This window comes from Heterodontus francisci, chromosome 23 (genome assembly GCF_036365525.1).
Source record: "Heterodontus francisci isolate sHetFra1 chromosome 23, sHetFra1.hap1, whole genome shotgun sequence".
Classification (NCBI taxonomy): Eukaryota; Metazoa; Chordata; class Chondrichthyes; order Heterodontiformes; family Heterodontidae; genus Heterodontus; species Heterodontus francisci.
The window spans coordinates 12,342,929-12,415,017 of NC_090393.1; the positions used below are offsets into that span (position 1 = coordinate 12,342,929).

The 72,089-nt window shown below is 44.2% G+C and overlaps 2 protein-coding genes across 2 annotated transcripts; both read left to right on the top strand.

The window, feature by feature from the left end:
• Positions 1 to 1,602: 1,602 nt before the first annotated feature.
• On the top strand, positions 1,603 to 17,921 carry LOC137382899 (dentin sialophosphoprotein-like). Its single transcript, XM_068055476.1, has 3 exons — positions 1,603 to 1,656; positions 5,495 to 6,337; positions 16,536 to 17,921. The coding sequence occupies exons 1-3, from the start codon at positions 1,603 to 1,605 to the stop codon at positions 16,992 to 16,994; spliced, it is 1,356 nt and encodes a 451-aa protein (XP_067911577.1). The 3' UTR covers positions 16,995 to 17,921.
• Positions 17,922 to 29,276: 11,355 nt separating this feature from the next.
• Positions 29,277 to 36,227, top strand: sdf2l1 (stromal cell-derived factor 2-like 1). Its single transcript, XM_068054693.1, has 3 exons — positions 29,277 to 29,522; positions 32,466 to 32,662; positions 34,743 to 36,227. Exons 1-3 carry the CDS (start codon positions 29,330 to 29,332, stop codon positions 35,019 to 35,021), a joined length of 669 nt encoding a protein of 222 aa, XP_067910794.1. The 5' UTR covers positions 29,277 to 29,329; the 3' UTR covers positions 35,022 to 36,227.
• The last annotated feature ends 35,862 nt before the right edge of the window (positions 36,228 to 72,089 follow it).

Here is a 72,089-nt window from a genome sequence, read left to right on the forward strand (position 1 = left end):
CACTGCCAAATTCCTGTGCTGCACACTTCTTAACGTTTGCTTCTTCTGTCTTTCAGTCACTCGCTAATTTTCTGCCTCCCGTTCCCTGCCCTGAAATTGTCCTATCTAAGACTGCGCTCAGGTTCCCATCTCCATGCCAAACTACTTTAAACCATCCCCAACAGCACTAACAAATCTTCCTGCAAGGATATTTGTCCCAGTCCTGTTCAGGTGTAGACTGTCTGGCTTGTACAGGTCCCATCTTCCCCAGAACCAGACCCAATGCCCCAGAAATCTGAAGCCCTCCCTCCTGCACCATCTCTCCAGCCACGCATTCATCTGGTGTATTTTCCTATTTCTATACTCAGTAGCACGTGGCCTTGGGAGGAATCCGGAGATTACTACCTTTGAGGTCCTGCTTGCTAATCTTGTTCCTAACTTCCTAAACTCAGCCTGTAGGACCTCATCCCTCTTTCTTCCTATATCATTGGTACCAATGTGGACCACGACCTCTGGCTGTGCACCCTCGCCCTCCAGAATGCTCTGTAGCCGCTTGGTGATAACCATGACCCTTGCACCAGGGAGGCAACATACGATCCTGAAATCATGTATGCAACCACAGAAATGCCCATCTGTTCCCCTAACTATAGAATCCCCTATCACTATTGCTCTCTTGTCCTTTCTCCTGGCTCCATGCACAGCTGAGCCCCCCAAGGTGCTCTGATCATGACTCTCACTGCACTCTCCAGAGGAACCCTCTTTCCCATCGGTACTCAGAACTGAAAGTGGGATGCCTTCCAGGGAGTCCTGCACTACCTGCCTTGACCTTCTTGTCTGTCTGGCAGCTATCCAGTCCCTATCTGCCTGTGCTCTCTTAAGCTCCAGGGTGACCTCCTCCTGAAAAGTGCTATTCACGTAGTTCTCTGCCTCGTGGATGTGCCACAGTGACTCCAGCTGCTGCTCAAGTTCCGAAACCCGGAGCTCAAGCTTCTGCAGCCAGTGACACTTCCTGCAGATGTGTTTGTCAAGGACACATGGTGCGTTCGTGACTTCCCACATTCTGCTTGGCCGAGCTGCCCTGCCACTGCTGAGCTTTACAAACTAATTATTGCTTGTGTAATAAGTGGAAAAACTTACCAGTTACTTGCCAATCAGCTTCTTCCCCTGTACCGTGGAGGCTAAAAAGGCAGAAAAGAAAAGAAAGACAGCAAAGAACACCTTTATCCCCTCGTCAGTGAAATCGCTCACACACCACTGACAGCCTCACTCTGTCCAAACAGCAATATTCTAATTAGCAATTATTAATAAATTACACTGATTAAAAAACCTTAGTGGTACTAACCTTATCACATACAAGGTAGCTATTTGACGGTTTTAAAATTGAATTTGGCAGTTCAAGTACAAGGCTCACCACCACCATCTTCTCAGGGCAACTGAGGATGGACAGTAAATGCTGGGCCTTTCCATTGCTGTCCACATTCCTGGAACAAATTGAATAAAAAGCTGGTGATCCTGGAGCCAAGTCTTCACAGTACACCAGTTAAAATCCTGATATTCTTCTTATTCACATTCCAGGTAAACTGCTAGCCAAGCATTGGCAACAACAGTCTCGTAAGGGAAAGGATGTCAAGATATGGCCCCTACTTTGCTGATGATGAAGAATCATCAGAAGATAAAGTAAGCACAATTAGAAAGACAGAGGGAGGACATTTTCACTGGCTCTGCAGAGCAGTAACAGCATGACAGCCCCCAGCGCCCCCACCCCCGAAAATCAAGTGGATTTACTTACTGCCCCATTCCCCCTCCCGATTCAGCTGGCATTGATCTACACAGTACCCTGACTGCCATGTTGGGAGACAACTGGGTGGAGCGCGCGCTGTGTACACTCTGCCCAATTTTACCTGGAGGTACATCCAAGCAGAATAAAAACAGTAGGTTTAAAATTATTTTTGTGGGGCCAGGAGTAGCAAGAGTGGTCCCTAGGGTTCCATAATAATAATCCACAGTAGCGGGAACCCCTCTGGTGCTCATAGATCACTGTGGACATGGGAATGATGCCCAGCCCTCAGAACGGACATATCCTCCCACTGGCATTATTGGGCAGCCAGCCAGCATGCTCTGCCAATCGGTCGCCCAATAGTTAAAATCTACCCTGGAATGATACCAAATGATATGAAGAATGGAGCCATTCTGAGATGTTGTTTTTAAATTGGAATTTGGCAAATTGCCTGAATCCTGAGCTAGATGTTTATTTTTGTTGCAGAGTAACTAACTTTTTACCAAGGGCAATGGTTTCCACCAATGTCTTGCTTGAGGCCCATCCTGTGGGATGATGATACATGATTTAGCAGAGAGTGCTGGGCCTTGGATCCAGGTTATGATGGAGCTGTATAAAACACTAGTTAGGCCACAGCTGGAGTACTGTGTACAGTTCTGGGCACCACACCATAGGAAGGATGTGATTGCACTGGAGAGGGTGCAGAGGAGATTCACCAGGATGTTGCCTGGGCTGGAGCATTTCAGATATGAAGGGAGACTGAAAAGTCTAGCGTTGTTTTCCTTAGAGCAGAGAAGGATGAGGGGGGACATGATTGAGGTATACAAAATTATGAGGGGCATTGATAGGTTAGATAGGAAGAGACTTTTTCCCTTAGCAGAGGGGTCAAGAACCAGGGGGCACAGATTTAAGGTAAGGGGCAGGAGGTTTCGAGGAACAAAATTTTCACCCAGAGGGTGGTTGGAATCTGGAATACACTGCCTGAAGTGGTGGTGGAGGCAGGAACCCTCACAACATTTAAGAAGTATTTAGATGAGGTCTTGAAAGGCCATAGCATGCAAGGCTACGGGCCAAGTGCAGGAAAATGGGACTATAATAGTTAGGTGCTTGATGGCCGGCACAGACACGATGGGCCGAAGGGCCTGTTTCTGTGCTGTATAACTCTATGACTCACACCTGGAATTCCCTACTCAGTGAGCTCTTGATTTAATTGTGCTGCTGTCAGTAGATGGCCAAGTGGAGGCCAGGGAATTGTCCAGAGGAAGATAGAAATGTCCAAACAATTGTTTTTGGACACTACAGGAATCAAGGGATATGGGAATAGGGCGGAACTGAGGTAGAAGATCAACCATGATCTCATTGAATGGTGGAACAGGCTGGAGAGGCCATATGGCTTACTCCTGCTCCTACTTCTAACCTTGGAATAACCCTGCCTCCCATTAGCATTAAAATAAAAGCAAAATACTGCGGATGCTGGAAATCTGAAATAAAAACAAGAAATGCTGGAACCACTCAGCAGGTCTGGCAGCATCTGTGAAAAGAGAAGCAGAGTTAACGTTTCGGGTCAGTGACCCTTCTTCGGAACTGACAAATATTAAAAATGTCACAGGTTATAAGCAAGTGAGGTGGGGGTGGGGCAAGAGATAACAAAGGAGAAGGTGTAGAATGGACAAGGCCACATAGCTGACCAAAAGGTCATGGAGCAAAGGCAAACAATACGTTAATGGTGTGTTGAAAGACAAAGCATTAGTACAGAATAGGTGTTAACAGACTGAATATTGAACAGCAGCAAGTGCAAACATGAAAAAAAACAGTGGGTAAGCAAACTGAACAAACTACGATGAAATGAAATAAATGCAAAAAAAAGGTTGTAAAAAATGTAAAAAAAGAAAAAAAGAAGAAAAAAGAAAAAAAAAAGAAAAAACAACTAAAAATGAACGTAAAATGGGGGGCTGTCATGCTCTGAAATTATTGAACTCAATGTTCAGTCCGGCAGGCTGTCGTGTGCCTAATCAGTAGATGAGATGCTCTTCCTCAAGCTTGTGTTGATGTTCACTGGAACACTGCAGCAATCCCAGGACAGAGATGTGAGCATGAGAGCAGGGGGGAGTGTTGAAATGGCAAGCAACCGGACGCTCAGGGTCCTGCTTGCGGACCGAGCGGAGGTGTTCCGCAAAACGGTAACCCAGTCTGCGCTTGGTCTCCCCAATATAGAGGAGACCACATTGTGAGCAGCGAATACAGTATACTACATTGAAAGAAGTATAAGTAAATCGCTGCTTCACCTGAAAGGAGTGATTAGATTAGATTAGATTAGAGATACAGCACTGAAACAGGCCCTTCGGCCCACCGAGTCTGTGCCGAACATCAACCACCCATTTATACTAATCCGACACTAATCCCATATTCCTACCAAACATCCCCACCTGTCCCTATATTTCCCTACCACCTACCTACACGAGTGACAATTAATAATGATCAATTTACCTATCAACCTGCAAGTCTTTTGGCTTGTGGGAGGAAACCGGAGCACCCGGAGAAAACCCACGCAGACACAGGGAGAACTTGCAAACTCCACACAGGCAGTACCTGGAATCGAACCCGGGTCCCTGGAGCTGTGAGGCTGCGGTGCTAACCACTGCGCCACTGTGCCACCCTGGGCTGGGATAGTGAGGAGAGAGGAGGTAAATGGGCAGGTATTACACCTCCTGTGATTGCAGGGGAAGGTGCCATGGGATGGGGACGAGGTGGTGGGGGTAATGGAGGAGTGGACCAGGGTGTCACGGAGGGAACGATCCCTTCGGAATGCTGACAGGGGAAGGGAGGGGAAGATTTTTTCTTTTTTTACATTTTTTACAACCTTTTTTTTTCATTTATTTCATTTCCATCTTAGTTTTGTTCAGTTTGCTTACCCACTGTTTTTTTTCATGTTTGCACTTGCTGCTGTTCAATATTCAGTCCGTTAACACCTATTCTGTACTAATTCTTTGTCTTTCAACACACCATTAACGTATTGTTTGCCTTTGCTCCATGACCTTTTGGTCAGCTATGTGGCCTTGTCCAATCTGCACCTTCTCCTTTGTTATCTCTTGCCCCACCCCCACCTCACTTGCTTATAACCTGTGACATTTTTAATATTTGTCAGTTCCGAAGAAGGGTCACTGACCCGAAACGTTAACTCTGCTTCTCTTTCCACAGATGCTGCCAGACCTGCTGAGTGATTCCAGCATTTCTTGTTTTTATTTCCCATTAACATTCCTTTGCTGGAGCGGAAGAAAAGCGCAGGAATCAGCACTAAATCTGAAATAAAGACACAAAATTGCTGGAAAAAACTCAGCTGGTCAGGCAGCAGCTGATGACCTTTCTGATGCCGCTTGACCGGCTGAGTGTTTACAAGCATTTTCTGCCTTTTTTCCCAGATTTCCATCATCCACAGTATTTTACTTTGGCATCATATCTCAGTTTAGTAAATATCTGACTGGTGGGTAGGCCATGAATGTAGGCCTAGAGGTCTCTGGACTGATTGGTTTGTTGAGAGCCGCCAATAAAATAGAGAGAGCCGTAGAATGGGTACCATTGTTATCATGCATGCTTTTTTGCTGAAAATTACATCACTTTCACAGCAACAATTGCCTTCTTTTTGTTTGGAATATATTCATATAAAATGCTATTTACAGTTATTCCTACTGAATTTGATACTGCAGTTTACCCTGCTGGGAATAAATTTGTGTCTTTCAGATTTCAAATTTAGTTTCTGTAAACACCATTGGAAATGACCAAAAAAACCCACCAAGAGCCTCCACACAGTATGGATCTTCTGAAAATCAAGATGACTCCAAAACCAATGTAACTTCAGCATTTTCATCATTTCACACAAATGAAGACAATGCATCTTTTGTTAGTACCACACACAGTGACCCAACTGACCACCAGTCCCGAAAGCAAGCATCAGCCAGCAAATCCAAAAAACAGCGATCAGAAAGCGCACCTAAAGTTGGCACAGAATCATCCGAAGTGTCATGTGATGACCTCGTGATAGTTTTGGAAGAAAGCAAATTCTTAAAAGTTCTGGAAGATGTTGTGAAGGAATTGGTTGAAAAACTGGTGACTGAAAAAATATCAAATAGAAGTTCTGCTGGCTCCCAATACCAGACATCAGCCAATCGTTCCAAGCAAGGAGGTAGTACGCTGGATATTAAAAGAAGTTTTGAGAAAAAAGTTAAAGATTTAACCGATTCACGAAAGACTAATTTTGACCCAGATCTGCCAAAACGTGTGCCACATGAACGCAGCAATTTGGACGATGAAAATTTAACACAGCAGTCAAGCCAACCGAGAAGTTCAAAGACACCTTCAGAATCAACTCAAGGGAAATCACCGCAACCAAAGCCTAAAGTGAACAGGGACAATGCTTCTGGTGTCAAAGCAAATTCAGCAAGCCACAGAAACAACACTTCTGGTGCCAAAGTAAATTCAGCACCTTCTAGAAAAGGTGCAGCTGAATCCAATCCTACACATGATCCCAAAACGTCAGCTGACCAAGTATGCTATTTCAAAAGCAAATCATCCACAACAAGGAAGGTAGGTTAATTTTTAGACATTTGTGATTAAAACAAATTGACCCCATAGTGTTACTCGAAAAACCCAACAGGCCAATGAAAGAGCGTTGCTTGACAGATCAAAACTGTGATTATGTTGAAATCTATTTGTGGCTGGCGCTGGTGGGGAATACAACTGAAGTAGTTAATTCTAGCTGACAGAAAGTTAAACTAAGTTAGCATTCCCACTCCCAATACCTATTTAATGACTTCTGCCAGTCAGTTCATGTGTGTGCTGACATCATATAAGAAGAACACAGGAACAGGAATAGGCCATTCAACCCCTTGAGCCAATTCTGCCATTGATTTAGATCATGGCTGTTCTACATTCTAACTCCACTTACTCACCTTGTCTCCATACCCCTTAATACCCTTGGCTAGCAGAAGCCTATGGATCTTAGATTTAAAATTATTAATTGAGCTAGCATCTGCTGCGAAGATTATGCTTGGCTATGATATTACCCCCATTCGTTGACCGGCATCACACATAGGGGTAAATGAAAACTTGGAATGAGCAATCCTATTCCTCTCACTGATTACATACAGTTTGTTTTATCATGGACTCTATCCAACCAAGTTCATTTCCTGAGGGACGATTCTGCTGAACTGCTTCTTAAGATTTTAAAAAGCAGTGTGTACCCAGTCATAAGACTCAATATTGTCAAGTTTGCATTGCTGTGAAATAGGTACCAAACTGGTTGTCATGGTATAAAAGTCACTTAACAAAAGGAAAGGTTAGCTTCACTATAATTCAGTAGATTATTCTTCGAGATAGAAATGTGCGGTGCCCACAATTGTATTTCTGAAGCATTTGACAACGTAGCATTTAAAAAAATCAGGTTCTAATTTGTTTAATTAATCAGATACAACCATATAAAATTTGTTGGATTTATTTATCTTGTCAGCTGTGATTCAACTGACTGTGCAGGTAATTGAAACAAAGGTGTGCCAGCATGTGATTCTAGTCATATAAAATGACTGGTTGTCAGTTCTAAAGACAAATACATCTCACATTAATGTATCTCACTAATTCCGTGCAATAATGAGATGGGCATTATCATTTCAGGTGCTGTGGGGTTTTCTCTTCACCAGTTTTATCCCCTCCCTCTTTTCCTGAAGCATTAACTCCCCCTCACTGAGGGGGAGCATGTTTAGTGAGGTGGTCACACCGCAGGTAATGACTGCACAGGAAGAAAGGGGATGGGTGACCACCAGGCGGAGTTGTAGGCGCATGCAGGTAGTGCAGGAGTCCCCTGTGGCCATCGCCCTCTCAAACAGATATACCGCTTTGGATACTGTTGGGGGAGGATGACCTCCCAGGGGAAAGCAGCAACAGCCAAGTTCGTGGCACCATGGAGGGCTCTGCTGCACAGCAGGGGAGGAAAAGGTGTGGAAAAACTGTAGTGATAGGGGATTCTATCGTAACGGGTGCAGATAGGTGTTTCTGTGGCCGCAAACGAGACTCCAGGTTTGTATGTTGCCTCCCTGGTGCTAGGGTCAAGGATGTCTCAGAGCGGCTACAGGACATTCTGAAACGGGAGGGTGAGCAGCCAGAGGTTGTGGTCCATATTGGTACTAATGACATGGGCAGGAAGAGAGATGAGGTCCTGCAAAGTGAATATGGGGAGTTAGGCAGAAGGTTAAAAGGCAGGACCTCTAGGGTTGTAATCTCAGGATTACTCCCTGTGCCACGTGCTAGTGAGGGTAGGAATAGGAGGATAAGGCAAATGAATGCGTGGCTGAAGAGCTGGTGTAGGCAGGAGGGCTTCAGCTACTTGGATCATTGGGATCTCTTCTGGTGCAGAGGTGACCTGTACAAGAAGGACGGGTTGCATCTGTCTTGGAAGGGGACCAATATCCTTGCGGGAAGGTTTGCTAGTAGTACTCGGGAGGGTTTAAACTAGTCTTGCAGGAGGGTGGGCCCAAAAGTAGTAGTCTCTCTGATGAGATAGTTGAGGCAAATGTAGAGGTTAAAGCAAGCAAGTCCAGTAGGCAGGCCGGGCAAGGACAGGACAGGGAGCGTGGAAAGTCTGGTAGGCTAAACTGCATTTACTTTAATGCAAGAAGCCTTACAGGTAAGGCAGATGAACTCAGAGCATGGATCGGTACATGGGATTGTGATATTAAAGCTATTACGGAAACATGGTGGAGGGATGGGCAGGACTGGCAGCTCAATGTTCCGGGGTACCAATACTTCCGGCGTGACAGAGGTGGAGGTAAGAGAGGAGGGGGAGTTGCACTATTGATTAGGGAGGACATCACGGCAGTACTTAGAGAGGATATCCCGGGGGGAACGTCCAGCGAGGCCATACGGGTAGAACTTAGAAATAAGAAAGGGGTGATCACTTTGATGGGATTATACTATAGGCCCCCCAATAGTCAGAGGGAATTGGAGGAGCATATATGTAGGGTGTAGGAATTATAGGGTTGTAATAGTAGGTGATTTTAACTTCACAGAATCACAGAATCACAGAATAATACAGCACACAAGAGGCCTTTTGACCCATCGAGTCTGCACCGATGCATTAAAACACCTGACCTGTCTCCCTAATCCCATTTGCCAGCACTTGGCCCATAGCCTTGATTGTTATGACATGCCAAGTGCTCATCCAGGTACTTTTTAAAGGATGTGAGGCAATCTGCCTCTACCACCCTCCCAGGCAGTGCATTCCAGACCGTCACCACCCTCTGGGTAAAAAAGTTCTTCCTCAAATCCCCCTTAAACCTCCTGCCCCTCACCTTAAACTTGTGACCCCTCGTAATTGACCCTTCAGCTAAGGGGAACAGATGCTCCCTATCCACCCTGTCCATGCCCCTCATAATCTTATACACCTCGATCAGGTCACCCCTCAGTCTTCTCTGCTCCAGCGAAAACAACCCAAGCCTATCCAACCTCTCCTCATAGCTTAAATGTTCCATCTCAGGCAACATCCTGGTGAATCGCCTCTGCACCCCCTCCAATGCAATCACATCCTTCCTATAATGTGGCGACCAGAATTGCACACAGTACTCCAGCTGTGGCCTTACCAAAGTTCTGTACAACTCCAACATGACCTCCCTGCTTTTGTAATCTATGCCTCGATTGATAAAGGCAAGTGTCCCATATGCCTTTTTCACCACCCTATTAACCTGCCCTTCTGCCTTCAGAGATCTATGGACAAACACACCAAGGTCCCTTTGTTCCTCGGAACTTCCCAGTGTCAGGCCATTCATTGAATACTTCCGTGTCACATTACTCCTTCCAAAGTGTATCATCTCACACTTTTCAGCGTTAAATTCCATCTGTCACTTTTGTGCCCATTTGACCATCCCGTCTATATCTTCCTGTAACCTAAGACACTCCACCTCACTGTTAACCACTCGGCCAATCTTTGTGTCATCCGCGAACTTACTGATCCTACCCCCCACATAGTCATCTATGTCACTAAAACAGCCGTCTGTCATCACTCTCTGTCTCCTACAGCTACGCCAATTTTGAATCCACCTTATCAAGTTACCTTGTATCCCATGTGCATTTGCTTTCTTGATAAGTCTCTCATGTGGGACTTGTCAAAGGCTTTGCTGAAATCCATGTAAACTACCCTCATCTACACACCTGGTCACATGCTCATAAAATTCAATCAAATTTGTTAGGCATGACCTCCCTCTGACAAAGCCATGCTGACTATTCTTAATCAAACTTCCCTAATATTGACTGGGACTGCCTTAGTGCTGAGGGATCAGATGGGGAAGAATTTGTTAAGTGTGTCCAGGATACTTTTCTGAAGCAGTACGTGGATGGCCCTACTAGAGAAGGGGCTACACTCGACCTCCTCTTAGGAAGTGAGGCTGGGCAGGTGGTTGATGTGTCAGTGGGGGAGCACTTTGGGACCAGTGACCATAACTCTATTAGCTTCAAGATAGTTATGGAAAAGGATAGGACTGGTCCTCAGGTTGAAGTCCTAAATTGGGGAAGGCTAATTTCGATGGCATCAGACAGGAACTCTCAAAAGTTGAATGGGAGAGGCTGTTTACAGGTAAAGGGACGTCTGGCAAGTGGGAGGCATTTAAAAGAGAGATAGGAAGAGTTCAGGACTGGCATGTTCCTGTTAGATGGAAGGGCAAGGCTGGCAAGTTTAGTGAACCTTGGTTGATGAGGGATATTGAGGGTCTGGTCAGGAGAAAGAAGGAAGCATATGTCAGGTATATGCATCTGGGATCAAGCGAGTCCCTCGAGGAGTATAGGAGTACACTTAAGAAGGAAGTTAGGAGGGCGAAAAGGGGCCATGAGATTTCCCTGGCAGATGAGATAAAGGAGAATCCTAAAAGATTCTATAAGTATATTAAGAGTAAAAGGGTAGCGAGGGAGAGTATAGGTCCCCTTGAGGATCAGTGTGGTAATCTATGTGTGGAGCCACGGGAAATGGGCGAGGTCTTAAATGAATACTTCTCGTCTGTATTTACCAAGGAGATGGTCATGGAAGCTAGTGAGTTCAAGAGAGGGAATATCCTGGAGCATATCAACATTACAAAGGAGGAGGTGTTGGAGGTTTTGAAGCACATTAAGGTGGATAAATCCCCAGGGCCTGACCAGGTGTATCCTAGGATGCTATGGGAAGCAAGGGAGGAGAATGATGGGGCCCTGGCAGAGATTTTTGTACCATCGTTAGCCACGGGTGAGGTACCGGAAGACTGGAGGATAGCTAATGTTGTGCCTTTATTTAAGAAGGGCAGGAGGGATAAGCCTGGGAATTACAGGCTGGTGAGCCTCACATCAGTGGTGGGAAAGTTATTGGAAGGGATTCTAAGATACTGGATTTATATGCATTTGGAAAGGCAAGATCTGATTAGGGATAGTCAGCATGGCTTTGTGCTTGGGAAATCATGTCTCACGAATTTGATTGAGTTTTTCGAGGAAGTGACCAAGAGGATTGATGAGCAATGGACGTTGTCTACATGGACTTTAGCAAAACCTTTGACAAGGTCCCACATGGTAGGCTGGTCCAGAAGGTTCGAACACATGGGATCCAGGCTGAGCTAGCAAATTGGATCCAAAATTAGCTTGGTGATAGAAGACAGAGGGTGGTAGTGGAGGGTTGTTTTTCAGATTGGAGGCCGGTGACCAGTGGTGTGCTTCAGGGATCGGTGCTGGGCCCTCTGTTGTTTGTCATATATATTAATGACTTGGATGTGAATGTAGGGGGCATGATTAGTAAGTTTGCAGATGACACCAAAATTGGTGGTATAGTGGACAGTGAAGAAGGTTGTCTAAGGTTACAACAGGATATAGATCGTGGGGTAAAGTGGGCAAGGGATTGGCAAATGGAATTTAACGCAGACAAGTGCGAAGTGATGCAATTTGGGGAGATAAACCAGGGCAGGACATATACAATGAATGGCAGGGCCCTGGGGAGTGTTGTTGAGCAGCGAGACCTTGGGGTGCAAGTACATAGTTCCCTGAAAGTGGCAACACAGGTAGACAGGGTGGTAAAGAAGGCATATGGCATGCTTGCCTTCATCGGCTGAGGCATTGAGTACAAGAGTTGGGACGTCATGTTATAGTTGTACATAACGTTGGTTAGGCCGCATTTGGAGTATTGTGTGCAGTTCTGGTCGCCGCACTATAGGAAAGATGTGATTAAGCTAGAGGGGGTGCAGAAAAGATTCACAAGGATGTTGCTTGGTTTGGAGGGCTTGAGTTATAAAGTGAGATTGAATAGGCTGGGTCTGTTTTCCCTGGAGCGAAGGAGGCTGAGAGGGGACATGCCAAAAGACTTGCTGGTTGGTAGGTAAATTGGCCATTATAAATTGTCACTAGTATAGGTAGGTGGTAGGGAAATATATAGGGACAGGTGGGGATGTTTGGTAGGAATATGGGATTAGTGTAGGATTAGTATAAATGCGTGGTTGATGGTCGGCACGGACTCGGTGGGCCGAAGGGCCTGTTTCAGTGCTGTATCTCTAATCATAATCATAATCATGATAGAGGTATATAAAATAATGAGAGGCATAGATAGGGTAGATAGCCAGAGTCTGTTTCCCATGGTAGGGGTGACTAAAACTAGAGGGCATAGATTTAACGTGAGAGGGAGGAGGTTTAAAGGGGATCAAAGGGGTAAATTTTTCACACAAAGAATAGTGGGTATCTGGAATGAGCTGCCAGAGGAGGTGGTGGAGGCAGGAACAGTAGCAACATTTAAGAGGCATCTGGACAGGTACTTGAATGAGCAAGGCATAGAGTGATATGGAATTAATGCAGGCAGGTGGGATGAGTATAGATAGGCATTATGGTCGGCATGGACGTGGTGGGCTGAAGGGTCTGTTTCTATGCTGTACGACTCTATGACTCTATGACACACAAGTGGTCATTATTCATGCGTGAGTCTTGACAGGACGGCTCTGATCACAGCAGATGCCACACCACAGCCCAGCATCAACATGTGCACATTCTAGAAGGGGTCAGTGGATAAAGACTAGCATTGAGAAACTAGACTATTCATTTCCCCCTCTTCCTAACCCAGGGATACTGAGACCAACTCTAGTGTCCCCACCACTGCCCCAGCTGTGATGATTGAGGTCAAGGTCAGTTAATGCGTCTTTAAATGCCATATCCGACCAACTGCACTACCACCCTCAGACATTGCTCAATTCGTCACACTCCCATCACTCGCCTATCAACAACCTCTATCAAGCACAGCTCATACCTGACATTCGTATGCTCCACCGCACCTTCACACATTTAGCACTCTTGCAAGCCTCATGCCTACATGTCACTGCTTGCACACACTATTCAACCATGACAGCCACATAATCCAAACAGATTGCACGGCACTCACTGACACATTTCCAGATCTCTTACAGGATAAGGTGGTGCACAGCCAGAGGCAGGAGGAATTAACTAGAGGCAGGGGGCGGGGTGGGGGAGGGGCGGGCTGGAATCAGGCCCACCTGCACGTCCTAATCCCCATGGAGGAGATGATGCTGGCTGTTATTGGGATGCCCATTGCTGAGGCCATGGCCAGTGGCAGAACTGAAACCATTGAAGATAATGGTATTCTCATACCTAATTCTCCTTCTCACATCCCACCTCCCCTCACATCCCACACTCTCTTCTGATTTGCAAGCTGCAGATTGTGTAGGCATGCACCTCTTACTTTTCCGCCCTCCCCGCACCACAGCCTTACCCTTGTGCCCTTCTCCTTTCAGAAACCCAAAAAGTGCAACCAGTCCAAGTAGGAACAACAAGAACACAATGATATTAACGATGCGCCGTCACTCGATTTCACCCTTGCAGCCATCAGCTCAGATACTGACACTTCACACATTTTAGAGGGTAGCACAGAAGCAGGATCTGCACATGGTGAGACACCAGGCACAAGTGGCCTGTAGTCAGGGCAGGGGGCAAGGATAGTACAGGTGCCAGCTGACTGGCAAGGTCGCACACAAATTCTGCTGCAGAGGATTCAGATAAGGACTTTAATGGGGCAGACTACAGAAGAAAGCTGAGGGGTACGCACAATGAAATGCTTGGTGCATTGGGAAGCCTGCCAGAGAGCCTTCATTCAGTGTCAAGGAATATGGAGCAGTCCTACATTAACTTGGCACATGGTTTTGCGCAGAGCTTGGAGCCCATTTTTTCCATGGTGGCCCACTCTGCTCGTACACTTGTGGTGGACTCGACCATGACGCAGCATCTGATGGCCAATGTTGCAGCTTCCATTGCAACCCAACATCTAAGTGCTGCAGTGGAAGCTTGGGCTGCCGTCATGCAAGGTCAGCTTGCTTCCATGCAAGGCCAGATTGCTGCCATCCTGGCTATGGATTATAGGGCTTTCAGGGTGTTACAACGCTTCAACAATCTGTACTCCAACAAGTTACTTAGATTGCTGAGGCACCACCCCAGGGGAGCGACAGTGACTCCATGGAGCACAAACATGATGTCTACCCTCAGAATGACAGCATTGGGCCTCACACCGCTATCACTCTGCCTTCTAGCCCCAGAGCATCTCATGGTTGTCCTCTGAGACCATTTGCAGTCTCCTTTTCTCAAAGTCAGCGGCCTTCCATCAACCATGTTGCAGCCATTGGGATAGCACCACATACGAGCACAAGGACAGGCAAAGGCACATGGAAGGCAAGCACTAAGGGAATGGACAAGGGTGATTAGCTTATGTTTAATTTATTCATTCGCAGGATGTGGATATTGCTGGCAAAGCCAGCATTTATTGCCCATCCCTAATTGCCTTTGATAAGGTGGTGACTAATGGCCTTCTTGAAACATGTGGATTATAGCTTTTCATACTTTTTATTTAACTGAGTGGCTTGCTAGGCCATTTCAGAGGGCAGTTAAGAGTCAACCACATTGCTGTGGGTCTGGAGTCACATAAAGGCTAACAGATTTCCTTCCCTAAAGGACGTTAGTGAAGTAGATGGGCTTTACAATAATCCAGTAGTTTCATGGTCACCATTACTGATACTAGCTTATTATTCCAGATAATTAACTGAATTTAAATTCCCCAGCTGCCATGGTGGGTCTCCTGATTATTAGTCCAGGCTTTTGGCTTACTAGTCCAGTAATATAACCACTATACTACTGCACCTGATATTTGTTTAGAATATGGCATGATTTAATTTATAAATTTGGTTTGGAACGTTTATTTTGTGGTGGTTTTTAGGTTTGTGTTGTGCACACTGTGATGGTCAGTGATAGAGGGAAGAAAGGTATGGGACTGTTGGTGAATGGAAAATTGCGTTGCAGTTACTGGTGTCACACTCAAATTAGTTTTTCACAGACAGCCCAGGCAGAAGGAGACTGTCTATGTTGCCTTCTCACTTCGTCTTCCTCCTCCTCATGCTCCTGGCCGTGTAGCTGGTGGCAAAGCCCGTTCCCTCACGATGGCGAGGGTATGCAGCATGCAGCAGATCACCACGAGTCTTGACACCTGTTCTGCTGAGTACTGCAGGAATCCTCCAGAGTGGTTCAGGCAGCGGAACCGTTGTTTCAGCACATTTTGAGTGGCAGCATGGCTTTCATTGTATGCAGGCCATGCACGCGTGTGTGGATTACGCACCGGAGTCATCAGCCATGTGGTCAGCAGATAGCCTTTGTCACCCAGTATACTGGGCATTAACCTGCATGATTCACTGTCTATGGCCGCACACCAGCTGGATATTGAGGGAGTAGAATCTCTTTTGGTTCTGGTACATGGCAGAGTTGACTTGGGGTGCCTGCAATGCGATGTTCCTTTGGTGGGGAGTCAGAACAAAGGGGCATAACCTTAAAATTAGAGCTAGTCCATTCAGAGGTGATGTCAGGAAACACTTCTTCATACAAAGGGTAATGGTAATCTGGAATTTTCGTCCCCAAAAAAAGCTGTTGAAGCTGGGCATCAATAGAAAAATTCAAAACTGAGATTCATAAATTTTTGTTAGGCAAGGGTCTTAAAGTTTACAGAGCCAAGGCAGGTCGATGGAGTTAAAATACAGATCTAATTGAATGGCGGGACAGCTTTGAGGGTCTGTATGGTCTACTTCTGTTACTATGTTTCCATGATTGCACAGCCAAAACCAGCAGTTAAATTTTAAACTCCCCAAACTGCCCTAATAATGCTGGACATCGGGATACACAGGCATCCCCAAAAAGGGAGCATGTGAGGAATCAATGATGTATTTATGTACCTGCTCCCAAAAGTGCCAGGACTTCTGACAGAACCAAAAGGAAATAGAACCCTGGGGGTAATGGGAACTGCCCCAAATCCCAGCCTCACTGCTGCCAATGTGGCCAAAATACTAACCCTGTCCCAGGGCCCAGGAGTTTCAGGGTCATGCAATCCAGCACTTTCCGGGGAACCATAGAAATGGTTGGCACTAGCTGTTCGCAGAACCATTTAATCCAATTTACATAAAAGCAAAATACTGCAGATGCTGGAAATCTGAAATAAAAACAAGAAATGATTGAAATACTCAGCAGGTCTGGCAGCATCTGTGGAGAGAGAAGCAGAGTTAACGTTTCAGGTCACTGACCCTTCATCAGAACTGCAGTTCTGAAGAAGGGTCACTGACCTGAAACATTTACTCTGCTTCTCTCTCCACAGATGCTGCCAGACCTGCTGAGTATTTCAATCATTTCTTGTTTTTAATCCAATTTACACATTTCTACTGTTGTTATTACTGCTACTGATGAAGCCTCTTTCTGTGCACAGAACCCAAGGAAAGAAAGAGGATCACGATATAGAGATGATGCCTGTAAAATCATCTGCAGAACTTACATGCGTCCCCATCCTGAGGATTTGAAGGCGCGGAATATGAAAATTGCTAATTCACTATTCTCTGCGACATTTTCACTCTTTATGAGAAAAATCAAAAAACAAGACACACTTGCTGAAAAAATAGGGATTGCTCTTTGTGGCCCAAGACAATGTTTTGAAGAGTGCAGTTCCCAGGAACAATTTGAAAGCCCCGAGGCCTACTCGAATGCTCAGAATAGAGGCCAATGGAAGACGGCCACTAAATCTGGCGCGGTTTTGCCCAAATTGAAGTCCAGTCGGAGATCAAAAAAGAGCAGCGGGCTTAACAGCCAACAATCTTCAGCCTGTGTTAAGCATTGTGTAGATGCCACTACAAATGCCAGATCTACACCCACTGTTCTTCCAAAATTATGATTTTGGTTGCATATTTAAACATCTAACACTGAATTCCTCTCTCTCTCCCTCATTAGAAATAGACAAATTGTGCCATAGTGTAATGTGCAAATGTTTTTTTTTGAGTTTTGAGAGAGGGATAAGGAGACACGGAGAGAGAGAGAGGAAGAAAGGAAAACTGTTCATGTATTTTATTATTTTGGTGAATAATAATAGTATGCTCCTTTCTTTTATTTTGATAACTTATTTAACTTTTTGGCCTTACTAAGTGCTGTCACTGCTACAGCACAGTCATCTTGAAAATACTCTTAAAAGGGAATGGCACTCAGGAAGGAAAGGTGGCCAGCCAGATGTGCTAACCTTGCCAGGGATTACTGTGTTGGTAGCACCCGTTGTGAGAGGCTGTGTTAAAAAACAAACTATTCCCAATTGGTCTTCAAAAAGGCACCTTTGGGATGTTGATTATCAATTAATCAGTGTCTTGCTGCCTGAAAACGGCCTGTTCTGACACCCATGTGAAATGATCAGACTTCTATTCCTTTCGGTGAAACAGCTTTATTCATGGCTTCAAGGACGTGTCAGTGCAGCACGTCTAGAGCAAATAACTCATATTATTCCAGCTGTAATTAAAAATATAATTCCTTGCCCTTCTGTCAGGTCCGTTTCAATTCCTATTGCACCTCGGATTCTGATTAGACTGGAGTATCCAAGTCAATTTTTATCTCTGCCAACAGTAAATCTACTATTAGAACTATTAAATGCAAACTTTATTGAAAAAAAGCATCAGCTGCTGCCTTCTTGTTTCTTTTCCCCAATCCCCCCACCCTCCCCGGCCTCAGAAGCCAATCGTTTTCATTCCCTGGCAAAGATGTCTCACATAAGTCCTGTAATTCCTTTATTTTCTATACGGGTAATGCAATTCCTAGCTCTTCCATCTTTCTGACTTGCTTCTCCTCTCTAGTTCTAACCTTTATTAAAATATAATTCCTGCTTTACTATTGAGACAGACATCGATTTACAGTTACATGCGATATGTAGTTCATTTGAAATTCCAGCAGGTCTTTGACAACGTTCCACATGCAAGATTACTGAGTAATCTAAAATTCATAGGAATCCAAGAAGAATGTGTTGTGGATAAGAAACTGATTTTAAAATAAAGGAAATAGAGGTACAGTATCAGACTTGGGAGGAGATGCTGAATAGAGTTTGAAAGGGGTCAGTGTTTCCACTTTTGTTCTTTCTTATCTACATAAAGTGAACAAAGTTACCAAAACCAATTGTGAGCTAATTTGATTTGCAGACAATGTAAAAATACAGTACATTTAAGATTCTGCAAAAGTTTGGATCCGTTGTGTATTTTGTATTATTCTAAGTTATTTTGAGTCTCATATTTCAGATTTTTCTAGTGAACAAAACTCCCTATACCTTTAGATGTGTCTACACTAACTGTGATATTGAGTAAGCTTTCTGTAACTTGCCTGGGATAACCAAATAGCAAATGCTATCTCTTAATTATTTTTAGTTATCAGTCTCATCCTGTGGTTTCATAGGATCTCCCTTGTCCTTAAGCCTTATACTTTACTTTAACTTAAAAAGCAAATAGTGAATTTATTTTTTAAAAAATGACCAAGCACATAAATACCAATCATATGATTGTTAAATACTTATAGCAGAAACTCTTCCACTTAACTCCAAGTGGAAAAACAATATAATGATTGCAAATGTAAGAAAGAACTTGAATTTATATAGCACCTTCTCATATCCACAGGGCACCCCAAAGCACTTTATAACCAGTAGATTACTTTTGAGATGCAATCACTGCTGTTAAGTATTCAAAGCAGGCACGTTGTGCACAGCAAGGTTCAACAAATGATGAATTGAATTATCTGTATTGTTGGTGGTGCTCGATGAGGAAGAATGTTGGCCAAGGCACTGGGAATACTTCTCACTCTTCTTTAAATAGTGCCGTGCAACCACCTGAGCTGGTGGAGATGACCAATGCTTCACATCAAAAAGGTGACACCTCTAACAATACAGCATTCCCTTAGCACTGCATTCAGGTGTTAGCCTCGATTATGTTCTCAAGTCTGTAATGGGGCTTTGAGACCATAACCTTTTGCCACAGAAGAAGGCAGCCAAATGAGTTAGGATGAGACAATAAGTACTAACCTAAATCTATGTTAACTTTTATGTTACAGTATTTCTTTTCTTCAGTTTCCGATTATTGTGGGCCCATTTACTAATTGAAACTTTCTCTCGGAAGTGTCAAATCGAATTTTGCTTGCATTCTCAGAGTTACAGAGAATATATAGGACAGGAGTAGGCCATTCAGCCTATCAAACCTGCTCCTCCATTCAATACAATCATGGCTGATCATCCACTTCAATGCCTTTTGCCCTCACTATCCCCATATCCCTTTATGTAACTGATATTTAGAAATCTGTCAATCTCTGCTTTAAACATACTCAATGACTGAGCTTCCACAGCCCTCTGGGGTAGAGAATACCAAAGATTCACAACCCTCTGAGTAAAGACATTTCTCCTCTTCTCTGTCCTAAGTGCCTTCCATTTATTTTGAAATTGTGTCCCCCTGGTTCTAAACTCCTCAAACAGGGGAAATATCTAACCTGCATCTACCCTGTCTATCCCTTTAAGTATTTTGTAGGTTTCAATTAGATCACCTCACGTTCTTCGAAACTCTAGAGAAGACAGGCCCAGTTTCCCTGATCTCTCTTCATAGGACAGTCCCGCCATCCTGGGAACAAGTCTGGTGAACCGTCATTGCACTCCTTCTACGGCAATAATATCCTTCCTAAGGTAAGGGAACCAAAACTGCACACAGTACTCCAATGTGGTCTAACCAGGGTTCTAAACAATTGAAGCAAAACTTCATTATTCCTGTAATTAAATCCTCTTGTGATAAAGGCTAACATATCATCAGCCTTCCTAATTGCTTGCTGCACCTGCATGCTAACTTTCAGTAACTTATTGACGAGGACACCCAGGTCCCTTTGTCCATCTACACTTTCTAATCTCTTACCATTTAACAAATACTCTGCACATCTATTCCTCCTACTAAAATGGATAACCATACATTTTTCCACATTATATTCCATCTGCCAAATCCCCTTGAAGCCGCTTTGCATCTTCCTCACAACACACATTCCCACCTACTTTTGTGTCAGCTGCGAACTTGGAAATATTACATTTGGTCCCCACATCTAAATCATTGATAGATATTGTGAACAGCTGGGGCCCAAGTACTGATTCTTGCAGTACCCCACTAGTCACAGCTTGCCAATGTGAGAATGACCCTTTTATTCCTACTCTCTGTTTTGTGCCTGTTAACCAATCCTTAATACATGCCAGTATATTACTTTCTATCCCATGTGCTTTAATTTTGCTAACCAACCTTCTGAAAATCCAAGTATATTACATTCACTGACTCCTCTTATCAATTCTGTCAGTAACATCCTCAAAAAACACCAACAGGTTCGTCAAACATGATTTCCCATTCATAAATCCATGTTGACTATGCCCAGTCAGATCATTATAGCTATCTTGTAAGTGCGAAGGTTAGTTTTTTAATCAGTGTAACTTATTAATAATTACTAATTAGAATAGTGTTGTCTGGACAGAGTGAGGCTGTGAGTTGTGTGTGAGCGATGTCACTGATGAAGGGATAAAGGTGTTCTTTGCTGTCTTTCTTTTCTTTTCTGCCTCTTCAGCCTCCAGGGTACAGGGGAAGAAGCTGACTGGCAAGTAACTGGTAAGTTATTCCACAAGCAATAATTAGTTTGTAAAGCTAAGTAATGGCAGGGCAGCTCGGCCAAGCAGAATGTACCTCCTGTGGTATGTGGGAAGTCGTGGATGCACCATGTGTCCTAGACAAACACATCTGCAGGATGTGGCACCGGCTGCAGAAGCTGGAGCTCCGGGTTTCGAAAATCAAGCCACAGCTGGAGTCACTGTAGTGCATCCCCGAGGCAGAGAACTATGTGGATAGCACATTTCAGGAGGTAGTCACCCTGGAGCTTAAGAGAGCACAGGCAGAGAGGGACTGGGTGGCTGCCAGACAGACAAGAAGGTCAAGGCAGGTAGTGCAGGAGCCCTGGTGGACATCCCACTTTCTAACCACTATTCAGTTCTGAGTACCAATGGGAGAGAGGGTTCCTCTGGCGAGTGCAGCGAGAGTCATGACCAGAGCACCATGGGTGGCTCAGCTGTGCAGGGAGGGAGAAGAAAGGACAGGCAGCATTAGTGATAGGGGATTCTATAGTTAGGGGAACAGATGGGCGTTTCTGTGGTCACAGACGTGATTCCAGGATGGTATGTTGCCTCCCTGGTGCAAGGGTCATGGTTATCACCAAGCGGCCACAGAGCATTCTGGAGGGCGAGGATGCACAGCCAGAGGTCGTAGCCCACATTTGTACTAACGATATAGGAAGAAAGAGGGATGAGGTCCTACAGGCTGAGTTTAGGGAGTTGGAACGATTAGCAAGCAGGACCTCAAAGGTAGTAATCTCCGGATTCCTCCCAAGGCCACGTGCTACTGAGTATAGAAATAGGAAAATACACCAGATGAATGCGTGGCTGGAGAGATGGTGCCGGAGGGAGGGCTTCAGATTTCTGGGGCATTGGGACCGGTTCTGGGGATGGTGGGACCTGTACAAGCTGGACAGTCTACACCTGAACAGGACTGGGATAAGTATCCTTGCAGGAAGGTTTGCTAGTGCTGTTGGGGATGGTTTAAAGTAGTTTGGCAGGGTGATGGGAACCTAAGCGCAGACTTATTTATTTTATTTAGAGATATAGCACTGAAACAGGCCCTTCGGCCCACTGAGTCTGTGCTGACCAACAACCACCCATTTATACTAACCCTACAGTAATTCCATATTCCCTACCACCTACCTACACTAGGGGCAATTTATAATGGCCAATTTACCTATCAACCTGCAAGTCTTTGGCTGTGGGAGGAAACCAGAGCACCCGGCGAAAACCGACGCGGTCACAGGGAGAACTTGCAAACTCCGCACAGGCGGTACCCAGAATTGAACCCGGGTCCCTGGAGCTGTGAGGCTGCGGTGCTAACCACCGCGCCACTGTGCCGCCCAATAGGACAATTTCATGGCAGGGAACGGGAGGCAGAAAATTAGCGAGTCACTCTGAAAGACAGAAGGTTAAAAAGTGTGTAGCACAGGAATTTGGCAGGGTTAAAGGGTATTTATTTAAATGCAAGGAGTACAATAAATAAAGCCGATGTTGCGTGCATTCAGGTAGAGTGTCCTTAACCTTGTATTCTTGACATTATTCATCATTTTAAACCTAGTTGATGCTCACCTTTATTTCGCCTGCCTTCTAATATCACTTGCTACTTTTCTACCTCCTGTTACCAGCTTTACTTCCTTCCAATTTGAGCTATCCCTAAGTTTTCCATCCCCCTGACAAGTTATTTTAAATCCTCCCCAACAGCACTAACAAATCTCCCTGCGAAGATATTAGTTTGGGTCCTGTTAAGGTGTAGCCCGTCTATCTTGTAGAGGTCCCACCTGCCCCAGAACCGGTCCCAATGCCTCAGAAATCTTATGCCCTCCCTCCTACACCAATTCTCCAGCCACATGTTCAATCAATCAATCCTCCTATTCCTGTGCTCACTAGCATGTGGCACTGAGAGTAATCCTGAGATTACTGCTCTTGAGGTCCTGCTTTTTAATTTCCTTCCTAACTCACTAAAATTGCTTTCAGGACCTCATCCCTCATCCTATCTATGTCATTGGTACCAATGTGGACCACAACCTGTGGCTGTTCACCCTCCCCTAGACGGACGTCTTGCAGCCACTCCGTGACATCCTTGACCCTGGCACTAGGGAGGCAACACACCATCCTGAAGTCACATTTACTGTCGCAGAAACGCCTGTCTGATCCCCTGACTATTGAATCCCCTATCACTATTGATCTTCCACTCTTCTTCCTCTCCTCCTGTGCAGCTGAGCCACTGGGGTGCCACAGACTTTGCTCTGGCTGCACTCCCCTGAGGAACCATCACTCTTACCAATATCCAAAATGGAAAACCAATTAGCAAGCAAGATAGACTCAGGGGACTCCTGCACTGCCTGGTTCTCTTAGACTGCCTGGCGGTCACCCATTCGCTCTCTGCCTGCATACTCCTAACCTGTGGTGTGACCACCTCCCTAAAAGTGCTATCCATGTAGTCCTCCACCTCACGGATGCACAACAATGACTCCAGCTGCCGCTTGAATTCCGAAACCTGGAGCTCAAGCTTCTGCAGCCGTTTACACTTCCTGTTGATGTGTTTGCCTAGGACACATGGTGCACCCATGACTTCCCATATGCCACAGGATGTACATTCCATTATATAAGAACAGAAACAGGCTATTTGGCCCAACTGTGCTGTTTTTTTTATTCAAAATTGAGTTTAAAATAACTAGTTCCTTCTCTCAGCAATTTCTAAATTGACTTCCTCAGAAATTTCCAAACAGTTTCATTGATTCAAATGGAACAGTTCATTTCTGATGTAGGGTCACTGACCTGAAACGTTAACTCTGCTTCTGTCTGCACAGATGCTGCCAGACCATCTGAGTATTTCCAGCATTTCTTGTTTTTAGTTAATTCTATATCCTGGAAAAGAGTTAGTGAAATTTTCTGGATTTTGAATAATTAGTCACTCGATTTAAAAAGGGAACTAAGTTGTATATAAATGGAACCAATCATGCAGCATTCTTTAAGTTTGAATTTTTCTCAAGTCTGTAACTGACAAAAATTGAAACTGTATATTGAGTTAAGGATTCAAACTACAGTTGATTTTTTTAACAATTATTACTATAGCTAGATTGAAAGGACCAACCAACACAAGATACTTAATTTTTGTCAGTTGCTTTGGTAAAACATTTGTCATCACCATGTCCAAAGTTCTTGAACATCATATTCTCCGAACAAGTGCTGTTTCTGGCTATCTAGTTTCTTTTCAAATTCCACTATATCTTCTGCAGTTGGCGGGTAATCCTTTGTCTCATTTTCCATTAATTGGGAGTTCCTCGTCTCTTACTCTGTTCCTTCTTCATGCCATTGACTTTCCCCACTTAGTTCTATCCACTCTTTTATTTGTGGATTCCATTTTCTCTGCATCAACTTTCCTCAGATTGCTTGCAGTGCACATAACTACTGGGATTAAATTTTCATCTTTGGTATGCCAATCGCACACCTTTGCATACCAGGAGCTCATGTATGGAACTTAGATTCAGATAGGGAATTGGATGGAAGAATGCTTGAGGTGTAAGGCATGTGCTCCTGACATAGAAAACTGTACTGGGAGCACTGAAGAGGAAATTACTGGAGTTCTGTTTTAACAGCTACCATACTGCAATCATGCTCTTAACCAAAAACTATCCATGAGAAATGCCACAAAAGAATAGAATTATAGAATGTTTACAGCACAGAAGGAGGCCATTCAGCCTTGTCGAGTCTGTGCTGGCTCTTTGGAAGAGCAATTTAGCTAGTCGCACTCCTCCACCCTTTCTGCCTCCAGCACCCTCTCAGGCAGTGCATTCCAGATCCTTCTTACTTTGGAGGAAGAGCTAGGTGGTTACAGGCAGTTTCTAATCTACATATGACCAATGACAGGCAGGAAAAGCCCCTCTGGTCCATCCTACTTTTTCCACACAATTGTGATACCTTGTTTATTGCGATATATACACTCTCCACCCAATTGAAAACCATGTGTTTCCCCAGACCTGAAACCCGACAGATGAAAAGACTTGCAATTATATATCATCTTTCATTATGTCAGGATGCCTCAAACTGCTTCACATTCAATAAGTACTTTTTGAAGTACTTAATCCATATTCCATATAGATCCCAATTTAAATTCCTTCCAATTCACAGCCTCCATAGGGTAATAACTTTTTGTTTCAGTGGTTTTGAAGTGAAGTAGGAAACTCTTCAGTCTATCTGCGCACAGCAAGGTGCCACGAATAGTAATGTAATAATGACTAGATAATGTATTTCAGTGACATTGATTGAGGGATAAATGTTGGCCAGGACACTGAAGAGAATTTGTTCAAAATACTAGCTAGAAATATCAAAACAGATAGTAAGAGTTTCTATAGATATTTAAAAAAGAAAAGTTAATAAAGTGAGCTTTGGTCCTATAGAAAGTGAATCTGGGGAATTAAGGGAAAATAAGGAGATGGCAGATTAATTGAACAGGTATTTTGCATCAGTCTTCACTACAGAGGATACAAGTAACATCCCAGAAATAGCTGTAAATCAGGAAATGATAGAGAGGGGGGTACTCAGGAAAATTCTAATCACTAGGGAAGTGGTACTGAGCAAATCTTTGGAGCTGCGGACTGACAAGTCCCTGGGTCCTGATGGGACTTCATTCTAGTGTCTTAAAAGAAGTGGCTAGTGAGATAGTTGATGCGTTGGTTTTAGTTTTCCAAAATTCCCTAGATTCGGGGAAGGTTCCATTAGATTGAAAAATAGCCAATGTAAATCCTTTATTCAAAAAGGAGACAGAAAGCAGGAAACTACAGGCCAGTTAGCTTCACATCTGTCATAGGGAAAATGTTAGAAGCTATTATTAAAGACGTTATAGGAGGGCACTCAGAAAAATTCAAGGTAATCCAGGGCGGCACAGTGGTGCAGTGGTTAGCACCGCAGCCGCACAGCTCCAGCGACTTGGGTTCGATTCTGGGTACTGCCTGTGCAGAGTTTGCAAGTTCTCCCTGTGACCGCGTGGGTTTTTTGCCGGGTGCTCCGGTTTCCTCCACAGCCAAAGATTTGCAGGTTGATAGGTGAATTGGCCATTGTAAATTGCTCCTAGCATCAGTCGGGGAATTGAGGGAAGGTGGGGATGTGAGAGGGTAATGGGATTAATGTAGGATTAGTATAAATGGGTGGTTGGCACAGACTCGGTGGGCCGAAGGGCCTGTTTCAGTGCTGTATCTCTAAATAAATAAATTAAAAAATCAGGCAGAGTCAATATGGTTTTGTGAAAGGGAAATCATGTCTAACCAATTTATTGGGATTCTATGAAGAAGTAACATGTGCTGCGGATGAAGGGGAACCAGTGGATGTACTGTACTTAGATATCCAGAAGACAACTAATAAGGTGCCACATCAAAGGTTATTACAGAAAATAAAAGCTCATGATGTAGGGGCAACATATTGGCATGGATACAAAATTGGCTAGCTAACAGGAAACAGAGAGTAGGCATAAATGGGTCATTTTCTGGTTGGCAAGATGTAATGAGTGGTGTGCCACAGGAATCAGGGCTGGGGCCTCAACTTTTTACAATTTATATAAATGACTTAGATGAAGGGACCGAATGTATGGTTGCTAAATTTGCTGATGACATAAAGCTAGGTAGGAAAGTAACTTGTGATGAGGACATAAAAGGAGGCTCCAAAGGGATATAGATAGGTTAAGTGAGTGGGCAAAGACCTGGCAAATGGAGTATAATGTGGGAAAATGTGAAATTGTCCATTTTGGCAGAAAGAATAAAAAAGAAGCATATTATCTAAATGGTGAGAGATTGCAGAGCTCTGAGATGCCGAAGGATCTCGGTGTCCTAGTGCATGAATTGCAAAAGGTTAGTATGCAGGTACAGCAAGTGATTAGGAAAGCAAATAGAATGTTATCATTTATTGTGAGGGGAATTGAATGCAAAAGTAGGGAGGTTATGCTTCAGTTATACAGGGTATTGGTGAGACCACATCTGGAGTACTGTGTACAGTATTGGTCTCCTTATTTAAGGAAGGATGTAAATGTTGCTACGACCAGGTGAGAAAGGTGTCTCGGCGTCTTTCTCAGCCTTTACCTGGTCTTATTATAACAGAGTTTTAATTTTAAACACACCGTGTTTTGAACTCCCCCTTGATGAATTCTTGTTCACTTTCCAATATAAGGCAAGGAAATGAGCACAACCAGGTTTTCTCAGGTTTTAAGAAAAGTTGAAATATATTAAAGCTTAAACTTAAACTCTAATTCGGTTAACGTCTACGAATACACGGCGCGCCCCACACTAGCATGTATACGCGATATGCACATGCAAATAGAGACAGAAAAGAGCAGAAGAGAAATAAAGTGGAGAGGTTTGAGGCAATATGAGAAGAGTTTTTGTCACTGTGCTTCGAGCTCACTGTAGTCCTTTTGTAGGTAATTCCTGCTTTTTGTTGGGGCCCAGTATTCTTCTTAAACTTTGTTCACTATAGGAGACTTTTCTCTTTTGGGGTTCATGTGTCTTCAATGGTTTCTGAAGCTGGTGAGAGCGAGGTGAGAGCAGACAGGAAAGAGATCTTTTCAGTCCAGGAGCAAACAGCTTTCTCAGTTCAAATGCTCTGTGGTCAGTTCAAATTCAAAAAACTCCAACAGCTAGTTAGTCATGTGACTAAACTGGTCTGACCAAGTCTGTTTGTGTATTCCGCCATTTTAGCAGTTAATCTGGAATGCTAACATCTCCACCTTCAACGCTGGTAATCAAAAGTCCATTGCAGATTAAATTGGAGCAGGGAGTGGCCCCTTTGTCCTTTCCAAGCACTGTCTGTTACTATGCAAATGTCTTTCCTGTCAGGGCTTGGCAACCCCTTATAATAGGCCTTCTTTTCTTCCCAGCAACAATTTTAAAATTTAATGTCCATGTGGCAAAATATCTGTGTCTCATTCTTGGCTGGTGGGGGCCTGCATGACAATGTGTTGGAATTTTTACTAGACTAATACCTGGAATGGGTGGGTTGTCTTCTGAGGAAAGGTTAGATAGACAAGCCTTGTATCTGCTGGAGTTTAGAAGAGGTGACTTGATTGAAACATATAAGATCCTGAGGGGTCTTGACAGGGTGGATGTGGAAAGGATGTTTCCTCTTGTGGGAGAATCTAGAACTCGGGTTCACTGTTCAAAAATAAGGGGTTGCCCACTTAAGATGGAGATGAGGAGAATTTTTTTCTCTCAGAGGGTCGTGAGTCTTTGGAACTCTCTTCCTCAAAAGGCGGTGGAAGCAGAGTCTTTGAATATTTTTAAGGTAGAGGTAGATAGATTCTTGATAAGCAAGAGAGTGAAAGGTTATTGGGGGTAGGTGGGAATGTTACAATCCGATCAGCCATGATCTTATTGAGTGGCGGAGCAGGCTCGAGGGGCCGAGTGGCCTACTCCTGATCCTAAGTGGTATGTTCATCCTTCTTTGGCCTCCTTGTCTCGAGAGACAATGGGTAAGCGCCTGGAGGTGGTCAGTGGTTTGTGGAGCAGCACCTGGAATGGCTATAAAGGCCAATTCTAGAGTGACAGACTCTTCCACAGGTGCTGCAGAGAAATGTGTTTGTCGGGGCTGTTACACAGTTGGCTCTCCCCTTGCGCCTCTGTCTTTTTTCCTGCCAACTGCTAAGTCTCTTCGACTCGCCACACTTTAGCCCTGCCTTTATGGCTGCCCGCCAGCTCTGGCGAACGCTGGCAACTGACTCCCACGACTTGTGATCAATGTCACAGGACTTCATGTCGCGTTTGCAGACGTCTTTAAAGCAGAGACATGGACGGCCAGTGGGTCTGATACCAGTGGCGAGCTCGCTGTACAATGTGTCTTTGGGGATCCTGCCATCTTCCAGGGACGTAAAATTACCATAGGATGTTTTAGGTCCAGCTGAGAGGGTAGATGAGTTTAATGCTGCATGCTGATAGTGTAGCACTCCTTCAGTACTGCTCCAGGACAGTCAGCCTACAATAAAAGCAAAATACTGCGGATGCTGGAAATCTGAAATAAAAACAAGAAATGCTGGAACCACTCAGCAGGTCTGGCAGCATCTATGAAAAGAGAAGCAGAGTTAACATTTCGGGTCAGTGACCCTTCTTCAGCCGACAATCTGTGCTCAAGTCTGCACCTTCTCTTCAGGTAGTCAAAGCTCTCGAACCATTGGCTTGTTCTTAGCCTATGACTGATGTGTGACAAACTTAAGGCCCAATAGAAAAACTCGACGTGCCACCAGCGAGTGGCTTCCCGGGCGGTTTGAATGCCAGTGACTGGAGGCCCGCCTTTTCCACCAGCTTCCAATCAAACGAAGAGATCTTCAGCTAAGCACCGCCCCATCACTAGGGATTGGGAGAAAGAAGATTGATTGACATAAGGGAAAAACCAATAGAAAGGCTTGTCGTCATCTAACCCGGCGGGCCGCCCACTCCCGCACCCATGGTCCAATCAGCAAGGAGAACGTGCGTGCTTCCGCCTACCTGCCGGGTGCTGGCAGTCACGGATTGGCGGAGACATTCCAGAGCGCGAGCGGGGGCGGGGCTTGCCTGTTGTGGGGGTTCAAACGGCCGGTCGGCGCGCGGGGGCTGAGGGGGTCATCAATGTCCGGTCGGCGCGAGATGTTAACGGTCGTGGCTCGAGCTTGGAGCTCCGCACTAGCGCTTGTCCTCTGCGCGCTGCTCAGCTGGGCTTCCGCCACCGATCTGCCGTATGTGACCTGCGGCTCTGTGGTCAAGCTGCTCAACAACCGGCACAATGTCCGCTTGCATTCGCACGACGTGAAGTACGGGTCGGGTAAGTGCCGGGTCTCCGCCTTAGTCTCACCTGCCCCGAGTCTCCGCTCTCTATGGCCACAGCGGTGATGCTTCCCCGTTGTCGAATAGCACCGTCGCGGGCTATTTGAGTAGTGGAGGCCTCAGTGCCGTTGCAGTAGCGCCGCATGTTAATACGATCAGGAGCCTTGACTGGGATGAAACCTGTTTCCCCCCCTCTGGGGCATTGGTGCCAATTGTGCCCTCCCCCCCATCCCCCCTCTGGGGCATTGGTGCCAATTGTGGCCTCCCCCCTCTGGGGCATTGGTGCCAATTGTGCCCTCCCCCCCATCCCCCCTCTGGGGCATTGGTGCCAATTGTGGCCTCCCCCCTCTGGGGCATTGGTGCCAATTGTGGCCTCCCCCCCCCCCCCCTCTGGGGCATTGGTGCCAATTGTGGCCTCCCCCCCCCCCCTCTGGGGCATTGGTGCCAATTGTGGCCTCCCCCCCCCCCCTCTGGGGCATTGGTGCCAATTGTGGCCTCCCCCCCCCCCCCCCCTCTGGGGCATTGGTGCCAATTGTGGCCTCCTCCCCCCCCCCCCCCCCCTCCTTGGGCATTGGTGCCAATTGTGGCCTCCCCCCCCCCCCCCCCCTCCCTCTGGGGCATTGGTGCCAATTGTGGCCTCCCCCCCCCCCCCCCCCCTCCCTCTGGGGCATTGGTGCCAATTGTGGCCTCCCCCCCCCCCCTCCCTCTGGGGCATTGGTGCCAATTGTGGCCTCCCCCCCCCTCCCTCTGGGGCATTGGTGCCAATTGTGGCCTCCCCCCCCCCCCCTCCCTCTGGGGCATTGGTGCCAATTGTGGCCCCCCCTCCCTCTGGGGCATTGGTGCCAATTGTGGCACCCCTCCTCCCTGTTTGGTTGGAATTAGCTAACGTGGGGCAGGGTGGGGATTAATGTGGAGACCTGTTCTGCCTGTATGGCTCAGCCTTTTCCTGACTGGTTCACTTGTTAACTGAGTCTTTTGTTGTCTTTGACAGTACATGTTAGCAATTTGTGTTAATATTAATTATCAGCATTGTGTGAGTAGTCGATGGAGAGGATACGGGGTTGTAAGCTCAGCTATGGGTCAAATGGGACGCCTTGGTTGCCAGCACCCTGAGACAGCGGGCAGGGAGGGGGATGGAACTGGTGGCAAGGGAATGGAGTTTGTGGCATGGTTTGAAGCCAATGGCTTACTATTTTGCAACGTTCAATTGGTGCAAATCTCTGTTCATTGAGGATTGTATGTTGCATGAGTGTTTTGACAACACACAGTGGAGAGGTTGAGGGAGGTGGCTATGAGGTAGAGCTGCACGTTGTCAAGTGTACAGGTGCAACCTGACATGTTTTCCATCATTATTTCAAAGTATGTATTTTTAAAAATTTGTTCATGGCATGTGGACATGGTTGGTAAGGCAACATGTATTGCCTATCCCTAATGTGTGCAATGGTTATAAAGGTGTATGGTTAATGAAGCTTTCTTTAATCAAGAGTTTTACTTATAATCAAGCTGTTCGAGAATAATTTATTCACTTGCTTTCTTACTTTTAATAAAGTTTGCCACCTGCACCATTTTCAATGAGTTCTGATTGTGTGAATGAAAGAACACTTGGTCCCTGCTAGAACAATCTGTCCCCTTTCTCCAGGAAGATCCTGAACAGTGACTGAATTCTTTCCAGAATTCTGTGTACTGATTCAAATCAAAAATGCTGAAATAAGTAGTAGATGAAGATAGGATCTGTTTCTTGGATAGAAGTTTTCTAACAGGTGACTTGCAGTGGTTGACAGCTTATCGTCTGAGTTAGAAATAATTAAAGCTTGCAAGGCTGTTTAAGTTTGGAGGGGGGGAATGCTGTCAGTGGGGTCCTTGGTTTGAATTCGGCTCATTTACGATATCTTAATTGGACAAAATGCAGGAAGATCTTAAACTTGTAGAATAGATGTGTAAATGGCAAGTGAACTTCAATAAAGGCAAGTGTGAGATTGAACATTTTGGTATGAGGAATAGAACTGAAAAGCAGAAAACTGGTCATACTTGTATAGGACCTTGATTAGACTACATGTAGAGTACTGTGCACAGATCTGGGTTTCCTTATTACAAAGTGGATACAGAGGCACTGGGGAAGGTGGAAAAACAATTTATGAGGGTCAGGAAAGATTGAACAAGCTTGTGCTCTTTTCTCACCCTTCCTTGAAAGCCCACAGATTCCAGAAACCCCTCTTAGTCCTCCCTGGACCTCCAACCTTCTGTTGCCCCAAGGTCCCTCTTAAGCACTCCTTGTGGTTACTTTTAGGATTTTGCTTTATCTCCTGCTCTTGCACCAGCAGAACCCCCCTGCCCCCACCACAACTCCAATATGTGCTGCCAGTGTCCAGCCACCTGTAAAATCCTCTCTGGTTCTATTTTATATTCCCCAGACCTCAGAGCTTCCACATCTCATCCACCCCATGATTACTTCTGTGTTCACTCCTCTTTTTGTGAAAGACTGACCATGGGCAGAATTTTCCATTCCAGTTGCTACCAGAACTTCGCAGAGTTGTCACAGGTTTAATTTTTCACAAAGTCTATGAAGAGAGAAACTGTGTATGATTACAAGTGTAATGTATATTAAGACTAGGATGGGGATTATTGGATTCGGTCCTTGGCTTGTGCTAAATTAGCAGTGTGTGGATATTGAGTGAAGAGAGCATTGTGTTTGGCTGATTTCATCTCCTCTCTTTCCCACTACCCCTTCTCCAGGTGCTGAGACTCAATGTTGAAGCTTGCACATTGAAAAGTGATGATCGGGGAGGGAAAAATGAGGAATAATTTTTAAAGTTCTTGTTAAAAATTGCTATATAATTTACACTTCTTGCATGTATTGTATTTTTAATTGTTTCCTAACATTTCAATAATTTTCCCAGCTGTTGTAACATCATATTTATGATATCACTCTAATTCTCAAAAGGGAGTGGTCAGCAGTCCGTGACAGGGGTGGATGCTTCTGACGACAGCAACAGCTACTGGACAGTGAGAGGAAAACCAGGCCAGGTTTGTCAGCGAGGAATACCGATCAAATGTGGCCAGTCGATACGGCTGACACATGTCAACACTGGAAGAAACCTGCACAGTCACCACTTTGTGTCACCACTCTCTGGAAATCAGGTATAATGACTTATGTGCTGAGCAGCTGTAGTTCACTGGTAGCTGAAATCATTGTATTTGGTTATAAATTGCATTTCCTTTGTTGCATTTGTTTTGTAACAAAAGTTATTTAGCAAAGTTTTATGACTGTTGATGCTATAACTTTCCCTCTTCCCAATACAGAGCATACTTATTAAATCATACATTTTTAGTGTGACAAATCGTGTTTAACTTGCTGGGGTTTTTTGATGAGGTAACAGTGAAAGTTGATCAGGGTAATACTGTTGATGTGGTGTACGTGGATTTCCAAAAAGCATTTGATAAGGTGTCCCACAACAGACTTGTGAGCAATGTTATAGCTCATGGAATAAAAGGGACAATAGCAATATTGATATGAAATTGCCTGAGTGACAGAAAAGAGAGAGTAGTGGGATATTGGATGTTTTCAGACTAAAGGAAGATTTGTAGTGGAGTTTGCCAAGGGTCGTTGTTAGGATCCTTGCTGTTCCTGATATATATTAATGACCTAGACCTTGGTGTACAGAGCGCAATTTCAAAATTTACAAAACTTTAAAAGGACATAGACAGTTTGGTGGAATGAGCGGATGAGGGGCAGATTGAATTAATGTAGAGAAGTGTGAAGTGATTCATTTTGGCAGAAAGAACCCAGAGAGCCAACCTAAAATATAGGGTGCAATTCTAAAGGGGGTGTAGGAGCAGAGGGACCTGGGGGTTTATGTATATGAATCATTGAAGGTGGCAGGGACAGGTTGAGAGAGTGGTTAATAGAGCATACAGCATTTTCATCTTTAATAATAGGGGCATAGCGTACAAAAGCAAGGAAGATATGTTAAACTTGTATAGAACACTGGTTCAGCCTCTGCTGGAGTATTGTGTCCAGTTCTGGGCACCACACTTTAGGTAAGATGTGAAGGCATTGGAGAGAGTGCAGAAAATATTTGTGAGATTGGTTCCAGGGATGAGGAACTTCAGTTATGTGGATGGATTGGAGAAATTGGGACAGTTTTCCTTAGAGAAGAGAAGGTTGAGAGGAGATTTGATAGAGTTGTTCAAAATCATGGGTCTGGACAGAGTAGATAGGGAAAAACTTTCCATTGGTGGAAGGATCGAGAACAAGAGGGCACAGATTTAATTGGCAAAAGAAGCAATAGCGACATGAGAAAAACCTTTTCATGCAGAAAGAGGTTAGGATCTGGAATGGACGGCCTGAGATTGTGGTGGAGGCAAGTTTAATCAAGGCATTCAAGAGGGAATTGGATTGTTATTGGAAAAGGAAGAATGTACAGGGTTACGGGGAGAAGACAGAGGAGTGGGACTAGGTAAATTGCTCTTTTGGAGAGTCAGCACAGACTCAACAGGCCGAATGGCCTCCTGCTGTGCTGTAATGATTCTGTAACACCTTGTGAAAAATGTATTGATTTTTGATGGCATCTTGCCCTCATTACGACACAAAGGTCATTTTTGTCCTGTGCATTACTGGTACATTTTCTCATTTTTCCCCTCCCTAATTCTTCAAGCTAGTATGCCATACACAGGGTATGGTAATCTTGTGTTTCATTTACTCCTCTCCCATATGAAACTGCATTCTTCAAATGATGCACATTAGGTGATGCAGACCAGGCAACAGCATCAGACTAAACTTAAAAGAAAGCTAGCATTTATGTAGCGCTGTTCACAATCTCGTTGTCCCAACGTGCTTTACAGCCAATGAAGTACTTTTGAAGTGAAGGCACTGTTGTAGGAAACATGGCAGCCAATTTGTGCACATCCAGGTCCTGTAGACATAAATGCAATACTGACCAGATAATCTGTTTTAATGAGTGATAAATATTGGACATGGGGAAAACTCCCCTGTTCTTCTTCGTAGTAGTCACATGGGATCTTTTATACCCACCCGAGAGGGCAAAATATGGCCTCAGTTTCACGTCTCATCAGAAAGATGTCCCTTCCAACTAGTATGTATTTGCTACCAGTCATTCCCTGCCCATACCAGTAATGGTGCTGGTTTCTACCAACTAGTTTATCTTGAGTTTTGGTTTGATTTTCTTATGTGCTAATCTTGTACTATTTTGCCATGTAGGAAGTAAGTGCTTTTGGTGAGAATGGAGAAGGAGATGACTTGGATGTTTGGATAGTGCAATGCAGCGGAACAAGTTGGGAACGAGATGACGATGTACGCTTCAAGCATGCAGGCACCCAGGTCTTTCTAACAATAACGGGAGAACAGTATGGTCATCCAATTAGAGGTCAGCTTGAAGTTCATGGCACGTTTAGCCCTAGTGCCAGCAATTACTGGACAATAATGGAAGGAGTCTTTATCAAACCCAGTGCCGAGCCATTGAAACATGATGAGCTATAGCTTTATTTTAATAAGACTATGTGAGGGGAAATAAAGAGGCCAGTAAGAAATATTGTGACATAGTGTGTGTTTAACAAATTAATTCATCTCGTCTTGAGTCATAGCTTGTAAAGTAAAAACAAGATTGTATTGTACCTTTTTTCTATACTTGTTTAAATTTCTAAAGAAATGGGAATATATTTAAAACAAAGTTGTATGTAAACGTAAAGATGCACGTGCTCAACTGAATTTCATTTTCACTTTAATTTTCAGTATATAAAAGTCATTAACTTGGAAAAAAAATCAGGTATTGGAAACATATTTTTAAAGTCATCTGCATCTCAATGGTTTAATAATCCCAAGTGTTGCAAAGACTATTTGCTTTTTACCTCTTGCTCTTTCATTGTCCTTTTTCTTTTCTCTTTTTCAAAACCTATGGCATTCTGCTGTAGTTATTTCCTGAGCAGAGTGGAATTCATTTGCAGAAGATTGAATGTAGTTAGCACTTCCCATTCCAGCTGCTACCAGATCTTCACCATGTTGTCACAGGTTAAATTCTATCTATAGTGTCTCTTCTCATAGGCTGGGTATTATTATCTGTATGAGTGCAGTTAAGTCCAGAAAGGGCTAGTTGGAAGCCATCAATGAGGGCAAGGTCTGGGCCCTTTTCATCAGTCTAAATGAAAGCAGTTGCTCTTCCATTTTCAGACTTGCATTTCTGATAACTCTTCTGTAGACTGAGTTCAAACTATACACATAGTATTCACAGCACAGAAATAGGCCATTCAGCCCAAAAGGTCTGTACCAGTGTTTATGTACACAAGCCTCCTCCCATTCTTCTAAGCCCATCAACGTATTCTATTCCTTTCTTCCTTGTGTCTATATTTTCCCCTTAAAAGCATCTATGCTATTTGCCTCAACTGTTCCTTTTGGTACTGAGTTCTGCATTCTACCCACTCTTTTTTTTAATAAAAAAAAAAGGTTCTCCTGAATTCCCTATTGGATTTATTAGTGACAATCTTACATTTATGGTTGGGGTTTGGAATTTATGCCTGAGAGGTCTTAAGGCAAACAAAATGGAAAATACATTACTAGATTAATCTGTTACAAATTATAGCATTGCAGGAATCTCCTTTGTGTTTTGTCCAACAGATTCAGATTGAGTGGTTCCATTTTTGTTGTGAGTTGCTGAGAAACTTAAAAATAAATTTTTTATTTGCCCAGCGATCTGAGTTTGTGCAAAACTGCTTTACTTCCATATTCGTTTCCTTCAGCTGACTCAATATATTCCAATACAATGCAGTTATAGTGGCATCATAAAGCATTTGGCTGCAAAATACACACCACTTGTATCATTTTTTTAAAAAAAAAGTAAATCTGCTTGGCTAATGGCTTTAGTAAATAAATATGCCACCTAATGTGGCATAGAGCTTATGGAATAGACAGCTTTGATCTCTTGTCTGCTGAGTGACCTTATTGGGACAGTAGTTGGGATGGTAAAATGGCATCATGTTCTTGGACTAGAAAGGAGGAAAATCTGCCAACGTTTGCTGTCTAACGACTCTTACTGGAAAGTGTGTGTGTGTTTTGAGATGGGTGCCTTCCACAGTCACACATCTTGCCACTGCTCCCAATTCAGGGTCATGTGAAGAATAACCATTTGATTGAGATACTGGAGTGCTTCTGCCACTTGTGGAACTGTTCACTGACGTGAGCCTGCGTTTCAGTAAAAAGGCAGGTAGAAAAGTAACATTTTTATATTTTTTTAAAAAAAAAAGCTAACTTGAAACCTATTAGTATTTGAATCTAGATGCTAAAACATGTTCTGTTGCTTAGTCCCAACTTGCTGTACCTAGCCTTGAGTAAATGGAAAATGCGTGGATGGCTCCCATTTTTTAAAAGGAATGGAAATTGAGAGATTTCTGATCTAGTGCAGCAGCTCTACAGGGGATCTGTGGCATGTGAGTAGGGCAAATAAGAGTATGGCTCTTCAACCAATCAGATTGAAGAATCCTCATTGAGCCAGGCAGAGAGTAAAGCAAGAAGCATAAATTAGATTTAAACCATGTACAATAAGGGAAATAGAGAGGGAAAGAAAGATGGGATTGAGAGAGAAAAGAGACAAAAAGTAAATTTACTTTATTATTGGAGTTATTGAAAGTTAAATTCTGAAGGAGTGAGACTCCACACTTATAAAATTAAATTTTCAGTGCCTGAGAGGTTTGACAGTAATTATGATGTATCATGTGTTTTAAAATTCACTTACACTTGAATGCAACCGCCCTAATTACTTCTGCCATTTAGTGGGTAAGTGCAGCAACTTCACACACTTGCGTCGATTTCAACACTGAGCCTAACGGTGAGGTACTGTTGTGCAGCCTGTGGAGGAGCAGGGAAACTTTGACAGCAGCTTCCGGTTTTCCAAATTTAACTGGGCATGTTCCTCTGGAAGCTGCTTTCCAATTTACTCCATAATAACTCAGAGCATTGATGGCCTCACCATTGTTCTCAAAGTCCAAACCATTTAAAAATCTGACTACCAGTCTTCCTACTTCCTGTCAGCTTTTCCATTATAAATTCTTAACCCCATGTTTATAATGGAAACTATGTACATTTGTCATGCGCTAATTACATTCTCGTGCCAATGATGGTGTTTCACCAGGTAAGTGATCGCCATTTGATGCAACCTTTATAATTTGGCATTTTTCATAATTTGATTTTTCTTTTAAATGAGCACTGACCAGAAATCCAGTTTCCAAATATTCAGTAGTAAGTTCACTTTTTGAGTTTGAAATGAAAAGCTTTGATTAAATTTTCTTTATTTTAAAATCCTTGTGTGGGAATCTTGGTGGTTCAGCAGTGAAGCTGGTGATCCAACACTGAGAGCATGTCTTGGGTGCCTAAGCATTTATCTGTGTGCATCAAGCGGAAATACAAGAAAGTGTGAAATAAAAATCTGAGCCTATTTCTATACTGTCAAAATATTTCTGGGAGAAATTCTTTTTTGATAGACTCACTGAAGTCTTGTTTTGAATAACTGACCATTTTATAGTTCACAAAAGCTGCTTTATTGGCATTGAAGCCCTCTGCTGAAAATTCTAATGTGTTTGGCTGATGCAAGAAAATAGTTTAGTGATGGATGGAGTGAAGTAGTGCATCAATGGAGAATTTAAAAAATGTATGTTATGATAGTGATTGTTACAGAAAGATCTTCTAAAGAGATTTAACTGATTATTTTCAAAGAATTTTTTATAGATTAAGATCCCACCATGACTATTTGAGAAATCTTGGGCTAAATGTTCCCAGCCCTTTGGAGATAGACTGGGAAGTGGGAGGGCTGGCCATAGGGCATTGGATGGTGTTGGGAAGGGAGCCTGATGTCTTTCCATCGCCATGGCATATTGAGAGTGGCAGAAGCCTCAGCGACACAACCGCCTACAGGGCAGCCACTTAAGGGTCCAATTAATGTTCACTTCCTGCTAGCAGTGGCACTGCCGAGGCTGCTGGCTCTTTGATAGGGCTGGTAGCTCTTGGCCCTCAATTGGATGGCAGCCAAAATGCAGCCCCAGGTGCAACTGCCTGTCTGAGGGGGGTTGGCTCCTGCTTTCGGCCCAGGATTTCTTTGGGGCGGCCAAAATTCAGTTCCTGGAAATAAAGACTGGTATCAGTCCTGAAATTGTTGTGTTCTTGTAAATACGCAACTGGTTTGCTGTCCATAAAGAAAGGAAATCTGCGGTTCAACCCTGCTCAATCGGAAAAGCGCCCTTGGTTCATCCTGTCTCTTGATCCAAGGACCGTGCGGAGCCATATTTGCTGGAGGCCGAACAAACAGGCAGGCAGAGTCCACATGGAAGCTCATGGAAGGGAGCAGCAGCAGCAGCCACCAATGGGCTTTCGACTTAAGAGAAGACAGCGGGTCTATAGGCCCCGCATGACATCTGCACGTGCCTGATCGATACTGTCAGAGGCGGCTGCAGATGTCCAGAGAGGCGGTGATGCATCTCTCTGCCCTGCTGAATGATGGGGTTTGATGGACAGCCTATGCCTGTGGCCCTCAAAGTCACCGTGGTTCTTACCTTCTGCGTCTCTGTATCATTCCAGGACCACACCGGCGACCTGTGTGGTGTTTCACAGTCACCAGTGCACAGCTGTATCAGGAAGGTCACCGATGCCTTGTACAGGAGGGCTGCTGGAAATGTGTGCTTCGTAACAGACCCTGAGAGTCAGTCCCAAAAGTCCGTCAAATTTGGGGCCATCGTGGGAGTCCCACAGGTCCAAGGGTTCACCGACTGCACGCATGTGACCATCAAAGCTCCTGTCGGACAACCAGCTACTTTTCTGAATATAAAGGGCTTCTACTCACACAACCTGCAGCTAGTCTGTGACCACAGTAAACGCTTCATGCAAGTGTGTGACTGCTTTCCAGGCAGTTGCCATGACTCCGTTATTTTGCACTGCTCCCAGGTGCCAATACTCTTCACTGCACCAACTCCGATCTGGGGGTGGATTCTTGGGGACAAGGGCGGCCCCTTGCAGACATGGCTCCTGACGCTGGTGAGAAACACCACCAGCGATGCAGAGGAGGCATACAATGCCTGCCAGGGCTCGACATGAGCTACCATCGAGCAAGTCATCGACATGCTCAAGATGTGCTTCCGCTGCCTACACATGTCAGGTGGGGCCCTACAGTGCTCACCAGAAAGGGTAGCACGCATTGTTGCTGTGCGATGTGCTCTGCACAACTTTGCAATACAGAGTGGTGAGGCCTTGCAGGAAAAGTAGAGACAGGAGCAGGAGACATGCTCGCACGATGAGGACACTGAGGAGTTGCAGCAGCATACGCGCATGGGAGGACTGAGATAATGGAGGTATCGCAGACAGGGCGAGCAAAGAGCAAGGGATGCTTGTCAACGCCTTATTGCTGAGCGCTTACACTATCTGAGGAGCAGAATATGCTCCCCATGTCCCACATCACCGTGCTGCATCTGGTAGGCAGTCTCCTGCAACTGTGACATCTGTGTTAGCACTATTATTGGCAGCAGATGATTGAGCCATTGCCCATGTGACTGCACCTGTGCCGTGCATTCATCATGCATACTGGCATGGCAATGATTTTCCATACATTGGCATTGCTCCAGGCCAATGACGTCATGGGAAGAGAAATAATCAGCACATGCTGGCATGCGTCATTAACACAGTAGAGAGGAGACACCTGCTAGACAAACACATTTAATGACAAGTTAACAGAACATATATGTTGCTCTCGTGATAACCCATATGTGTCGGTGTCTTTTTCAGCTGCTTGCGTGTGTTCTTTCTCTGTGCAACCAGAGCACAGCTAGCAGCTTCGCTAGAGGTAGGCTGCTGATCAGGATGCCCTTTAGCTGTGGATGACTTGGGCGATCGTCCTCTGGGCGCACGAGGCCTGGAGGGCCCTGGCTGTCTGAGGGCCTCCTGCACCAGTGCAGGGGTATCCTCAGACGTCGTGGCTACTGGACTCGCCAGCGGAGGGGCTGAGGGGCCGCTGTCCACATTGGAATTGCCCTGAGGGGGAAACCCCACATATGGACGGCTGGCTCTCCTCCCTTGCAATGCTTGTGGGAACTTCGCTGTTCTCCTGAGAAGGACCAGGTGCAGAGACAGGGTGCAGGCTCCTCGTCCCTCTCTCGCCTAGCCACTGTTGCATCCAGCTCCTGGCCGAGGCGATGGTTTGAAGGTCAGTGTGCATCTGTGGAATGTGGTTCTCCATTAGGGTCGCCATCCTCTCCATAGAGGAAGCCATGTGCTTATTTGCCTGGGACACGGCAGCTGTCATGGCCTGGATGGACTCCCCAATCTTCTGCTTATGTCTGCACGTGGCCTGTGGCATCTCTGCCAGATGTTGCCTTACCTCTTCCTGCAACCCCAGCATGCCCTGTGCTGTCAACACCAGAGGGTCATCAACAACCTCTGGCTCAGCGTGGGCCTGGCCGTCTACAGTCCTCTGACTCTCAGAGGCTTCGGCTGTCTTAGCCTCAGCCAGCTGCTCAGATGCGTGCATGGTACTCTCTCCAGCTTGTGACCCAGACTCTAGAGCTGAACGCATTCCCACCAAGGTGAGTATCACTGTGCTGATGGCAGGTGCAGGAGTGTCATGGGACGCTGCTTCCTCCTGAGGTCGTCTCCTCCTCAGAGGTGCCGGCACACTCTGGGGCCTCTGATGCTACCTCGGAGCGTCGCCCTGCAAGATACAATGTGAAGAGTACAGTTTTAGGTTCACTGGTGTACATATCACTAATATGACAGCATTGTGTCAACAAAGGAAATGTTTCCAATAATCATTGCGTTTGTCAAGGAGACGAATGTTCACCCCAGAAGCCAAGCTCCGCTTCTGAAATTGGATGCCCTCCGTGACTGCCATGCATTTCAAGGGCCTCCTCCACAGCCTTGGTCGGAGGTCCAGCACCCCTTCCCAGTCTTGGAGGACTCCCTCGTATTATGCAAACTCTTTGCCTGGAAGAGCAAGGATGCAGATGTTAAACATTGACATACAACTACATGATGCTTTGCACAACAGGGGCACTAAAACAAAAGGTGGATGACCGTCAGTGTGTCAGACGGACTCAGCCTGTCATGTAGGTGCCGTGCTCTGGGGTGCACATGAAGGATTGACTTTCACACATGCAGACACCCATGTGGCATCAATCCTCCTTGCCCTGCTTCCCTGTGTTTCACATGGCAGTGGCACCCATATGCCACTTTGGGCAAACTCTGGTCAAATGGGGCCCCCAAAAAAAAGCGCCACTTACAAGCAAATGAGATCGTTCATCCTCTTGCCGCACTGGTTCCAGTCATGGCGGGTGATCCCACGGCAGCTTACTACCTCCTGCAATCTCCACCCAGGTTTGCTTGGTCAGGCAGGAGGGCATTTTCTTGCCATTGCTGGGAAAAAGAACCTCCCACCTTGCATAGCCTGGAACAGAATGAGAAGGGAGCATCGCTGAAATGTGGGGTTACCTTGATCTCACCTGTGACATTTTTCTAGGCAGCAGGGATGTTGTTGTTAATGGTTGTCTTGATTCTGCTGTTTCAAGCTTCAGACAGAATGGTGATGTTCAACCCGCCCCCTCTGCGTGATTGCAAATCTGCCAATGCAAATGAGCCGTCACGTTTGCAATCGTGGTGGCTCTGCAACGTGAGGCCCATGTGTGTGGGCCGCAAATACGGCAGCAGGCTGCTAAAATCCAGCCCAATGTGTCCCTCTTGCCCAAACGTAAAGCTGTGCAGTCTTTCATCTAATTTGTCAGTTTCCAATCACATACCCACTGCCTCCTGGGACAAGGCCATAATTAATCTTAAAAATAAATGGAAAATGCTGGAAATACTCAGTGGATCAGGCAACATCTGTGGAGAGAGAAACAAGAGTTAATTTTTCAGGTCGATGACCTTTCATTAGAATGAATTAATAAATAAACCTTATCTTTTTAATTATTTATTTACTTAGAAAAATTGGGGGAAAATTGAAATCTGATGATTCAACATATTTAATATGAAACGAGCACAAGTTTTAATTTTAAGAAAAAAAAAATAATTTCAACTGGATGAATCCTTTAAACTTTGTATTTAAATTTATCATTTTAATATTATGCACTACATAATTAATTGCCAAGGCATACTCAATAATTTGATTGAATGAAATGAAATTAAAAATAGACACTTTTGCTTCCAGTCGATTGTATTATATGCTGCAGTAATAAAGAATTACCCCATAGGGAGTGTTAACATCAGTGCGAAGCTACGTTTCATCCCCAGTTCTTCATTTAATTAATATGATGGTTATTTGTGGCTGTGCCAGGTAAGATAGATGGGGACAGTATAGAAAGAGTCATATTGTTACAGGTACCTATCGATAAACTGCTTATGCAGTGGAGAACAGCTTTTGGTATGGTAAGCAAAGCACTGTACATTTGTGGAGGACTTGATATCCCCCTGTGCACTCAGTGGTGCTACCCTTTAAACCATGTCTATCCAGTCTATTACCCTTAGGCTATGTATTCCCTGAGCTCACCCTCAAAGCCTACACAATTCAATCTTGCTGGTACTTTATATTAGTGCACAACTCCTTTAGTACAGTCGAACACTGCAGTCTTTCTGATGAGACGTTAAACCAGTCAGGGGGACAGAAAAAATCCTATTCCACTATTTTGAAGGAGAGCAGTGAGGTTCTGACCAACATTTATGTCAACCAACACCTAAAGACAAAAGATTATCTGGTTATCACATTGCTGTTTGTGGGAGCTTGCTGTGTGCATATTGGCTGCTGTGTTTCCCTACATTCAAACCGTGACTACACTTCAAAAGTGCTTCATTTGCTGTAGGATGCTGTGACATGGCCTGAGGTTGTGAAAGGCACTACGTAAATCTATATCTTGCTGATTTGTCCTTTGTGAATTTTGTCTGTCTTGAGGTTTGGAAGAGGCAGTCCTTTAGAGTTGGTGTAAATAAAGGCCAAATCAGAATACCAAGGTTGTTAGATCAGCAACTTAGATGCAAACTAATCGAAAAATATATTTAAGCTTTATTCATAACTCCAAAACTCTGTTGTACTAAGCAGCCCAGAAAGGCACTAGCTTTGATGTCTAGGCTTGAATGAGGCAGATGCAGGCAATCAAAAATTACAAGTATCCAAATACCGACATTGATAGATTGGCTTAAGTTTCTGTTCAGCCATGATTTCTTGTCTATGACAATCATGCCTCGACCATTGAGGATCTCCATCTTTATGTTGCTTGATAATATTTATGCAAGATGGCCGATGAGTGTGATATGCTGTTTAAAAATAAACTTCCAGTTTTGTGCCAGGGTGTTCCATGTTTTTTTTAATGCAATGTATATATAATAATTACATATGTATTCAGATGCGAGAGTCTCAACTCAGAGGCAAAATTATCGTTCGTTTGTCAAGTTCCTGATTATAATATTGATCAATAAATTAGAACATGACTGCTGAATAAAATTCCAAGTTTACGAGAGAGGTTTGGGTGATGAATGCTATATGCCCTGTTTGATTTCATCCTTCCAGAATACTATACTGTTCCCCTGTTGTCAGCTGTCATGTGAGTCTTGCATTCTGAGTTCAGCCAAGCTTCTTGCCAATCCTTTTCAGCTGTCGATCACTATATTTACCAAGTAATACTTCCTGCTATCTGTACTGAATATGCCATTCACAAAATTGTACCTGTGCCCTCTTGTCCTGACATCTGGAAATACTGTTCTGGGTTCACCTTATAGATGGATATGTTGTAGACTTGGGGATAGAGTTATCTTGGGCTGTCCTAGGTAATTGGGCTCATTAAGTACAACTTTCATTGTTATCTTGCTTCAACATTCATCGACACCTCCCATCCATAGTCCTGTCAAGTTATTTATCTTCCAATTTTATCCAAACTCAGTTATGCGACATAAAGTATTTAAATCATAAATCTAATATGCCTTGTGCTTACTTATGTGGGTTTTTGCACTTACTCTTCTTGCACTTGGCAGTTGTTTTTGCAATAAATATTGAGGCCAGAGCCAATATGCTCATTTACCTGTCAAGTGAAATCCTTGTTGTTATAATTAATGTGACAAGTGGTTAAATATTAATGAGTTTAATGCTAAAATGTAACTTCAAATATTAGCATTGAGCTGATTTTCGTTGTGAAGCTGCATTTAAAATAAAGAAAAAAGAAAAACAATGGTAGAGTTTAAAAAAAAATACCACAGTCTAAAAAATGGAAGTGAGTACCACTTACATTAACTCTAATCTGCATTTTTATACCAGACATAAAATTCCACCATACTTAGCTACTAACAGGTTCCATGTAGACTCCACCATTTGAAACTTGTGAAGTGGCTGTTCTCTGTGTTTAATTGACACACTGACCTGAGTAGCTCCCGGGTTTGATTCTTTCCCCATGCTGAGTTAGATGATATCTGGGGAAGCACTGAAAGTACTGCAGCCCCAATTTCACCTAGGTGTCAAGCCATGGCTCAGTAGATAGCAGAGTCTGAGTCAGAAGATTGTGCGTTTTCAGTCCAGGTCAGGAACTTGAGCACAAAATCTAGGAGGACATTTCAGTCCGATACTGATGGAGTGCTGCACTGTTGGAGGTGCTGTCTTTCAGATGAGACATTTGTTACGACCAGGTGAGACAAGGGTCTAGGGGTTCCCTCTCAACCTTTGCCTGGTTTAACCGTAACAGGATTTAATTTTAAAAACGCCATGTTTGAGCTCCCCCTCAGTGAATCCTTGTTCACCGCTTTCCAGGTGTAAGGCAAAGAAATCAGACAGGTTTTCTTAGATTTAAAGAAAGGTGGAAGTTTATTAATCGCAAACTCTCATCTGGTTAACGACTATGAGTACACGATGCGACCACGCTCGCATGCATACGCGATAGAGACAGAAAAAGTAGAAGGAATAAAGGGGAAAAATTTGAGGCAATATTTGGTAATTATTTACAGTCCTTTGAGTTTGATGTTGAGTCTTTGGCGGTAAGTCTTGCTGTTTGTTGGGGTCCAGTGCACGCTTTATCTTGTTTTGATGTAGGAGTCTTCTCTCTCGAGGTTTAAGTGACTTCAGTGGGTCCGGAGGCTTGTGAGAAAGAGAGAGCGCCAGTCAGGAGAGAGGCTGTCTTGTTCCATGTTCAGTTACAATCTGCAGTCTGACTTCAAACTGTCCTGTGTCTAGTTCAAAAAGCCTGGACCAGCCGGTTAGTCATGTGACCAGCTGGCTTAACCACTCCTGTGTTTGTGGATTCCAAAGCTCTCGGTGGGGTGGGTGCCTGTAGTGCTGTCTCTTACTCCGACAGGACAGGATGTACATCACCATTGCCTAGCCCAATCTCTGTTAATTGAATCAATGAGCAATTCTTTTGTCTCTCCAAGCACTTTCTCTTAGTATGTAAATATCCTCCAGCCAAATGTATGGTGATCTCTTTAAACAAGTTATTTCTTCATTCCAGTATCAGTTTAAAATTACTGTTCATATGAAATTAATATGCTTCATTCTTGGCAGGTGGGGGTCTTCATGACACCTCCACACCCAGCGGAATGAAATGCAATTTTTTTTTTAAAAGAGCATTTCATTAAATGGGACTAGAGAGAAAATGAGCACAGGAAAACACACATGCATCTCTCTCATTCATTTAGAAATCCTAACAGTTGTTACAACCTGTCTTTTTTTGGTAGCAGTGCTGCCTTAAACTGCCCTTTTTGGCATCACAATAAACGTGGTTTTTGGGGAAGTTTTTCAGTTTGCACATTTCCATGACTGCCTAGGGTGTCTTTATTCTTGTTGAGGTCTGCAGGGGGAGGGTTAGATTTAATTAGCCCTAAGTGGGAGTTCTGTTCATGGACGTTGGCATTGGGTGGTTCTACTCTGAACTCTCTTTCAGTGCTTTGATGAGTCATGCAAGGGCTTTTCACCTTAGGGGATGGTTGGTTCCCTGTTCTCCTGACTGTGGGGGAGGATTCCTTGCTAATCTTCCCTTTGTTCTCTGGGACACTCCTGCTTGCAGGTATTTGTCCAGATTCTGCTGCACTCCCCTGCAGCACATTGACTAGGTGAGGCATTACCCTCAGGGTTTCTCTGCCTTCTTGAGGACTTTTTTTGTCTCTGCAGGTTCCTGTAAATGCTGTTAGCAACTCTGGTGGGGTGCTTCTAATGTCTGCATTTACAAAGGAGGTTGTGGGGTCTAACTTCTCAAATATTTCAGGGTTGGCTGACCAGACAGTAGGGCTTTTCATTTGGGATTCCTCCTGGACTTCATTTAACCTGCCCTCTTGGTCTCTTTTTCCCTTCTCCTTTCTAAGCCTTGGACCTGTCTGTCCTCTTTTGTTCTCTGCAGGGGTCCCTTACAGTTCACCAGCCCTCTGTTGAGGGTCCTCAAAATACCGATACAGAACTTAGGGCGCAGATTTCACGGTTGGGATTTCCCCTTAACCTGGCACATGCGACAACTCCTACAGTACTCCACCACATCTTTATGGAGTCTTGGCCAGTCAAACTGCTGTCTTATGCGGGCTTTGGTTTTTCGTCTACCAACATGTGCAGCCATTGAAATCTCATGGGCCATTCTTAACATTTGTCTCTGGAACCCTGTTCTGCTGTGCATCCATCAGGGTCCTTTCTCCTTCACTGAGCGGCTGTGCCCTGATTTAACCCTACAGGTTTTCCCTTTAGTTTCCAGCAGTCAGCTCTTAAATGCCCTGCTTTATTACACAATGGAAACACACAGGTCTCCGGGTCTCACTCCTACTTACAGCACCTTCCTTTTTGGCTGGAGTAGGGCCCCCTGTGTCTCCTGCTTTTCTTTCCCTCCCAGGACTGCTTGGGCTTCTATCACCTTCCCAGCCTTTATCCTGTTTGAATTTGTGGGGGTGATTAGGAAAGGTTTTCCCCTGGGTAACTGAATTATAAATGAGAGCAAACTCATCGGCCAGAACTGCTGCCCCGCTGGCTCTATGAACCTTCTGTTCCTCTATATGTGTCTTTATGGAAAGTGGGAGAGATTTTCTAAATTCCTCGAGCAAAATTACTTCTGAGATTTTCATAGCTGAGCTATACTTTAAGAGCCCTCAGCCACTGGTCAAAAGCCAGCTGCTTATTTCTCTCAAACTCCACTTAAGTTTAGAAACATAGAAAATAGGAGCAGGAGTAGGCCATTCGGCCCTTCGAGCTTGCTCCGCCATTCATTATGATCATGGCTGATCATCTAACTCAGTAACCTGTTCCCGCTTTCGCCCCATACCCTTTGATCCCTTTAGATCCAAGAGCTATATCTAACTCCTTCCTGAAAACATACAATGCTTTGGCCTCAACTGCTTTCTGTGGTAGTGAATTGCACAGGCTCACCACTCTCTGGGTGAAGAAATTTCTCCTCATCTCAGTCCTGAAAGGTTTTCCCCGTATCCTTAGACTATGTCCCCTGGTTCTGGACTCCCCCACCATCGGGAGCATCCTTCCTGCATCTACCCTGTCAAGTCCTGTTAGAATTTTATAGGTTTCTATGAGATCCCCCCCTCAGTCTTCTGAACTCCAGTGAATATAATCCTAACCGACTCAATCTCTCCTCATACGTCAGTCCCGCCATCCCAGGAATCAGTCTGGTAAACCTTCGCTGCATTCCCTCTATAGCTAGAACATCCTTCCTCAGATGAGACCAAAACTGCACACAATATTCCAGGTGTGGTCTCACCAAGGCCCTATCTCATTGCAGCAAGACATCCCTGCTCCTGTACTCAAATCCTCTCGCTATGAAGGCCAACATACCATTTGTCTTTTTTACCACCTGTTGCACCTGTATGCTTACCTTCAGCGACTGGTATACGAGAACACCCAGGTCTCGCTGCATATTCCCCTCTCTGTTTATAGCCATTCAGATAATTATCTGCCTTCCTGTTTTTGCTACCATTATCTCTGCTGTGTGTGGGGTCTTGCTGTCTGCAAATTGGCTGCCATGCATGCTACATTATAAAAGTGTAGCTGCATTTAAAATGAGCTTCAAAAATATTTAATTGGTTGTAAAGGTTTTTGGGATGTCCTGAGGTCATAAAAGGCTACTCTCAAGTGAGTGGGACATCAGATGGGTTGAAGAAGACGCCAGCATGATGCCTCATTTAAATAACCCGACATAGACTGCCACCCAATGGCATAGAGGCTGGCACAGAGGAAATCATTTGTAGGCCACCTCCCAAGGCCCAAGGAAATGGTGTCCGATAAAATTATTGATGAGGGAGTTTGTGATGATTGAGGTCAGTGGTGAGAGAAGCCTGGGCTCCAATATCTTTGTGGACAGGAGGAAACCATTTAAAAAAAAAAAAAAAAATTGAACTTACTGGGTCCTCTTCTGGCCCCAAATCCATATGCTGTCAGATTCTACTGGCGTTTCCAGGATCCCTGCCTAACAGCACTGTGGGTGTGCCTACACCACATGGACTACAGAGGTTCACGAAGGCATCTCACCTCTTGAAGGGCAATTAGGGATGGGCAACAAAGCTTGCCTTGCCAATGATGCTCACGTCTCATGAACAAATAAAAAAAACTTACATTTGTGTTGAATTACATCATGGGACCCTGACATTTTAATCTTTGAGAGCTCTGCCTGTCTGTGTTGGTTGGTTTCAATGCTCCTGAAAAACCCGCCAGTTAAAATGGCAGAGGGCGTTTAGCGCCAGGCCGACAGTTCAATTCTCCCACCTACACCAATCACGCCAGGGTTAAAGTCGGGGCTTGCAATATGTCTCTGAGCACCTGGGTGGCGGGGGAGATAAAAATTAATTAGTATTCCATCTCCTGATAGCTTTCCAGTGATGTCCCTTGCTGGAAATTGTGTATGTGGACATAGGATAAGGGCAGGATTGGGTTCAGTGGCAATGTCCCATTGTTAAACCAATCTGCAGATCCTCACATTCTGGGCTCACATATAAAGAATGGCCATTTGGCTGAGTTAATTCAGATTCAGTGGATGTCTGGCAGCTGAGCTGACATGTCCCAGTGAGAGTTGGTGCCTTTGACAGAGGAAAGAAAATTGCAGGGGAACAAATAATCTCAACACTCGTGATTTCTCTTAAAAATTTTTTTTTGGTATTTCTATCTTGTAATGTGTGGTGTCAATAGAAGGTAGCACTGCCAGCCGTGACGCGTGATATATGTCTCCACTCATCAAGCCGATCATAACTCATGACTGAGTCTGTCTCTCATGAGTTATCAGCTCAGCTTGACTGGTGGAAATGTTTATCTTGTCTCACTGCTGCCTCCTGTGTCCTGCGAGGATTGAGCAAAATGGAAAATGAAAATCAGAGGACATTAAGCAGCGCCTTGATTGCGAGCAGAGAGCTCGGTATGCACTTGAGGGCACACTTCGAAACCTTATCTGGAATTGCAGCACGCCTGCTTTATTAAGGCTGCACTGCTATTTCTTGCTTATCTGGCATTGGCTGTTTTGAAAATGAAAAGCACTTTGTACACAAACTGATTCTTCCCATAAATATTTATCACACTTTGGGTTCTATGTGACATCAATACTTTCAGTTAACAGCAATATGCACCTCCCGGTGCTTGACTGAGCCTCATGGAACAGGAGCGAGCCAGTTCTGAATCTTTGGTTAGTGTTGACTTTGCTCATCACAGCTAAGGTGACAGCAGAGATGTTACAATTGGTGCCATTTTCCAAAGCGCACCCACTGACTACAACAGTTTGGGCCTCCTGCAGATCCCCAGTTTCCGTCGATCCACCATTGGCAGCCGTGCCTTCAGCAGCCTGGGTCCTAAGCTCTGAAATTTCCTGCCTAAATCTCTCTTCCTTGCTACCACTCCTCCTTTAAAAACTAATTAAAACCCGACCTCTTCGACCAAGCTTTTGGTCAAATGTTCCAATAGGTGGCACAGTGTCAAATTTTGTTTGATAGGCCTCGGGATGTTTTACCATGCTAAAGGCCGACATAAATGCAGGTTGCTGTTAGTGAGGAGGATGAGCAGAAAGCACTGCTGGCTGTGAGCAGTGAAACAACAACAAATGAGACTCAGGTGGAGAGGGTGTATCATGCAAAGAACAAGAACAAAGAACAGTACAGCACAGGAACAGGCCATTCGGCCCTCAAAGCCTGCGCCGATCTTGATGCCTGCCTAAACTAAAACCTTCTGCACTTCCGGGGTCCGTATCCCTCTATTCCCATCCTATTCATGTATTTGTCAAGATGCCTCTTAAACTTCTCTATGGTACCTGCTTCCATCACCTCCCCCGGCAACAAGTTCCAGGCACTCACCACCCTCTGTGCAAAGAACTTGCCTCGCACATCCCCTCTAAACTTTGCCCCTCTCACCTTAAACCTATGTCCCCTAGTAACTGACTCTTCCACCTTGGGAAAAAGCTTCTGACTATCCACTCTGCGCATGCCGCTTATAACTTTGTAAACCTCTATCATGTCGTCCCTCCACCTCCGTCGTTCCAGTGAAAACAATCCGAGTTTATCCAATCTCTCCTCATAGCTAATGCCTTCCAGACCAGGCAACATCCTGGTAAACCTCTTCTGTACCCTCTCCAAAGCCTCCACGTCCTTCTGGTAGTGTGGCGACCAGAATTGCACGCAATATTCTAAGTGTGGCCTAATTAAAGTTCTGTACAGCTGCAGCATGACTTGCCTATTTTTATACTCTATGCCCCGACCGATGAAGGCAAGCATGCCGTATGCCTTCTTGACTACCTTATCCACCTGCGTTGCCACTTTCAGTGACCTGTGGACCTGTACGCCCAGATCTCTCTGCCTGTCAATACTCCTAATGGTTCTGCCCTTTTACTGTATACTTCCCACCTGCATTAGACCTTCCAAAATGCATTACCTCACATTTGTCCGAATTAAACTCCATCTGCCATTTCTTCGCCCAAGTCTCCAACCGATCTATATCCTGCTGTATCCTCTGACAATCCTCATCACTGTCTGCAACTCCACCAACCTTTGTGTTGTCCGCAAACTTACTAATCAGACCAGCTACATTTTCCTCCAAATCATTTATATATACTACAAACAGTAAAGGTCCCAGCACTGATCCCTGCGGAACACCACTAGTCACAGCCCTCCATTCAGAAAAGCACCCTTCCACTGCTACCCTCTGTCTTCTATGACCGAGCCAGTTCTGTATCCATCTTACCAGCTCCCCTCTGATCCCATGTGACTTCACCTTTTGTATTAGTCTGCCATGAGGGACCTTGTCAAAGGCTTTACTGAAGTCCATATAGATAACATCCACTGCCCTTCCTTCATCAATCATCTTCGTCACTTCCTCAAAAAACTCAATCAAATTAGTGAGACGCGACCTCCCCTTCACATAACCATGCTGCCTCTCGCTAATAAGTCCATTTGTTTCCATATGGGAGTAAATCCTGTCCCGAAGAATCCTCTCTAATAATTTCCCTACCACTGACGTAAGGCTCACCGGCCTATAATTTCCTGGATTATCCTTGCTACCCTTCTTAAACAAAGGAACAACATTGGCTATTCTCCAATCCTCTGGGACCTCACCTGTAGCCAATGAGGATGCAAAGATTTCTGTCAAGGCCCCAGCAATTTCTTCCCTTGCCTCCCTCAGTATTCTGGGGTAGATCCCATCAGGCCCTGGGGCCTTATCTACCTTAATGCAATGCAATTCTGCAAAGGTCTCCAGGATCATCATGATCCATTCTTGTCTTTATATATCAGGCCATCCACCTGGAGATTCAGTAGCAACTTTCAAAGGGAATTGGATGTATACTTGAAAAGGAGAAATCTGCAGGGGAGTGGAACTAATTGGACAGCTCCTTTAAAGAGCCAGCAGAGACATGATGGGCTGAATGGTGCATGTATAATTCTATAAAGGGAGGTAGAAATGAGCGGACAGAGGGGGAGTAAGATGAAGTGAAAGCTCATTCAGGCAGAACCATCAGGAAACAGCTTCTCAAGGAGACGTTCTCTTGACCGCTTCTGCCCTGTCTGTCCAACCCTTCCTCCTAACTGGTTTGTTCAGTTAGAGGATCCCTGTAAAGCCAGGCTATTATTTTTGTAGACTCGTTTATCAAAATTACACATTGTACAGAAATCTTACCTCACACACCTTTCAACAAAATTATATAGTGTCTTTCAAGCCCTCAAGTTGTCCCAAAGTGCTTTACAGTCAATGAAGTACATTTGAAGCATAGTCACTGTTGTAGTGTAGGAAAGCAAGCTCCCACAATCAGCAATGTGATGATGACTAGGTAATTATTTTTCAGTGATGTTGGTTGAGGGCTAGATATTGGCCCGGATACCTGAATAACTTCCTTGCTCTTCTTTGAAATAATCCTAAGGGATCTTTTACGTCCACCTGAGAGGGCAATTAGGGCCTCGGTTTAATGTCTTATCGGAAAGATGGCACCTCCGACAGTGCAGCACTCCCTCCATACTGCTTGGTTGTGTCAGCTAGGTTTTTGTGCGGTAGTTGCATGGAGTGGGCAACATCTGCACAAAGGACCTGGAACCAATATAGTTATCTCACAGTATTCCTATGTCTCATTATGAATCTAACTCTTTCCACCTCAGAGTTTCCTCTTTCTAACAATGGCTGTCCTTCATGCTCAGATAACTGGACTGGTGATTCATCTAAATAGCTCCCTCGAGAGGATGAGGACTCAGATTCTGGTGGAGACTGTATAAATATATACACCAGAGGAGCTGGCTTCTGGCTGGAGCACTTCTGCTGCTGTGGGAGGGCAGGCTTGCCCTGTCTGCTTTCAGGCCCCAATGCAGTCAGGGAGGGGAGAGTGATAGTAGTGGAAGTGGAATCATTTAGATAGAGCGGGAGCCCCACCATCTGTGGTTTGGCCTAGCTATCCTGTTCTCCTGACCACTCTGCACGTAGCGCTACTGAGTGAAAACCTGAGACACGTAAAAATTTTATATCATGGTGAATGACAAATAGAAATAGCACAAGAAGAAGAAGAAATCTAATTGGAAAGGGACCAACACAATCAAGTATCCTGGAGGAACTTGTGAAGGCCTTCGAGGTACATGGTGATAATCAAATTGATGGTTAAAAGAGTACGATATACATAAATGCAATGCTATCATTTCAACATCATACATATAAATTTAATATCTTAAAATATCATTACGAATGTAAGTATTTGGTATTTGTTCCTAGGGAGGAAGTGAGTAGATGCGGCAAAGGCCATGGCATTTTTTTTAAGAGGACAAATAGATCAATATTTGAAGCCGAAGATAGGGAGCAGGCAGTGGAGTGGGGGAGTGGATGAACCAGTGCAGTGGGATTAGTTTTGGATTGCAAAGAGTTGGCATAGACATGGTGGGCCGAATAGCCTCATGTGCTGCAATCTTCAATGTTCTAAATTATAGTTGACAATAATGGTGAAAATTTAATGGTCTATAAATTGGATCATGCCTACTTTATGTAGCTTAATGGGAGCTCGCACTGGTTCGACCTCAACTGGAGTATTGCACCCAGTTCTGGACACCACACCTTAGGAGGGGATATGAAGGCATTAAGAGAGGGTACAGAAAAGATTTACGAGAATGGTCCCGGGCATGAGGTACGTCAGATACGAGGATAGAGTGGAGAAGATGGGGCTGTTCTCGTTGGGGAAGAGGAGGTTGAGAGGAGACTTGATAGAGGTATTCAAAATCATGAGGGGTCTGGACAGAGTAAATAGGAAGAAACTGTTCCCATTGGCGGAAGAGTCGGTAACTAGAGGGCATCTAATTGAGGTGATTGGCAAAAGAACCAAAAGCAACATGAGGAAAACCTTTTGTAACACAAGAAGTGGTTAGGATCTGGAATGCACTGCCTGAGAAGGTAGTGGAGGCAGGTTCAATCATGGCTTTCAGAAGGGAATTGGATAAGAACCTGAAAGGAAAAGATTTGCAGGGCTACGGGGAAAGGGTGGCTGGATTGGGACTAGATGGATTCCTCTTGCGGAGAGCTGGAATGAACTCGATGGACTGAATGGCCTCCTTATTAGCACTGAAGATCCGAACTAAAAATATTGGTATGCAGCTTTTTAATCTTATCTGTTTTTCCGTATCCAGTTATATGATCATTGGCTTCGTTCAACTCTCTTATCTCTCTCTCTCTCTCTCTTGGGTATATGCACCACAAAATATGTTTACTCATTCTGGCAGTATATGTCTGAACAGAGAGTCATCATATAGAAGACATAAAACTGAATTTAATTACAAAATTCTTTTATTATGATACTTAATGCACTCTGCATCATGTCCCTTAATTTGTGCATAATTATCACAACTGACAGGTTTACTTACAATTGCGTGTTCCTTTTCAACAAGTCCTCATGTCAGTAGTCTTTGCAAGATATGGATCTTGCCTCAAATCTTGTGTGCAAAAATGGTTAGTTAATTCAGTGCTATGTTAACGGGTTAGTAGCTCTAGAGTGTAAAGTGCTCTAAACCAAGTAAACTTATGAAGAAAATACTGTGGATGTTGGAATTCTGAAATAACAGAAAACTCTGGAAGTATTCAGCAGGTCAGGCAGCATCTGTGGAGAGAGAAACAGAGTTAATGTTTCAGGCCTATGAACTTTCATCAAAAGCTAATGAAGAAACATCATTGAAGATAGGTCAACTTATGAAGACTTTACTTTTGAGACAACCATTGAGAAATGAGGGCACAATATAATGGAATTCTTACATCCATAGATCATTGCCTGGCATCAGTATGTCACTATCCAAATGTTATAACACCCATTATAAAAGCTAACAATCCTTTCACCTCCCTCACACCTTCCCATCCCTTCCATGAATAATAAGACCTCAAAATTAAAAAAAAAAAGAGGCAGAAAGTTATAGCTGGCAGTGTAACAGCTCAGAGATCAAAATGCAGTGATGGCACAGGAGGTCCCACAGGCAACAATTGAAGCCTTTACTCTGCCACATTGTGCAACAATACAAATTAGTCATCTTTTTGAAAAGAGAGTGCCGGTACCCTTACTCTTACTAAGCTTGTGGCCCTTGTCTGTTTTCCTGGAGTTATTATGCACATGTCTTCAGCACTCTACCGCTGGATTACCAAACTGTTGGTAGATTAGATTGGTAATGTCGCAAATGAATTGCTTAAGCAGTTTGAAAGGGGCATCTTTACATGTGTAATTGGCTGGTTTTGTGTCATTCCTAGCGAAATTGGGTTTCGCAAATTTGCCCGGGGTCTAATCAAACTCTGTGACTATTTTGATTGTTGGCCATTAAATTCGACAAGGAACTGCATGAACTGGATGGGACAATGGGCTGAATTTTGCCATTGACGGGGATGTCCCACTACCGGGGTCAAAAGCAGGAGGTGACCCCGCTTCGGCTGGCAGCGGAACCTGGGCAACCAATAAAGAGGCCGCCGTGGGGGCCGCTGTCAAATTAACGATGGAAGCCCGCCCCCAGGGACTGCTGAACCAATCAGGTGGTTGCTGAACGTCAGAGATGCCATTGCCGCGAGGGCAGCCATTGCCACTGGGGGCCCCCTCCTTGGGCCCTGAAGCACCCATAAAGGAGGGCCCCCCCCTAGAACCTGCTGGGAAGAAGCCAGGTTTCATAGAAACATAGAAAATAGGAGCAGGAGTAGGCCATTCAGCCCTATGAGCCTACTCCGCCATTCATTATGATCATGGCTGATCATCCAACTCAGTAACCTGTTCCCGCTTTCCCCCCATATCCTTTGATCCCTTTTGCCCCAAGAGCTATATCTAACTCCTTGAAAACATACAATATTTTGGCCTCAACTGCTTTCTGTGGTAGTGAATTCCATAGGCTCACCAAAATCTGGGTGAAGTAATCTCATCTCAGTCCCAAGCGGCAGAGGGCCCTCTCGATGCAGGCAAAATGCCCGTAGAGGCTGGAAGTGGCCCTTAATTGGTCTCGTGTCAGGTATCTGAGCCGCCAACATTCCTGCCATTGGCAATATGGCATGGTGGCGGGAAAACATTGGGCACACGCCTCTCCGCCTTCCTCCTGCTTCCGAGCCCATCCGCAAAGGGCCTGAAAAATTCAGCCCAATGTGTCAGGTGGGATCTGTGCATCCTGCATGTATCATCAAACTGTCTTTTATCAAAGCAGAAAGCCCATTGCAGATGACTTCGTGAAGGTAAGCTCATCTTAACCAATTGTAACTGTTGTGCTTCCTTGCCAGGCACAGAAATGTCACCTTGTCAAACATGGTATGAAGAAAGAGATGTAAGTGAGCTCAGGCTAGCACAGTTTGAAGTTGGGTATGTGCAGAAGCAAGGAGATTTGAAGTGCCCAACCCTCCACTCTACCAGGCCACTCTTGACCTTCCTTCTTTCCAACATTGCAATCTCCCAGCCTGAATCCGCATTTTTATAAGGATAGAAATGTTCTTTTTTTCACCTTTTCAATGTTGGGATCTCTGTATTTATCAAACCCTCATAACCATTTCACAGAGAAGGACAGAAGAAGAAGGCTGTGAGTCCAACTCATTGATCTTTTTATAGAAACCTATGATTCCCCCCATCACACTTTCTAAGTGGCCCTGAAGATCTGCGGGTTGCACCAGATTCCTGCTATAGTTTGTCAAAAGTCTGGTGGAATCCATGTGAAAATTATAGATGTTCCATTGTGCCAGATCGCCGCCGTTTGTGGGATTTTCCGGCCAACTTTGTAAGGGGCAGATGAATCTCCGCCTACCTTTTACAAGGAAAAGGGATGTCCCAGGGGTTGAGGATTCCCTATGCCAGATGTTCTTGCTTTCTCAGCTGTCAGGACTTTCCCCTATTTGGCACGAGGCCAGCTTGCTGATTCTGATGAGCCATCATCTGCCCCAGATTGTCGGACGTGGGTTTTCATAAAATAGGCTAGAAATGGTCTTGCGGCAAAATGTTTTTTTAAAAAGTATATATGTTCCCCTTCAAGTCACACATTATTCTGACATTGAAAAATATTGCTATTCCTTAATCAACACTAGGTCAAAATCCTGGAAATCCCTTGCTAACGGCGCTGTTGGTGAACCTTCACCACGCAGGCTGCAGTGGTTCAAGAAGGTAGTTCACCATCAGCTTCTGAAGGGCAATTGGCGATAGACAATAAATGCTTGCCTAGCCAGCGATGTCCACTTCCCGTGAATGAATTTTTTTTTACTGTCCATCCCTAGATGCCCACAGAAGGTGCTGACCGTCATTCAATTTGAATGGGTTTGATAATATTTGGTGGCTTGATGGACAACTTCAGCGGGGTTTTTGAGAGTCAACCACATTGATGTGGGACTGTAGTCACATATAGGCCAGACTGGGTAATGACAACGGGCATCCTTCCCTAAAGGCATTAGTGAACCGGTCAGGTTTTAAAATCAATCTGACTGCTTTGTCCTCACTTTACAAGTGGCAATGCCCTATCATGCATTGATGCCATTGTTTCAGTCTGTGATTGATGGTTGGATGCATGAGCGCATCTAACACTGAGCAAGCAGTGGAGCAGCTTTAGAAGTCATTACTGCTACTTTGACAGAGTTCATAGAGTATTGCTATTTGTATTAATAAAGAAATGCCTTAGTACTCTTTGCTGACTCAACGCTACATCTGAGTAAGCAGTTGAAGGTTCCTGCTTGTCCACAAGATGGCAGCAAACATGCACTTTTGACTTTCCAGCAACTTGGATCCCTCTCATTATGGCAAAGTCACCAGTTTCTGCCCCAAAGCCTTGTTAACGTTCTAGAAAGAGTGCAGAATCTTGCAGTGCAAATGCTACGCGGCTTTTCATCTTCAGCAGAAGTGAAAGAGCTTTGTAATGGAAATGCTGTCTCAGTGATGAGAGAAGATCAGATGAAGTTGTTTTGAGCTCTGGGCTGATAGGAAAATCATCTTACCATTGAAATGATTTATGATTAGAACCACTTACCTCTCTATCTTTCATAGGCTTAGAAATATGCTGCTGCTCCAAAGGTCTAATTGGTGAATGCACTGCCAAATAAGAAATAAACCTTTCAGACAGGGAAGATGGAATGTTGACTTCAAGCTGGGACAGTGGGGCTTTGAGTACTGCAAACTTCCCCGTTGTACCTGGGCGAGAGAGGGGCAGGATCAGTTGTCGGAAAGTTCACATGTGGACATTATAACAGAAAGAAGGTTTTGCATTTCTATAACTTCTTTCGGGATCTCAGAAGGTCCCAAAGCACTTCAAAGCCAATGTACTTTTTGAAGTGTACTCCCTGTTGTAATGTAGCAAATGCAGCAGCCAATGTGCAGACAGCAAGCTCCCACAAACAGCAATGTGATAATGACCAAATAATCTGTTTTAAGGACAATCTGTTGGTTGAGGGATAAATATTGGCCAGGCCACTGGGGGATAATTCTCCTGCTCTTCTTCGAAATAGTGCCATGGGATAAATATATATGCGCATCTTTCTTTTTTCTTTGACCATACCCCGATGGGATGTAAGTCTGTTTTGTTTGCTTCTGTGTGAAATGTATTTGGTCAGATTCACTTCGGTTCCCATCACAAACGGTCCCAGTTCAACACAAAATGATAATCTTTCCCAGAAGCCGCAGCAGAGCGTGGGAAACTGAGTTTGACACGCAGGGGCAGCAGGAAGTTCTCTTCTGAGATTTGAGCTGATGCAAATTGTTGAATCTCAGTAGATGGGAGTTTTACAGATTATCTGGTCGTTATCACATTACTGTTTGTGGGAGCTTGCTGTGTGAAATTTGGCTGCCACATTTCCTACATTACAGTAGCAACTACACTGCAAAAAGCACTTTGGGCTGGCCGGAGGTCAAGGAAAACACAATATGCAGCAGACCTTTGTTTTAAAAATGGATAAACAGCAGTCAGGAGTCATGAATCACTGCTTAACTGCCTCACTCCCATTGCCCAGGAACCAATGTAAAGCTGATATTAATGGCTATGATCGAGCTATAAGCAATCATTCAAAAAATTACTTGTCTGAGCTCAGTGTATATAGGAATAGTTAACACAGTGACTAATAAGGTCATTTAATGCAGTGTTAAACTTGAAAGAAAGCTGCATTCTAATTATATTTATGAGAAAAACAAGGCTTAACAATGATTTTATTTAAGCTGTTCCTCTAATAAACGGTAGGGAAGCAATCATCAAGAGTTTGCAATTTACAGTTTTATGAATCAATTAGCATTTTAATTGTCCAGGATACTTTCTGTTTCATTCATAACTGAGGTCATTTTTGAGGCCATTCTTATCACTTTCAACATATGTGCCATTAATTAAACCTTCAAATATGGACAGATTTAAATTTACGTATTAAATACATGGGATAATTAAATTACCACAGCATGTCACGTCTTACCTTTGTGTCTCTAATTTCTAAGCGATTCCGGTTATTAATTGAAATTCATTTGCGTATTGTGGTTCAAAAGTAAAATATAAAAAAACCAGGAGGATCAGAATTCAATGGACTCTTTATGGGCACGATGTTTTATTTAGTCAATTACGGTGATGGATAGCATGGGCAGAGCCTTATAAAGTAAATCAGACTGGATGTGTCATATTTTATAAGATGCTGACATTCATCTCCCATTAGTGTATTTGCATCTGCCTGAGCTCACAGTTCCTCAGCATTGCTAATGATTCCATTCAATAGTGTGGCATTTGCCAATGGAGATGTCAACTGATGATATCACAATACTTGCCAGTAGCGAATCGTACACAGAATGTACAGCAAAGGACCAGGCTATTTGGCCCAACCGGTCTAGGCTGGTTTTTTACATTTTTTACAATCTTTTTTTTGCATTTATTTCATTTCATCTTAGTTTGTTCAGTTTGCTTACCCACTGTTTTTTTCAGGTTTGCACTTGCTGCTGTTCAATATTCAGTGTATTTACACCTAATCTGTACTAATGCTTTGTCTTTCAACACACCATTAACATATTGTTTGCCTTTGCTCCGTGACCTTTTGGTCAGCTATGTGGCCTGGTCCAATCTGCACCTTCTCCTTTGTTATCTCTTGCCCCACCCCCACCTCACTTGCTTATAATCTGTGACTTTTCTAATATTTGTCAGTTCCGAAGAAGGGTCACTGACCCGAAACGTTAACTCTGCTTCTCTTTCCACAGATGCTGCCAGACCTGCTGAGTGATTCCAGCATTTCTTCTTTTTGTTTCCGTCTAGGCTGATGTTTATGCTTCATCTTACCCTGTCAGTATTTCCTTAATTCCTTTCTCCCTCATGTGTTTATCTGGCTTTCTTTTAAATACTTCAATGCTATTTACCTCAACTACTCTTTCTGGTAGCAAGTTCCATATCTAACCACTCTCTTTGGTGAACCGGTTTCTCCTGAATTCCTTATTGGAGTTGTAAGTGACTATTTCATATTTATGGCCCCTAGTTTTGGTCTCCCTCACAAGTGGAAATATCCTCATTAAGCCTACCCTAACAAACCTCTTCGTAATTTTAAAGATCTCTATCAGCTCACCTCTCTTTTCTAGGACGCCCACCCAGCCTGTTCAGCCTTTCGTCTTCCCTCATTAAATGCCAAGCTCGTTGTGTTCATAATCAAATTCTAGATCGAAATTGTCGTAACTTCTGGAGGTGTGTCAGTTTTTCAATAGAAATTATGTATTCTGTAAAACACATTAGAGTTCCCCTGATGGACCTGTTAAGAGAGAATAGAACTGAGCTATACTGACAAGAACATAGGAACAGGAGGAGGACATTCAGCCCCTTGAGCCTGTTCTGCTCTAGCTGATCAGCGACCTAACTCCATGTGAGCCTTTGCCCCATATCCCTTCATACCTTTGACTGACAAAAAACTATCAATCTCTGATTTAAAATTAACAATCAATCCATCATCAATTGCCATTTTCAGAAGAGAGTTCCAAACTTCTATCACGCTTTGTGTCTCGAACTGTTTGCTGACTTTACCTCTGAATGGTCTGGCTCTAATCGTTAGACTAGGTCCTCAAAGCCTAGACTCCCCAACCAGCAGAAATAGTTTCTCTCTCTATCTGCCCTATCTCTTCCCCTAAATATCTTGAAAACTTCGATCAAATCACTCTTTAACCTTCTAAATTCCAGAGAATACAACCCTAACTTGTGCAAGTTCTCCCAGGAATTTAACCCTTGGAGTCCATTTATCTGATTTCCTTCCCAAAAGGGCATTAATGAACCGGTTGTGTTTTTAAGATACGGTGATAGTTTTTTTTAACTGATAGCAGAGTTTTCCAGATATTTTTTTTGAATTGAGTTCAAATTCTCAAACTGCGATGGTGTAGGTTGAACTAATGTTATCTGCATTATTCGTTCAAGGCAATGGATTATTAGTCCTGTAACATGACCACAGACATAACTTATGCGAATGTATCTGATCAGGTTGTGTTCTTCACTCTGTAGCACTGCTTGCGCGAGGCTAGGGAAAGCCAGATCTCTATATGCTTTCAGACAGGACCTCTCATAAGAACAGAAATTTCCACTTAAAGCATGCAAGGACTCGGCAATCCCTTCCCTAGTGCTAGCAGCAGCACAGGGTGGAATCTTGTGAACACTGGAAAGTAATTGAGGGTTGGGACCATTTCTGGGTCCTGATCCCACCTTGTCAGGCCGGCTGCCTGGGGGATCGTCCCGGAGACGGACAATTAAAAGGCCCCTTCTGAGTCTGCTATCCAATTAAGGATGGCGCGCGGATTCCCACTGCCAGAGGTGGGCGCAGCCACTGCAGGAGGGCGTCCGTGAGGGCGCCTCCATCTTGAGGCATCCTCTGAAGAGGTATTTACTTTACTAAAATGAACAGTGGCCACAGCTGCCTCCACATCCCTCCACAGGATGGCTGGTGGGTAGGCAATGGCGTAGTGTTAATGTCACTGGACTAGTAATCCAGAGTCCCAGGCCAATGTTTTGGGTTTGAATCCTACCACGCAGATGGTGAAATTTAAATTCAATTAATAAATCTGACATTAAAAGCCAGTCTAATGGTGACCATGAAACCATTGTTTATTGTTGTAAAAACCCATCTGGTTCACTAATGCCCTTTAGGGAAGGAAATCAGTGATCCTTATCTGGTCTGGCCTACATGTAACTCTAGACCAACACAATGTGGTTGACTCTTAAAAATGCCCTCTGAAATGGCTGAGCAAGCCACTCAGTTGTATCAAACCGCTACGAAGTTTGAGAAAGCACTGTGGGTGTACCTTACACCCCCAAGGACTGCAGCGGTTCAAGAAGGCAGCTCATCACCACCTTCTCATGGGCAATTAGGGATGGGCAATAAATGCTGGTCTTGCCAGCAACACCCACATAAAAAAATAAGGCTGGGGATCGGGGTGGGGGTGAGTGTAGGAGGCCTCCCAGGGCAGCCCAGGGCAAGCTGCCTCCAGAAACCTACCTTCAGAAACCTGCCAGGCTACATCCTCAGTGGCCCATTCGCCTCCAGGAAGCTCCTGGACTTGGCAATCCCTTCCCTAGTGCTAGCAGCAACACAAGGTGGAATCTCGTGAATACTGGAAAATAATTGAGGGTCGGGCCCATTTCTAGGCCCTGATCCCACACTATCAGGGCGCCTGCCTGGGAGATCATCCTGGAGGCAGACAATTAAAAGGCCCCTTCTGGAGGCAGGAACGCGTTGGCCCGCTGACCCAACACCTACATGTCTGAAATTCCTTCCTATCTTTCAAGCCTGCCTTCGCGGGAAGAGAGGTGAGACTGACCTGGTTCATTATATTAGTAGCTGGGCCCAACTGGGACTGAGAAAATGAAAGGCAATTTATGAGGTTAATAGAGGCCAATGAAAGGGGAATGAAAAGCAGGAATATATGGCAACTGAACAAGCAGGTTGTGCCTCTAAGATTTTGGGAAGTTTAAGTGGGAATTAGGGAATCCCTTTCAAAATTCCACCATGTGGTGCATAACCCATAGTTTACAAAACCCTTGTAGCTATTTAGTTTTGCACGTGGGGGTTGTTCTGCTTACAACATAGAAGATTAAGGGGAGATTTGATAGAGGTGTTCCACTTTATGAAGGATTTTGATATAGGGAGAAACTGTTTCCAGTGGCAATAGGCTCAGTAGCCAGAGGGTAGAGATTAAAGATAATTGGCAGAAGAACCAGCTAGAAGATGGGGTGGAAATTATTGAATAAATACATGGAAAGGAAAAATTTGCAGGGCTATGGGGTAAGAGCAATGGAATGGGACTAATTAGATAGCTCCTTTAAAGAGCCAGCACAAGCCAGCTGGGCTGAATGGCCCCCTCCTGGACTATACACTTCTAGGTCAGGGCCATTAGGGTTGTCATCTTTTTGGGGCTGTATTAGTTTTATTATTTAAGCAGTTTTGCTAGTTTTCCAGGTAAGCTACTATCCTACAACGCCACAACTGAACTTTACCTGAAGTATTGTTATCCTAACACCTGAACCGCTTTTAAACCTTCTGGAGAGATGGAAGATTAATCTTCCCAGTGGGCGCAGTGGCTGGTGGTGACGGAAAAAATAAATAAGCGATGCAAGAGACTATGAAAAAAGACTGGTAGCTAACATAAAAATGAATCCAAAAGTCTCATATAGACAAATAAACAGTAAAAGGAGGAGTGGGACTAATTAGGGACCTAAAGAGGGCATTACTGAGATACTAAATGAATACTTTGCATCTGGCTTTACCAAGGAAGAAGATGCTGCCAAAGTCATAGTGAAAGAGGAGGTAGTTGAGACACTAGATGGGCTAAAACTTGATAAAGAGGTATTAGATAGGCTGCTGTACTTAAAGCTGATAAGTCACCTGGACCGGATGAGATGCATCCAAGGATACTGAGGGAAGTAAGAATGGAAATTGCGGAGTCACTGGCCATTAGCTTCCAATCCACTTTAGATACAGGGGTGGTGCCAGAAGACTGGAGAATTGCAAATGTTCATAAAAGGGTGTAAGGATAAGCCCAGCAACTACAGGTCAATCAGTTTAACCTTGATGGTAAGAAAGCTTTTAGAAACAATCATTCAGAACAAAGTTAACAGTCACTTGGACAAATGTGGATTAATTAAGAAAATCAGGTTTGACCAACTTGCTTGAGTTTTTGATGAGGTAACAGAAAGGGTTGATGAGGGTAATGCAGTTGATGTAGTGTACATGGACTTCCAAAAGGCATTTGATAAAGTGCCACATAACAGGCTTGTCAGCAAAGTTAGAGCCCATGGATACGAAATTGGTTGAGTGACAGGAAACAGACAGCAGTGGTGAATGGTTGTTTTTTGGACTGGAGGAAGTTATACTGTGGGGTTCTCCAGGGGTCAGTGTTAGGACCCCTGCTTTTCCTGATATATATTAATGACCTAGACTTGTGTGTATAGCGTTCAATTTCAAAATCTGCAGATGATACAAAATTTGGACGTATTGTGAACTGTGAGGACAATAGTGATAAATTTCAAGAGGACTGGTGGAATAGGCGGACAAGTGGCAGATGAAATGTAATGCAGAGAAGTGTGAAGTGATTCATTTTGTTAGGAAGAATGAGGAGAGGCAATATAAAATAAAAGGTACAATTTTAATGGAGTACAGGAACCGAGAAACCTGGGGTATATGTGCATAAATCATTGAAGGTGGCAGGGCAGGTTGAGAACGTGGTTAATAAACCATATGGGATCCTGGGCTTTATGAATAGGGGAATAGAGTACAAAAGCAGGGAAGTTATGATAAACCTGAATGAAACACTGGTTTGGCCTCAACTAGAGTTTCATGTCCAGTCTGGGCACCACACTTTAGGAATTAGAGTGGGTGCAGAAAAAATTCATGAGAGTGTTTCCAGGGATGAGGAACTTCAGTTACGCGGATAGATTGGAGAAGCTGGGGCTGTTCTCCTTGGAGAAGAGAAGATTAAGAGGGGTTTTGATAGAGGTATTTAAAATCTTGAGGGGTCTGCACAAAGTAGATCAGGAGAAGCTGTTTGCATTGGTGGAAAGATCAAGAACCAGAGGACAGCAATTTAAGGTGATTGGCAAAAAAAGCAACAGTGACATGAGGAGAAAATTTTACAGAGTGAGTGATTAGGATCTGGAATGCACTACCTGAGAGTGTGGTAGAGGCAGATTCAACCGAGGCCTTCAAAAGAAAATTGGACAATTATCTGAAGAGAAGAAATTTGCAGGGCTACAGGGAAAAGGCTGAGGAGTGGGACTAGGTGAGTTACTGTTGTGGAGAGCAAGCACAGACACAATGGGCTAAATGGCCTCCTTCTATACTGTAACCATTCTATGATTCTACGATTCTATTTAAAGAACAGCATGGGAGTTCTCATTGATGAGCTGGTTAATTTATCCTTCAAGTGACGTCACTAAAAACAGATTATTTGGTCATTATCACATTGCTGTTTGTGGGAGCTTGCTGTGTGAAAATTGGCTGCGGCATTCCCCAACATTACAACGGTGATTACACTTCAAAAGTGACTGTGAAGTACTTTGGGATGTCCTGTGGTTGTGAAAGCTGCTGTATAAATGCAAGTCTTTTTTTTCTCAATCATGGGATAAAAGTCTCTTTTGTGGGCTTCTGTGAAATGATTTGGTCAGATTCTCTTCAGTTCCAATCACAAAATGATCACAATTCGACTCACAACGAGAGAGGCCACAGGAAGGTGTGGGAGACTGAGACTGACACACACGGCGGCAGGAAGTTCTATTCTGAGATTTGGGATGAAGTTCAATAGATGGGAGGTTTACTCTGTGGATCGAATTATGATGAAGTATTTCATCCTCCAACACTTTCATAACCACAAGGTGCATTCAAAATCCTGCCTGGTGTTCTTTTCCTGCTGGTGTTTGTAACGCAACAAATAGATGTTTTAATAAAGGCCAGTTTGTTTCGTTGAACTGTGAAGTTGTACAGGTCTGGACACGTTGCAGTTGAGTTCACTGACTGCTTTTGACAGTAGGTGACACTATAACACAGCTCCAAGAAACAAAGCACATCCAAACAGATGGCTTTGCACAGCCTATCAAACCAAATTCAGACTATCACCTGAGCTCTCTCTTGGCTTACTGTGCTAACACTGGTGATACAACACTAGCCTTCCAACCAGATGGTCACAGCTTCTAGCCTGTGGGCCATCCAGTACTTGAATCTGTCTGCCATTACGGGTTAGTTTTTATTTAGACTGCTAGTCACAGGAACAAGAGGAGGCCATTCAGCCCTTCCAGCCTGTTCCGCCACCATTCAATTAAATAATGGCTGATTTATACCTCAACCCCATTTACCCGTTTTTGTTTCTTCGCTCTTAATACGCTTATCTGACAAAAATCAATCAATTGCAGTTTTGAAATTTTCAATTGAACCCAAGCCTCAACAATTTTTTGGGGGGACAGAGTTCCAGATTTCCACTACCTTTTGTCTGGAGCAGTGCCTCCTGACATCACCCCTGCGGGGCCAACCTCTAATTTTAAGGTTATGTCCCCTCGTTCTGCACTCCACCCACCAGAGGAAATAGTTTCTCTCTATCTACCCTATCAAATTCTTTAATCATTTAAACACTTCAATTAGATCACCTCTCCCACCTTAATCTTCTACGCTCAAGGGAATACAGGCCTAGTCTATGCAACTTGTCCTCATAATTTAACTCTTTTAGCCCTGGTATCATTCTGGTGAATGTTTGCTGCACCCGGTCCAAATGTCGAAGTGCCTTGCTAATTTAACAATCAATCCCCCACCCCTACTTCCTCGACTATATTCTCATTCCCTCAGGAAGCTCGTGACCGAGGCTGTGATCTAGTTCCCTGGATACTGTTACAGCCAGGTGAGGAGGGGGTCTCAGGCTCCCCTCTTGCCCTTCCTCTTGTTTGACCGCAACAGGGTTTATTTCTTTTAAACAATGGTTGTGTTTACCACCTCTGTGAGTGTTTTACCTTTTTCCTTTACTGTGATTGTGAAAGAACCAATTGGACAGGCTTTCTTGAGTTTAAACAAGAAAGAAGTAAGTTTATTATACTTAACACTCTAATCGCGATTTTTAATAAAAACTTAAAAAACACTACACATTCATGCATACATTCACACGAGAATCACACACACACAAATTGATTACAGAGGAAAAATAGATTTGGTGGTTGGATTAAAGACCAGAACAAATGGAACTAAATACACAATCTGTGAAGTGAATGATCCGGTCGTCCTCAGCTGAAGTTGTATTCTTGAAGTCCTCGCTGGTCAAAGCGCACTTTGTGGTTGGCCTGCTTTGCTCAGGGTTTTCTTGAAGGCAGAATTGTAGTTGGCTCTTTTCCCCTGGTCTCTGGCTGTCGCAGTTTGTAAGCTTGGAGGGTCCACAGTCGCAGATGGTTTTCAAACTTGATGTTTTCTGGGGAGAGGGAAAGCGAGAAAGGGAAGCACACAGCTTTCTCGGCTGCTGCAGTCTCAATTACTGGTTGCTGTCTTGTCCAAAGGACAGAAAACCAGCTTCCCCCTGAGATGAACAGATGGTTACATGGCTGCTTCAGGTTTTCTAGAACCTTCTAATGAAATTCAAGGTTAGGAATTGGCTCCACATGCCCAGGATGCCAATTTACACTTGGAGCGTGTTTGCTCTTTCTAAGTCATTATGTTAGGATTGCCTTGACTGCCTTGCTAATGAAGCCATTTTTAGGTAACTCAATCACTTAGAGCAAGTCATTGTCCTGGTTCCATGCTGCTCAAACCTCTGCCTCTGGGTGGATCTTTTGACAATGAAAAGGTGCTTCAGATGCAAATTGTGGTGGCCATTTTGGCTGCTAGCTTTTTTTAAATGTTGCTGTAGGATTTTTCTTCATTAAAAGTTGAATGTAAATTTCCAACCGATGAAATTAATTTTTCTCATTTGGCACGGGGGTTTTCTTGACAATACCAACAGCACTTTGGTACCTTTCCCAAGTGGCCACTTGTCATGTGTTACAAGTGCTTCCATTTTTTGGTGGTGAATTTTGAAAATTTGTGGTTTAAAACTGAAAAAGAGCCCAATGGATGTTTTTTTTCAAGGGTCACTGAGAGGTCTGGATTATAAACAGTTACTGGAAAGCACCTGTCTTCAAATAATTACCCAGCAGAGGTTGCTTTTGTCTTGGGGAAGATGTTTACAAAGAAGTGACAGGTCAAGATTTATAGAGGTCAGGAGGCTTGTCTCTTGTGACATTGTTTATGGTTTCACATTGGAAAGTCTGTTGGGATATGGACAATGGTTTGCAAAGACGGTTGGAAAAAACGTGCCAAGAAGAACAAACCACCCAACTCGGTCTGTTCCAGCAGTTTGGAAAAAGCCTGCCAGTTTTCCATCTTTCGAGGAGCTGAAAAGCAAGTGTAAGAAGCAGACTGAAACTGTGGCTGCATTCCTCCTGTAAGGCCTGTGTCTGAAACCTCTGTTGCTGCATTTCCTGGAAGCCTACCCAAACTGATCTACGGCATCGCCTGAGGGGAACTGTTCTAGGAAGATCCCAGTGTCAGCCATCTATATGCATTTCGAACACCACACCAAAACAAAGGACACCTTTCCATATTTTCTCTTTCTTCTTCAAGAATTAGCAAGTATTTAGCGCAAGTGTTTTTTGTCTTTTTTTTGTAATAGAGCCAAAAACAAATCCCTTTATTTTTTCGATTAACCGGTGTGTGAGTGTGAGGGGCTAAGGTAAAAAGGGAACTTTAATATTTCAATCTGTGTGTTTATACTTCATTACTGGTTAAGACTTGTTCTATAATAAACGGATAATTTTGTTAGTGTGTTTTATTCTGGGAAAAATAGAGTGTATGATTGACCGTATCGGTAAGTGGGAAAATTTTAATATATGTTGTGAAATTTGGAGAAGTAGAACCAGAATAAACAATGCACTCCTCCTGCCTCGGTTGTAACACATGTGTCAATCTAGATAGAGTGTGGGCAAGCTGGGCATCACAGAGGAGGAAGGGAAGGTCATCATTGCTCAGTGTGATCCCATCCACACCCATTGTGGTCCTATCCACACTCATTGTGATCCTATGCACACCTAATGTGATCCTATCTGAACTCAATGTGATCCTATCCACCCTCAGAATCTACTGATGTGCACATTCAGGACACACTGGATAACAATCAAGAACAAGATCCCTGTTTGATTTTCTTCACTGCATCCTAGCCCAAGGACTTAAGGAAATTGGATGGCCACTTGAGGGAAATAAACTTACACGGCTATGGAGATAGAGCCGGGGAATGGGTCTGATTGGATTGCTCTACAGAGAGCCGGCATGGACTCGATGGGCCGAATGGCCTCCTGTGCTGTAATGTCTCTATGACTTTGAGGCCAATTGCAATATCCCGGCTTGTTGAAGTCCAGTAACACACCACCAATCAAAGCTTGAGCCCAGAACTCCCCCTGTCTGTATGGCTCAGTGGAGCATTCAGAAACCAGCAACCGAGCCATCAAAGGAGCCTTATGCAGTTTTGAGACAGTTGTATTGCTGTTAAGTGGCAGAGCAGAAAATGTGAGTTAGCCAGCTTCCCCTGTCACTGACACACAAGGATAGCAAACCCTGTATAAAAACTGAAACAGAATTACAAATAGCAGGAGCTGTAATTCACTCGTGCAAACCAAGGAACCACAAACCTTAAGAACAAAGCTTCAACTGGCCTATCCTATGGGAATCACTATGACAGGTATAACATGGGTTTACTTTCATCTGGTGGGGCAATCAAGAAAAAAGGGGCATAATCTTAAAATTAATGCTATTCAGGAGCAAAATCAGGAAGCATTTTGTCATACAAAGTGCAGTATAAAATTGGAACTGTCTCAGCTAAAGGGTTGCGGATGTTGGGGAACAATTGGAGATTGATAGTTTAGTTTGATAGGACTGAGATTGATAGTTTTCTGTAGGGTAAGGATACCAAAGGGATATGGAGTGGGGAAATGGGGATGAGGTGCAGATGAGACATGATCTAATTGAATGGCAGAGGGGCCGAATAGCCTACTCCTATTCCAAATGTTTGTCCGTTGCTATGCCTCTGAGAGTATAGTGAGTCATTCTCTTCCCTCACAGTTTCAGTCAGAGACAAGCGCCCTGCATGAAGTTTATTTTAAAAAGTGGTTTCTAAGTCGTCGATCAAATTAAAAACGTTAACTTTCAGCAGCAATTTATTTTTGAACTGATAAACATGCTCTTCATCTTTAAAAGTGATTCACTGACTAGGTAGTAAATCACTCACTTCCCCAGCTATCCTCACTGTAAACCCTCACCTCAACTACTCTGCAATGATCCCACCGAGGACCTTTGCCACTAAAGTTGCCACACTGTCTGCACAGTGATGACTATTTTTATCGACAGGATGTTTACATGTGTATCAAGTGTAAAGTCAAATTAAATCGCACACGCCAGTACAGTACAAGCAGAGGCCATTGTGGCTGTTCATGTTCTGATGTCCCAAAACAACAGCAACTTGCATTTATATAGCACCTTTAACATGGTAAAACATACCAAGGTGCTTCCCAGGAGTGTTATCAGGCAAAATTTGACACTGAGACACATAAGGAAATATTAGGACGGATAACCAAAAGTTTGGTAAAAGAGGTGGGTTTTAAGGAGTGCCATAAAGGAGGAGAGAGAAGGCGGAGACTTTTAGGGGGGGAATTCCAGAGCTTGAGGCTTAGGCAGCTGAAGGCGTGGCCACCAATGGTGGAACAAAGAAAATCGCAGATGTGCAAGTGTCATACCGATTTAGCATCTTTCACTGGTTGTTGATGTGCAGGAACATTGACCAAGTAGAGGTAATATTTTGTGCGATATAGTTGGGTCCCGCACATTTTATCACTTTAAAATGAGCGAGCCTTTGGGTTTTTGGGAGCATTCCTGCCTCTGAGTCAGAAACTGCAGAGAGTCCTGGTGAGTGGATACTCAGAATCCTGGGTTGAGATCCAGGGAGATACTCACATTAAGTAGGTGTGGGTAGTTCTCCCCGCTCATAGTACAGGTGTGGGAGCCCATAATTACTTCCTGCCGTATTGCTCTACAGAGAGCCAGCATGGACTCGATGGGCCAAATGGCCTCCTTCTGTGCCGTAATGACTCTATGAACACTGGGTCCTGCCTGAGCCACACTTGTGGGACCTCCCAGTGTACGGAGTCCCCCAGCTCCAGCTACGCCTCTGTACGAAATTTGCTTTGTAAAGGGAGCGGTGGAAAATGTGCCCCTTACAGGACGAGATGGAACCTCTGGAAATGGTCTCGACGGTTTACCGGGGGTACTGCTGGTCACGTGCCTGAGTTATGTTGGAAGCCTTGTGGATTTGCGGGCCCTTCCACTCAATATGTGAATGGCACCAACACAACAAACTCTGTCCCCTGGCTGCCGACTCCATCCCTATCCATGGCATCTATCTGAGGCTGGACCAGACCGGTTGCAACTTAGTGTCTTATTGGACCCTGAGATGAGCTTCTGACCATATGTCCACTCCATCACTAAGACTGCCTACTTCCACCTGCATAACATCGCCCGACTCCGCTCCTGTCTCTGCTCATCTGTGGCTGAAACCATCATGCATGCCTTTGTTACCTCTAGACTGGACTATTTCAATGCTCTCCTGGCCGGCCTCTCCTTTTCCACTCTCTGTAAACATGAGCTCTCCCAGAACTATGCAGCCTTTTCCTAATTCGCACCAA

Excerpts from the sequence above, each read along its gene's own strand:
- sdf2l1 (XM_068054693.1), top strand. The coding sequence starts at position 29,330 with ATGTCCGGTCGGCGCGAGATGTTAACGGTCGTGGCTCGAGCTTGGAGC. Across the intron at positions 29,523-32,465 it reads CGACGTGAAGTACGGGTCGG|GGAGTGGTCAGCAGTCCGTG; the intron begins GTAAGTGCCGGG and ends AATTCTCAAAAG. Across the intron at positions 32,663-34,742 it reads CACCACTCTCTGGAAATCAG|GAAGTAAGTGCTTTTGGTGA; the intron begins GTATAATGACTT and ends TTTGCCATGTAG.
- LOC137382899 (XM_068055476.1), top strand. The coding sequence starts at position 1,603 with ATGTCAAGATATGGCCCCTACTTTGCTGATGATGAAGAATCATCAGAA. Across the intron at positions 1,657-5,494 it reads AAGAATCATCAGAAGATAAA|ATTTCAAATTTAGTTTCTGT; the intron begins GTAAGCACAATT and ends TGTGTCTTTCAG. Across the intron at positions 6,338-16,535 it reads AATCATCCACAACAAGGAAG|AACCCAAGGAAAGAAAGAGG; the intron begins GTAGGTTAATTT and ends TTCTGTGCACAG.